Source organism: Aptenodytes patagonicus, chromosome 9 (assembly GCF_965638725.1).
Source record: "Aptenodytes patagonicus chromosome 9, bAptPat1.pri.cur, whole genome shotgun sequence".
NCBI classification, from domain to species: domain Eukaryota; kingdom Metazoa; phylum Chordata; class Aves; order Sphenisciformes; family Spheniscidae; genus Aptenodytes; species Aptenodytes patagonicus.
The window spans coordinates 24,565,709-24,626,656 of NC_134957.1; the positions used below are offsets into that span (position 1 = coordinate 24,565,709).

General features: G+C 61.7%; 1 protein-coding gene across 1 annotated transcript; it reads right to left on the bottom strand.

Moving 5' to 3' along the window:
* Positions 1–39,769: 39,769 nt before the first annotated feature.
* BCORL1 (BCL6 corepressor like 1) lies at positions 39,770–60,740 on the bottom strand. The gene is made up of 13 exons (XM_076347558.1): positions 60,621–60,740; positions 57,462–57,552; positions 54,615–57,191; positions 54,136–54,301; positions 53,810–53,890; positions 53,229–53,651; positions 50,248–50,477; positions 49,929–50,135; positions 49,673–49,839; positions 49,347–49,492; positions 48,326–48,403; positions 43,457–43,610; positions 39,770–41,370 (listed from the first exon to the last, which is right to left on the bottom strand). Exons 1-13 carry the CDS (start codon positions 60,704–60,706, stop codon positions 41,094–41,096), a joined length of 4,683 nt encoding a protein of 1,560 aa, XP_076203673.1. The 5' UTR covers positions 60,707–60,740; the 3' UTR covers positions 39,770–41,093.
* Between the last annotated feature and the right edge of the window lie 208 nt (positions 60,741–60,948).

Genomic DNA, 60,948 nt, shown 5'->3' on the forward strand with positions numbered 1-60,948 from the left:
GCTCCCGCAGCTCAAGAGGCACCAGCTTCTCCTGTCTGCGGCGAGCAGGCCACAGCAGCACAGGCAGAGAGCCAGGCACCTGTCCCGCACAGCCCCACGGCCTACAGCACGGATCTGCAGGACGCAGCCCAGTGCATCATGAGTGAGGTCGTGCGCAGGGCTGTAGTTGTGACCCAGGGACCCAGCCAGCAGCCGGCAGAAGAGAGGGACCTGGCACAAAGCATGGATGCGGCGACAGCAGCAAGAACACCTGCTGCACCTCAGGACGCTGGGTCTCCCTTGGCTGGAGAGCCTCAGGGAGAGGCCAGCACAGCCCCTCTCGTCCCAGCGGCACGCGAGGATGGAGAAAACATGGCTTCTCCCATGTCTGGAGACCGTCAAGGAGAGGCCAGCACAGCCGTTGTCTCCCCGGCAGCGCCCGAGGATGAAGCAGCTGCTTCATTGCCTCAAAAGCCTCCGGCAGACGCTGGCACACCCCACCTTGCACCAGCAGCGGATGACAAAGGAGACGCAGCGGCTTCTCCCTTGGCTCAGGACCGTCGGCACCAGGTGAGTCAGGCGCGCGTGGCCAGCACCGGGCATCCCGAGGCACCGGAGGCAGGCGCAGCGCTCAGGGTGTGTGCGGCAGGGAGATGCCTGGTGCTCTCTGTGTCATCCCACTGACATGCCCTCTATCCCCTGCCTGAGCTCCTACTCTCCCCGCGCAGGTGGCCTCCGGGCACAAAGGCGATGCACAGCCCTCCTCCGGCTGCAGGGACATGCCCGAGGATGACCCAGGTATGTCCCCGAGTCGAGCGCTGCCCAGGCTAGGGCAGGCCTCCTGGCCCGGCTGTCCCGGTGAGCGGCACCCAGGTCAGGCTGGCAGCACTGTGCGCACGGGGGCTAGCCGTTCCCTGGCCACCCCTCCCTGGGGAAAGCCCTCGGTGGCGGGGGGCAGGCAGGAGCTTGCCCGTCGCCCGCCAGACCCTCACCTACAGCTCTCCTTCCCCCACAGGCATCGACGCCCCCCCGCATGCCCTGGCTCAACAGCGACGGCCCTCCCTCTTCAGGAGGGCGCTCAGGGCTCTGCGCAAGGCTTTCCGCTGTACCTGCATCGCAGGACAGCAAGAGCAGCAGCGCCCCGCTGCCAGCGCCAGGCGTGTCCCCAGAGATGGCGGCTGGCCCTGAGCCTGCGCAGCATCCAGAGGGAGTGGCACGGGGAGGCACGCGAGGGATGGGTGCATGGACGGCACCCCAGCCATTCAGCTGCCCTGAGGACATCGTGCTGCCAGCCTCTGCTTGGCCGTTGATGCTTTCTGAGGCCAATAAAAGATGACAATTTTCCCCCCGTGCTCGTCTGGTCCATCTTGGGAGAAAGACCGGTGCAGGCAAGGCCCATGCTGGCCGGCAGAGCTGGAGAGCCCCTGTGCTCCCTCTTCTACAGGCCGAGCGGGGCCCGCGCCAGAGCCCGCGGCTGGGTCCCCAGCAGCCCATTCCTCTGCACTGGCCAAGTCCCTCCCAAGAGCTGCCCGGCCTCCAGCACTGCCACCGCCACCCCCAGCATGGGCACCTCCCCTGTCCTGGCTGGCAGCGTGATCCCTCGCACGCTCCACCTCTGGAGGAAAGGCACTGAAGAAGAGCAGCCCGTGAGGGACCTCCCCAGTAAGCAGCCGCCAGCCAGGCTCGGGACACCGAGCGCCACCACCCCCAGAGCCCCACTGACCGGCCAATGCACCACCCGCCCCTGGCGCTGGACACAGAGCCTCCCCTCCCTGCTCAGTCCCACGGCCAGGGGCAATCCCAGAGGGCCTCAAGCCTGTCTGGCACCATTGGCCCCGGGGAGAGCCCAGCTGGCTCTTCCCAGGCCCCTGCTCCTCCAGCATGTCCCTGGGAACGACGTGCAGGAGCCTTTGTGCCAACACCTTCCCGGGGACGGAGCAGCCTGGAGGCTCTCCCACCGCTCCTCCTTGCCTTTCTGGAAGATCTGGCAGCTGCTCAGATCGCCAGGAGTCTCCCCAGATCACCAGGCCCTTCTGGAGAGAAGACTGTGGCTTCGCACTGGCCCGGCCTGGCCCGTCCCGGCTCCCCCCAGCCCCGGGATGCTCCCCAGCCAGTCACACAGCCATTTGGTGAACGGTTTAATTAATCTACTGAAAGGACCACTGCCGGCCCGAGCTGGAGTTCAGCCGCTGCTCTGCTCGTCCGCCAGTCTCTTGTCTCTCTCTTCAGCAACGGTCAGGCGGACGCCCTTTCCACGGGGCAGGGAGATCCACGGCTTGTTGCCCTGCAGCAAGGGAGAAGCAGCCACCTCACATCACGAAACCGGACAGGGGCAGAGCTCTCCCTCTCAGGGGGGAAAAGCAGCAGAAGCCAGCCCCTGCCCATGCTGGGCAGGCAGCTCCAGCCCGGAGCAGGCAGAACCACAGGGAGCGGAGCCAGAACTGATGCCAGCACTGGAGCTTCACTGTGTGGGAAGGCAGCCGCACCGGCCTACAGAGCGGCCACCTGGTGACACCTACGTCCCACAGGAACCCTGGCACACCTCGAGGAGCCAAACAGCTCTCTGTCCCAAGGCCCCTACCAAACATTCCCCACCACCTTCTCGGTTCTGTCAGCACCAAGGAGGCGACCCTGTTTCATCGTCCGGGTTGTCGGCGTGATCCCTCGCACGCTCCACCTCCAGAGGAAAGGCACGGAAGAGGAGCAGCCCGTGAGGGACCTGCCAGAGCCGGCTGGGAGAGGGCTGGTCCCCCCCAAAGCCCATGGCGACTCCCGGGAGCACCCCCGGCATGCCCAATGGCCTCTGGGCACGATGCCGCCCCCCCATCACAAAGCCCTGGTGCTGGCTGTGGAGACGCCGACGCCCGTGACCGGGCCTGCGGGCCTCCCCCGCGTTTCTCTACGAGGGCACCGGAGCATCCCCAGGCCCGGGGACCCTGCGTGGGAGCAATGCCTGGGGACAAGGCCCAGAGCGCTGGCACCCGGAGCTGCTGAACGCACACAGGACTGAGCTCTGCAGAGCCGCCGGCACCGGGGGGATGTGGGAGGTGTTGGCTCGGGCCTGCCGGGGCCTCTGTGAGGGGAGAGCAGGGCTTGCCCCGTGCCGGTCCCAGCCGGTCGCAGCCGGTCGCAGCCGGTCGCAGCCGGTCCCGGGCGTGGGCGTCTCCACAGTGACTGCCAGGGCTTTGTGACGGGAGGCCTCATCATGCCCAGAGGCCATTGTGACGGGGGTCCCCGCGGTGACCGTGGGGGCATTTAAGGAGCGAGAGCCCTGGGGTGCCCACTCCCAGGAGAGCACCTCCCTCAGGAGGCAGCATCTCCCCTGGGTGGCCGGTCTGCGGCAGACGACGCCGAAGATGCCCATGGATGAGGAGGCGAACGCCCGCTCTCAGCCCGCCAGCGGGCTGCCGAGCCTGCAGAAGAGGTGCCAGGTGAGGGACGGGGCCGGAGGAAGAGGCCGGTGGTGGGACGGGGCCGCACGGAGCTGCCTTGGTGCCGGGGCCGGGCTTGCCGGCACTGTGGGGGCCGCTGTGCCAAGGCAGCCGCCTCCATCCCATGCCGCCTCCTCCTCCTGCCCGCAGGTGGGCCGCAGGCAGCCACAGGCAGCGCCGCAGGGCAGCCAGGGCCAGGCCTCGTCCCTCCATGGGGACAGGCTGCCACGGCTCCCCTGCCCAGAGAGCTTGCAGGCCGCTGGGAGCCACCGCGCACAGGTAGGGAGCCCGAGGGAGACGGGGCCGAATGTCTTCCCGACCCCAGGAGCTGCTGACGGGCAGGTGGGAGGTGCAGGAGGGGACAGGCGGGCCCTGCCCCCGTAGCAAGCTGAGCCCCCTGGGCCGGGCCGGGCCGGGCCGGGCAGGCTGCCCGGGCATGCTGGGGGTGCTCCCGGGAGTTGCCATGGGCCGCGGGGGGCTTCCCAGCCGGCTCTGGGAGCAGGGCGGCAGCCGCCTGCGGGGCTGAGCAGGGGAGCCCAGCCGCAGGAGCTCTTCCAGCCGGGGCACGGGGGCAAGGGCCACAGTCACGCAGCCTCTCTCCTCGGCTTCTCTTACAGATGGACAGCCTGGCGTGCAGGGTGGCACTGCCCCGCAGCAGGGTGACGCGGGAGGAGGCAGCCTTGCCGCCTCTCCCCAGGCAGGCGGCGGCACCCAGGCACGCACCCGCAGCTCTGCCACCAGCAGCTGCCAGCACCTGCCTCAAGCTGCCTCCTCTGCCAGCAGCACCCTCTGCATCTTCTGCCGGGGGCAGGGAAACAGCCATCAGCACCGCAACCAGCGGCTGCCGACAGCTTGTCCCATCTGCTCGGGGCATCCGCGGTGACCGGGGCACAGCCGCGAGGGTGGAAAGCTGGAGGCCTGCCCCGCACAGCCCCGCAGCCTATGCCACAGCTGTGAAGGGGACAGCCCGGTGCCTCGTGAATGAGGTCCTGGGCAAGGTTCTGACTGAGAGCCGGGGACCCAGCCAGCAGCCGGCGGCACAGCGGGACCAGGCACGCAGCATGGCTGGTGCTGCTGGCAGGGCCCCTGCGTCAGCTTCCCCGGGCAGGGACGCGGGGCCAGGGTGCCGGGGACGAGTGGCAGAGCACAACCCAGCAACGCCGGCAGCGCACATCCAGCGCTACCTCAACGGCAGGTCGTTGCAGGTGCGCTATGAGGCTGTTGCGGAGCATCTGGCCATCCTGTCCATCAAAACGGAGCCTCGGGAGGAGCTGGAGAGGAGCTGCCTGGCCTGCACCGAGCACAGCCTGGCCCAGCTCAGGAAAGGCGCCCTGCAGCGGCAGCAGGACAGCCCAGAGGAGAGCGAGCTCCAGCAGCAGGAGGGCGAGCAGCAGTGTTTCTCCCTGACGCGGTCGGGGTGGCTCAATGTCAGACGCAGCCAGGTGAGTGCCAAGGACAGGATGGGAGGGCATGGGAGGGACCGGGACAGGGCGATGAGCCTCCCTCTGCCTGGGGCCAGCCGCTGCGCTGCAGAGCTGCAGCCCCATCATCTCCCGCATCCCTGTCCCAGCAGCCGATGCTGGCAGGTGCCCGGCAGGCATTTGCTGGTGGGAGCCAGGCTACCTTTACAAATCCCCCTCTCTCCTTTCAGATCTGCAAGGTGAACTTATTTCCCAACCTGCGGCAGCCAGAGCTGACATGCGTGGAGCTCCTGAAGGACGCCATGAGCAAGGAGGACGAGCTGGAGCAGCGGGCAGCCCATGCCCCCTGCAAGCAGCAGGCGGGGGCAGCAGGGGGGGCATTCCTGCAAGCGGTAGAGGACAAGCCAGTGGCCTTGGCCGAGGAGGAGGAGGAGTGGGAAGACATCACCACCTACAACATCTGGGTCAACCCCTTGGTCCCGGAACTCTTCCAGGACCCCCAGGCTGGTCCCCAGGAGGGGCCCAGCTGGCCCAGCAGCATGGGCACAGAGGTGGCAGGAGAGGCAGCTGGCGACCTGCAGAGCGTGTCTCCTGCCCCGGTGGGGCTCACGGACGCCGAACCGGCAGCTTCAGCCTTGGCTGGAGCTCCTGAGGAGGAGGGCCACTGCGCGCCTCAAGCTCCCGCGGCACAAGAGGAGGCAAAGGCACCAGCTTCTCCTGTCTGTGGCGAGCAGGCCACAGCAGCACAGGCAGAGAGCCAGGCACCTGTCCCGCACAGCCCCACGGCCTACACCGCGGCTCTGCAGGATGCAGCCCAGCGTGTCGTGAGCGAGGTCGTGCGCAGGGCTGTGGCTGTGATCCAGGCATCCGGCCAGCAGCCGGCAGAAGAGAGGGACCTGGCACAAAGCATGGATGCGGCGACAGCAGCAAGAACACCTGCTGCACCTCAGGACACCGGGTCTCCCTTGGCTGGAGAGCCCCAGGGGGAGGCCAGCACAGCCCCTCTCGTCCCAGCGGCAAGGGAGGATGGAGAAAACATGGCTTCTCCCATGTCTGGAGACCATCAAGGAGAGACCAGCACAGCCGTTGTCTCCCCGGCAGCGCCCGAGGATGAAGCAGCTGCTTCATTGCCTCAAAAGCCTCTGGCAGACGATGGCACACCCCACCTTGCACCAGCAGCGGACGACAAAGGAGACGCAGCGGCTTCTCCCTTGGCTCAGGACCGTCGGCACCAGGTGAGTCAGGCGCGCGTGGCCAGCACCGGGCATCCCGAGGCACCGGAGGCAGGCGCAGCGCTCAGGGTGTGTGCGGCAGGGAGATGCCTGGCGCTCTCCGTGTCATCCCGCTGACATGCCCTCCATCCCCTGCCTGAGCTCCTACTCTCCCCGCGCAGGTGGCCTCCGGGCACAAAGGCGATGCACAGCCCTCCTCCGGCTGCAGGGTCGTGCCCGAGGATGACCCAGGTATGTCCCCGAGTCGAGCGCTGCCCAGGCTAGGGCAGGCCTCCTGGCCCGGCTGTCCCGGCGAGCGGCACCCAGGTCAGGCCGGCAGCACTGTGCGCACGGGGGCTAGCCGTTCCCTGGCCACCCCTCCCTGGGGAAAGCCCTCGGTGGCGGGGGGCAGGCAGGAGCTTGCCCGTCGCCCGCCAGACCCTCACCTACAGCTCTCCTTCCCCCACAGGCATCGACGCCCCCCCGCATGCCCTGGCTCAACAGCGACGGCCCTCCCTCTTCAGGAGGGCGCTCAGGGCTCTGCGCAAGGCTTTCCGCTGTACCTGCATCGCAGGACAGCAAGAGCAGCAGCGCCCCGCTGCCAGCGCCAGGCGTGTCCCCAGAGATGGCGGCTGGCCCTGAGCCTGCGCAGCATCCAGAGGGAGTGGCACGGGGAGGCACGCGAGGGATGGGTGCATGGACGGCACCCCAGCCATTCAGCTGCCCTGAGGACATCGTGCTGCCAGCCTCTGCTTGGCCGTTGATGCTTTCTGAGGCCAATAAAAGATGACAATTTTCCCCCCGTGCTCGTCTGGTCCATCTTGGGAGAAAGACCGGTGCAGGCAAGGCCCATGCTGGCCGGCAGAGCTGGAGAGCCCCTGTGCTCCCTCTTCTACAGGCCGAGCGGGGCCCGCGCCAGAGCCCGCGGCTGGGTCCCCAGCAGCCCATTCCTCTGCACTGGCCAAGTCCCTCCCAAGAGCTGCCCGGCCTCCAGCACTGCCACCGCCACCCCCAGCATGGGCGCCTCCCCTGTCCTGGCTGGCAGCGTGATCCCTCGCACGCTCCACCTCTGGAGGAAAGGCACTGAAGAAGAGCAGCCCGTGAGGGACCTCCCCAGTAAGCAGCCGCCAGCCAGGCTCGGGACACCGAGCGCCACCACCCCCAGAGCCCCACTGACCGGCCAATGCACCACCCGCCCCTGGCGCTGGACACAGAGCCTCCCCTCCCTGCTCAGTCCCACGGCCAGGGGCAATCCCAGAGGGCCTCAAGCCTGTCTGGCACCATTGGCCCCGGGGAGAGCCCAGCTGGCTCTTCCCAGGCCCCTGCTCCTCCAGCATGTCCCTGGGAACGACGTGCAGGAGCCTTTGTGCCAACACCTTCCCGGGGACGGAGCAGCCTGGAGGTTCTCCCACCGCTCCTCCTTGCCTTTCTGGAAGATCTGGCAGCTGCTCAGATCGCCAGGAGTCTCCCCAGATCACCAGGCCCTTCTGGAGAGAAGACTGTGGCTTCGCACTGGCCCGGCCTGGCCCGGCCCGGCTCCCCCCAGCCCCGGGATGCTCCCCAGCCAGTCACACAGCCATTTGGTGAACGGTTTAATTAATCTACTGAAAGGACCACTGCCGGCCCGAGCTGGAGTTCAGCCGCTGCTCTGCTCGTCCGCCAGTCTCTTGTCTCTCTCTTCAGCAACGGTCAGGCGGACGCCCTTTCCACGGGGCAGGGAGATCCACGGCTTGTTGCCCTGCAGCAAGGGAGAAGCAGCCACCTCACATCACGAAACCGGACAGGGGCAGAGCTCTCCCTCTCAGGGGGGAAAAGCAGCAGAAGCCAGCCCCTGCCCATGCTGGGCAGGCAGCTCCAGCCCGGAGCAGGCAGAACCACAGGGAGCGGAGCCAGAACTGATGCCAGCACTGGAGCTTCACTGTGTGGGAAGGCAGCCGCACCGGCCTACAGAGCGGCCACCTGGTGACACCTACGTCCCACAGGAACCCTGGCACACCTCGAGGAGCCAAACAGCTCTCTGGCCCCAAGGCCCCTACCAAACATTCCCCACCACCTTCTCGGTTCTGTCAGCACCAAGGAGGCGACCCTGTTTCATCGTCCGGGTTGTCGGCGTGATCCCTCGCACGCTCCACCTCCAGAGGAAAGGCACGGAAGAGGAGCAGCCCGTGAGGGACCTGCCAGAGCCGGCTGGGAGAGGGCTGGTCCCCCCCAAGGCCCATGGCGACTCCCGGGAGCACCCCCGGCATGCCCAATGGCCTCTGGGCACGATGCCGCCCCCCCATCACAAAGCCCTGGTGCTGGCTGTGGAGACGCCGACGCCCGTGACCGGGCCTGTGGGCCTCCCCTGCGTTTCTCTACGAGGGCACCGGAGCATCCCCAGGCCCGGGGACCCTGCGTGGGAGCAATGCCTGGGGACAAGGCCCAGAGCGCTGGCACCCGGAGCTGCTGAACGCACACAGGACTGAGCTCTGCAGAGCCGCCGGCACCGGGGGGATGTGGGAGGTGTTGGCTCGGGCCTGCCGGGGCCTCTGTGAGGGGAGAGCAGGGCTTGCCCCGTGCCGGTCCCAGCCGGTCGCAGCCGGTCGCAGCCGGTCCCGGGCGTGGGCGTCTCCACAGCGACTGCCAGGGCTTTGTGACGGGAGGCCTCATCATGCCCAGAGGCCATTGTGACGGGGGTCCCCGCGGTGACCGTGGGGGCATTTAAGGAGCGAGAGCCCTGGGGTGCCCACTCCCAGGAGAGCACCTCCCTCAGGAGGCAGCATCTCCCCTGGGTGGCCGGTCTGCGGCAGACGACGCCGAAGATGCCCATGGATGAGGAGGCGAACGCCCGCTCTCAGCCCGCCAGCGGGCTGCCGAGCCTGCAGAAGAGGTGCCAGGTGAGGGACGGGGCCGGAGGAAGAGGCCAGTGGTGGGACGGGGCCGCACGGAGCTGCCTTGGTGCCGGGGCCGGGCTTGCCGGCACTGTGGGGGCCGCTGTGCCAAGGCAGCCGCCTCCATCCCATGCCGCCTCCTCCTCCTGCCCGCAGGTGGGCCGCAGGCAGCCACAGGCAGCGCCGCAGGGCAGCCAGGGCCAGGCCTCGTCCCTCCATGGGGACAGGCTGCCACGGCTCCCCTGCCCAGAGAGCTTGCAGGCCGCTGGGAGCCACCGCGCACAGGTAGGGAGCCCGAGGGAGACGGGGCCGAATGTCTTCCCGACCCCAGGAGCTGCTGACGGGCAGGTGGGAGGTGCAGGAGGGGACAGGCGGGCCCTGCCCCCGTAGCAAGCTGAGCCCCCTGGGCCGGGCCGGGCCGGGCCGGGCAGGCTGCCCGGGCATGTTGGGGGTGCTCCCGGGAGTTGCCATGGGCCGCGGGGGGCTTCCCAGCCGGCTCTGGGAGCAGGGCGGCAGCCGCCTGCGGGGCTGAGCAGGGGAGCCCAGCCGCAGGAGCTCTTCCAGCCGGGGCACGGGGGCAAGGGCCACAGTCACGCAGCCTCTCTCCTCGGCTTCTCTTACAGATGGACAGCCTGGCGTGCAGGGTGGCACTGCCCCGCAGCAGGGTGACGCGGGAGGAGGCAGCCTTGCCGCCTCTCCCCAGGCAGGCGGCGGCACCCAGGCACGCACCCGCAGCTCTGCCACCAGCAGCTGCCAGCACCTGCCTCAAGCTGCCTCCTCTGCCAGCAGCACCCTCTGCATCTTCTGCCGGGGGCAGGGAAACAGCCATCAGCACCGCAACCAGCGGCTGCCGACAGCTTGTCCCATCTGCTCGGGGCATCCGTGGTGACCGGGGCACAGCCGCGAGGGTGGAAAGCTGGAGGCCTGCCCCGCACAGCCCCGCAGCCTATGCCACAGCTGTGAAGGGGACAGCCCGGTGCCTCGTGAATGAGGTCCTGGGCAAGGTTCTGACTGAGAGCCGGGGACCCAGCCAGCAGCCGGCGGCACAGCGGGACCAGGCACGCAGCATGGCTGGTGCTGCTGGCAGGGCCCCTGCGTCAGCTTCCCCGGGCAGGGACGCGGGGCCAGGGTGCCGGGGACGAGTGGCAGAGCACAACCCAGCAACGCCGGCAGCGCACATCCAGCGCTACCTCAACGGCAGGTCGTTGCAGGTGCGCTATGAGGCTGTTGCGGAGCATCTGGCCATCCTGTCCATCAAAACGGAGCCTCGGGAGGAGCTGGAGAGGACCTGCTTGGCCTGCACCGAGCACAGCCTGGCCCAGCTCAGGAAAGGCGCCCTGCAGCGGCAGCAGGACAGCCCAGAGGAGAGCGAGCTCCAGCAGCAGGAGGGCGAGCAGCAGTGTTTCTCCCTGACGCGGTCGGGGTGGCTCAATGTCAGACGCAGCCAGGTGAGTGCCAAGGACAGGATGGGAGGGCATGGGAGGGACCGGGACAGGGCGATGAGCCTCCCTCTGCCTGGGGCCAGCCGCTGCGCTGCAGAGCTGCAGCCCCATCATCTCCCGCATCCCTGTCCCAGCAGCCGATGCTGGCAGGTGCCCGGCAGGCATTTGCTGGTGGGAGCCAGGCTACCTTTACAAATCCCCCTCTCTCCTTTCAGATCTGCAAGGTGAACTTATTTCCCAACCTGCGGCAGCCAGAGCTGACATGCGTGGAGCTCCTGAAGGACGCCATGAGCAAGGAGGACGAGCTGGAGCAGCGGGCAGCCCATGCCCCCTGCAAGCAGCAGGCGGGGGCAGCAGGGGGGGCATTCCTGCAAGCGGTAGAGGACAAGCCAGTGGCCTTGGCCGAGGAGGAGGAGGAGGAGTGGGAAGACATCACCACCTACAACATCTGGGTCAACCCCTTGGTCCCGGAACTCTTCCAGGACCCCCAGGCTGGTCCCCAGGAGGGGCCCAGCTGGCCCAGCAGCATGGGCACAGAGGTGGCAGGAGAGGCAGCTGGCGACCTGCAGAGCGTGTCTCCTGCCCCGGTGGGGCTCACGGACGCCGAACCGGCAGCTTCAGCCTTGGCTGGAGCTCCTGAGGAGGAGGGCCACTGCGCGCCTCAAGCTCCCGCGGCACAAGAGGAGGCAAAGGCACCAGCTTCTCCTGTCTGTGGCGAGCAGGCCACAGCAGCACAGGCAGAGAGCCAGGCACCTGTCCCGCACAGCCCCACGGCCTACACCGCGGCTCTGCAGGATGCAGCCCAGCGTGTCGTGAGCGAGGTCGTGCGCAGGGCTGTGGCTGTGATCCAGGCATCCGGCCAGCAGCCGGCAGAAGAGAGGGACCTGGCACAAAGCATGGATGCGGCGACAGCAGCAAGAACACCTGCTGCACCTCAGGACACCGGGTCTCCCTTGGCTGGAGAGCCCCAGGGGGAGGCCAGCACAGCCCCTCTCGTCCCAGCGGCACGCGAGGATGGAGAAAACATGGCTTCTCCCATGTCTGGAGACCATCAAGGAGAGACCAGCACAGCCGTTGTCTCCCCGGCAGCGCCCGAGGATGAAGCAGCTGCTTCATTGCCTCAAAAGCCTCCGGCAGACGCTGGCACACCCCACCTTGCGCCAGCAGCGGATGACAAAGGAGACGCAGCGGCTTCTCCCTTGGCTCAGGACCGTCGGCACCAGGTGAGTCAGGCGCGCGTGGCCAGCACCGGGCATCCCGAGGCACCGGAGGCAGGCGCAGCGCTCAGGGTGTGTGCGGCAGGGAGATGCCTGGTGCTCTCCGTGTCATCCCACTGACATGCCCTCTATCCCCTGCCTGAGCTCCTACTCTCCCCGCGCAGGTGGCCTCCGGGCACAAAGGCGATGCACAGCCCTCCTCCGGCTGCAGGGACATGCCCGAGGATGACCCAGGTATGTCCCCGAGTCGAGCGCTGCCCAGGCTAGGGCAGGCCTCCTGGCCCGGCTGTCCCGGTGAGCGGCACCCAGGTCAGGCTGGCAGCACTGTGCGCACGGGGGCTAGCCGTTCCCTGGCCACCCCTCCCTGGGGAAAGCCCTCGGTGGCGGGGGGCAGGCAGGAGCTTGCCCGTCGCCCGCCAGACCCTCACCTACAGCTCTCCTTCCCCCACAGGCATCGACGCCCCCCCGCATGCCCTGGCTCAACAGCAACGGCCCTCCCTCTTCAGGAGGGCGCTCAGGGCTCTGCGCAAGGCTTTCCGCTGTACCTGCATCGCAGGACAGCAAGAGCAGCAGCGCCCCGCTGCCAGCGCCAGGCGTGTCCCCAGAGATGGCGGCTGGCCCTGAGCCTGCGCAGCATCCAGAGGGAGTGGCACGGGGAGGCACGCGAGGGATGGGTGCATGGACGGCACCCCAGCCATTCAGCTGCCCTGAGGACATCGTGCTGCCAGCCTCTGCTTGGCCGTTGATGCTTTCTGAGGCCAATAAAAGATGACAATTTTCCCCCCGTGCTCGTCTGGTCCATCTTGGGAGAAAGACCGGTGCAGGCAAGGCCCATGCTGGCCGGCAGAGCTGGAGAGCCCCTGTGCTCCCTCTTCTACAGGCCGAGCGGGGCCCGCGCCAGAGCCCGCGGCTGGGTCCCCAGCAGCCCATTCCTCTGCACTGGCCAAGTCCCTCCCAAGAGCTGCCCGGCCTCCAGCACTGCCACCGCCACCCCCAGCATGGGCGCCTCCCCTGTCCTGGCTGGCAGCGTGATCCCTCGCACGCTCCGCCTCTGGAGGAAAGGCACTGAAGAAGAGCAGCCCGTGAGGGACCTCCCCAGTAAGCAGCCGCCAGCCAGGCTCGGGACACCGAGCGCCACCACCCCCAGAGCCCCACTGACCGGCCAATGCACCACCCGCCCCTGGCGCTGGACACAGAGCCTCCCCTCCCTGCTCAGTCCCACGGCCAGGGGCAATCCCAGAGGGCCTCAAGCCTGTCTGGCACCATTGGCCCCGGGGAGAGCCCAGCTGGCTCTTCCCAGGCCCCTGCTCCTCCAGCATGTCCCTGGGAACGACGTGCAGGAGCCTTTGTGCCAACACCTTCCCGGGGACGGAGCAGCCTGGAGGCTCTCCCACCGCTCCTCCTTGCCTTTCTGGAAGATCTGGCAGCTGCTCAGATCGCCAGGAGTCTCCCCAGATCACCAGGCCCTTCTGGAGAGAAGAGTGTGGCTTCGCACTGGCCCGGCCCGGCCCGGCCCGGCTCCCCCCAGCCCCGGGATGCTCCCCAGCCAGTCACACAGCCATTTGGTGAACGGTTTAATTAATCTACTGAAAGGACCACTGCCGGCCCGAGCTGGAGTTCAGCCGCTGCTCTGCTCGTCCGCCAGTCTCTTGTCTCTCTCTTCAGCAACGGTCAGGCGGACGCCCTTTCCACGGGGCAGGGAGATCCACGGCTTGTTGCCCTGCAGCAAGGGAGAAGCAGCCACCTCACATCACGAAACCGGACAGGGGCAGAGCTCTCCCTCTCAGGGGGGAAAAGCAGCAGAAGCCAGCCCCTGCCCATGCTGGGCAGGCAGCTCCAGCCCGGAGCAGGCAGAACCACAGGGAGCGGAGCCAGAACTGATGCCAGCACTGGAGCTTCACTGTGTGGGAAGGCAGCCGCACCGGCCTACAGAGCGGCCACCTGGTGACACCTACGTCCCACAGGAACCCTGGCACACCTCGAGGAGCCAAACAGCTCTCTGGCCCCAAGGCCCCTACCAAACATTCCCCACCACCTTCTCGGTTCTGTCAGCACCAAGGAGGCGACCCTGTTTCATCGTCCGGGTTGTCGGCGTGATCCCTCGCACGCTCCACCTCCAGAGGAAAGGCACGGAAGAGGAGCAGCCCGTGAGGGACCTGCCAGAGCCGGCTGGGGAGAGGGCTGGTCCCCCCCAAGGCCCATGGCGACTCCCGGGAGCACCCCCGGCATGCCCAATGGCCTCTGGGCACGATGCCGCCCCCCCATCACAAAGCCCTGGTGCTGGCTGTGGAGACGCCGACGCCCGTGACCGGGCCTGCGGGCCTCCCCTGCGTTTCTCTACGAGGGCACCGGAGCATCCCCAGGCCCGGGGACCCTGCGTGGGAGCAATGCCTGGGGACAAGGCCCAGAGCGCTGGCACCCGGAGCTGCTGAACGCACACAGGACTGAGCTCTGCAGAGCCGCCGGCACCGGGGGGATGTGGGAGGTGTTGGCTCGGGCCTGCCGGGGCCTCTGTGAGGGGAGAGCAGGGCTTGCCCCGTGCCGGTCCCAGCCGGTCGCAGCCGGTCGCAGCCGGTCCCGGGCGTGGGCGTCTCCACAGCGACTGCCAGGGCTTTGTGACGGGAGGCCTCATCATGCCCCGAGGCCATTGTGACGGGGGTCCCCGCGGTGACCGTGGGGGCATTTAAGGAGCGAGAGCCCTGGGGTGCCCACTCCCAGGAGAGCACCTCCCTCAGGAGGCAGCATCTCCCCTGGGTGGCCGGTCTGCGGCAGACGACGCCGAAGATGCCCATGGATGAGGAGGCGAACGCCCGCTCTCAGCCCGCCAGCGGGCTGCCGAGCCTGCAGAAGAGGTGCCAGGTGAGGGACGGGGCCGGAGGAAGAGGCCGGTGGTGGGACGGGGCCGCACGGAGCTGCCTTGGTGCCGGGGCCGGGCTTGCCGGCACTGTGGGGGCCGCTGTGCCAAGGCAGCCGCCTCCATCCCATGCCGCCTCCTCCTCCTGCCCGCAGGTGGGCCGCAGGCAGCCACAGGCAGCGCCGCAGGGCAGCCAGGGCCAGGCCTCGTCCCTCCATGGGGACAGGCTGCCACGGCTCCCCTGCCCAGAGAGCTTGCAGGCCGCTGGGAGCCACCGCGCACAGGTAGGGAGCCCGAGGGAGACGGGGCCGAATGTCTTCCCGACCCCAGGAGCTGCTGACGGGCAGGTGGGAGGTGCAGGAGGGGACAGGCGGGCCCTGCCCCCGTAGCAAGCTGAGCCCCCTGGGCCGGGCCGGGCCGGGCCGGGCAGGCTGCCCGGGCATGCTGGGGGTGCTCCCGGGAGTTGCCATGGGCCGCGGGGGGCTTCCCAGCCGGCTCTGGGAGCAGGGCGGCAGCCGCCTGCGGGGCTGAGCAGGGGAGCCCAGCCGCAGGAGCTCTTCCAGCCGGGGCACGGGGGCAAGGGCCACAGTCACGCAGCCTCTCTCCTCGGCTTCTCTTACAGATGGACAGCCTGGCGTGCAGGGTGGCACTGCCCCGCAGCAGGGTGACGCGGGAGGAGGCAGCCTTGCCGCCTCTCCCCAGGCAGGCGGCGGCACCCAGGCACGCACCCGCAGCTCTGCCACCAGCAGCTGCCAGCACCTGCCTCAAGCTGCCTCCTCTGCCAGCAGCACCCTCTGCATCTTCTGCCGGGGGCAGGGAAACAGCCATCAGCACCGCAACCAGCGGCTGCCGACGGCTTGTCCCATCTGCTGGGGGCATCCGCGGTGACCGGGGCACAGCCGCGAGGGTGGAAAGCTGGAGGCCTGCCCCGCACAGCCCCGCAGCCTACACCGCGGCTCTGCAGGATGCAGCCCAGCACGTCGTGAGTGAGGTCGTGCGCAGGTCTGTGGCTGTGATCCAGGCATCCGGCCAGCAGCCGGCAGAAGAGAGGGACCTGGCACAAAGCTTGGATGCGGCGACAGCAGCAAGAACACCTGCTGCCCCTCAGGACGCTGGGTCTCCCTTGGCTGGAGAGCCTCAGGGAGAGGCCAGCACAGCCGTTGTCTCCCCGGCAGCGCCCGAGGATGAAGCGGCTGCTTCATTGCCTCAAAAGCCTCCGGCAGACTCTGGCACACCCCACCTCGCCTCAGCAGCGGACAACGAAGGAGACACAGCGGCTTCTCCCTTCGCTTGGGACCCTTGGCACCAGGTGAGCCAGGCACGCGTGGCCAGCATCAGGTATCCCGAGGCACCGGAGGCAGGTGCAGCACCCAGGGTGTGTGTGGCAGGGAGATGCCTGGTGCTCTCCGTGTCATCCCGCTGACATGCCCTCCATCCCCTGCCTGTGCTCTTGCTCTCCCCTCCCATGCTCCGCCTCTGGAGTAAAGGCACTGAAGAAGAGCAGCCCATGAGGGACCTCCCCCAGACGCCAGCCGGGCTCGGGACGCCGAGTGCCACCACCACCCCCAGAGCCCAGCCGGCTGGCCAATGCACCGCCCACCCCTGGCGCTGGTCACAGAGCCACAAGGGAGAAGCCACCCCACACCGCGGGACCCAGACAACTAACTCCCAGCACCGAGAGAGGAGAGAGAGAGAGAGAGACAGCTGGGGAGAGCTGGGCAGAGCTGTTAGCTTTTGATGGTTCTGCTGTGGGTGAGGTTTCCAAGGGAATGGCTCTCGGGGACTTTGCTGGGCTTCCCAGGACAAGAAGCCTCTACCACTCCCCTGGCTCAGACCAGCATTACCAGTGATCTTGGACTCTCTGCCAGTACTGCCCCAACCAGACCTTCTCCGTGAAGAGTCCCTGTTTGGAAACCGTTGGGTTATGTGATAAAGCTCCTCTGCAGACCCACGCGGGGGCTCAGAGAGAGACAATGGCAGGAGGGGCAGCCCAAACCATACCCTGCCGGGCTACTCCCAAGCCTGTCCCAGGGCCATCAGCCCATCAAAGGCTCACCTGCACAAGCCCAGCGGAGCACAGGGACGCACCGTGGCAAGTGGGAACCCAAAGCAAGGGCTGTCCCACACAGCCCCCCAGCCCCTGCCACAGCTCTGCAGGACACAGTCCAGTCACTCGCGTGTGCAGCCCTGAGCCACGCGGCAGCAACGAGCCGGGGATGCACAAGCGCTACATCTGCTTAGAATCATAGAATCCTTTAGGTTGGAAAAGATCCTTAAGGTCATCGAGTCCAACCGTAAACCTAACACTGCCAAGTCCACCACTAAACCGTGTCCCTAAGCGCCACGTCCACACGTCGTTTTAAATACCTCCAGGGATGGTGACTCAACCACTTCCCTGGGCAGCCTGTCCCAGTGCTTGACAACCCTTTTGGTGAAGCAATTTCTCCTAATATCCAATCTAAACCTCCCATGGTGCAACTTGAGGCCGGTTCCTCTTGTCCTATTGCTTGTTACTTGGGAGAAGAGACCCACACCCCCCTCGCTACAACCTCCTGTCAGGTAGTTGTAGAGAGCGACAAGATCTCCCCTCAGCCTCCTTTTCTCCAGGCTGAACAACCCCAGTTCCCTCAGCCGCTCCTCATCAGACTTGTTCTCCAGACCCTTCACCAGCTTCGTTGCCCTTCTCTGGACACGCTCCAGCACCTCAGTGTCTTTCTTGTTGTGAGGGGCCCAAAAAAGTATTTGAGGTGCGGCCTCACCAGTGCCGAGTACAGGGGGGGCAATCACTTCCCTACTCCTGCTGGCCACACTATTGCTGATACAGGCCAGGATGCCATTGGCCTTCTTGGCCGCCTGGGCACGCCGCCGGCTCATGTTCAGCCGCCTGTCGACCAACACCCCCAGGTCCTTTTCCGCCGGGCAGCTTTCCAGCCACTCTTCCCCAAGCCTGTAGCGTTGCATGGGGGTGTTGTGACCCAAGTGCAGGACCCGGCACTTGGCCTTGCTGAACCTCATACAGTTGGCCTGGGCCCATCGATCCAGCCTGTCCAGGTCCCTCTGCAGAGCCTTCCTACCCTCGAGCAGATCAACACTCCCGCCCAACCCGGTGTCGTCTGCACACTTACTGAGGGTGCACTCGATCCCCTCGTCCAGATCATTGATAAAGATATTGAACAGAACTGGCCCCGATCCTGAGCCCTGGGGAACACCACTTGTGACCAGCCGCCAGCTGGATTGAACTCCATTCACCACCGCTCTTTGGGCCCAGCCATCCAGCCAGTTTTTTACCCATGAGCAGCCAGTTTCTCCAGGAGAATGCTGTGGGAAACGGTGTCAAAGGCTTTACTAAGTTCCAGGTAGACAACATCCACTAAGCGGGTCACCTTGTCATAGAAGGAGATCAGGTTAGTCAAGCAAGACCTGCCTTTCACAAACCCATGCTGACTGGGCCTGATCACCTGGTGGTCCCGTACGTGCCGCATGATGGCACTCAAGATGATCTGCTCCATAGCCTTCCCCGGCACCGAGGTCAGGCTGACAGGCCTGTAGTTCCCCAGATCCTCCTTCCGGCCTTTCTTGTAGACGGGCGTTACGTTTGCTAACCTCCAGTCAACTGGGACCTCCCCGGTTAGCCAGGACTGCTGATAAATGATTGAAAGTGGCTTGGCGAGCACCTCCGCCAGTACCCTTGGGTGGATCCCATCTGGCCCCATAGTCTTGTGTGCGTCTAAGTGGCATAGCAGGTCGCTAACCATTTCCCCTTGGATTATGGGGGCTTAGTTCTGCTCCTCGTCCTGGGCTTCCAGCTCAGCGGACTGGCTACACCGGGAACAATTGGTCTTACTATTAAAGACTGAGGCAAGGAAGGCATTAAGTACCTCAGCCTTTGTCACTACGTTTCCCCCTGTTCCAGTAAAGGATGGAGATTTGCCTTAACTCTCCTTTTGCTGTTAATGTATTTCTAGGAGGAGCCAGGGGCCTTGGCCGAGGAGGAGGAGGAGTGGGAAGACGACAGCGACAAAGAGCTGTCCCAAGGGGAAGACATCACCACCTACAACATCTGGGTCAACCCCTTGGTCCCGGAACTCTTCCAGGACCCCCACACTGGTCCCCAGGAGGGGCCCAGCTGGCCCAGCAGCATGGGCACAGAGGCGGCAGGAGAGGCAGCCGGCGACCTGCAGAGCGTGTCTCCTGCCCCGGCGGGGCTCACGGACGCCGAACCGGCAGCTTCAGCCTTGCCTGGAGCTCCTGAGGAGGAGCCTCAAGCTTGCACGGCACAAGAGGAGGCAAAGGCACCAGCTTCTCCTGTCTGTGGCGAGCAGGCCACAACAGCACAGGCAGAGAGCCAGGCACCTGTCCCGCACAGCCCCACGGCCTACACCGCGGCTCTGCAGGATGCAGCCCAGCGTGTCGTGAGCGAGGTCGTGCGCAGGGCTGTGGCTGTGATCCAGGCATCCGGCCAGCAGCCGGCAGAAGAGAGGGACCTGGCACAAAGCATGGATGCGGCGACAGCAGCAAGAACACCTGCTGCACCTCAGGACACCGGGTCTCCCTTGGCTGGAGAGCCCCAGGGGGAGGCCAGCACAGCCCCTCTCGTCCCAGCGGCAAGGGAGGATGGAGAAAACATGGCTTCTCCCATGTCTGGAGACCATCAAGGAGAGACCAGCACAGCCGTTGTCTCCCCGGCAGCGCCCGAGGATGAAGCAGCTGCTTCATTGCCTCAAAAGCCTCTGGCAGACGATGGCACACCCCACCTTGCACCAGCAGCGGACGACAAAGGAGACGCAGCGGCTTCTCCCTTGGCTCAGGACCATCGGCACCAGGTGAGTCAGGCGCGCGTGGCCAGCACCGGGCATCCCGAGGCACCGGAGGCAGGCGCAGCGCTCAGGGTGTGTGCGGCAGGGAGATGCCTGGCGCTCTCCGTGTCATCCCGCTGACATGCCCTCCATCCCCTGCCTGAGCTCCTACTCTCCCCGCGCAGGTGGCCTCCGGGCACAAAGGCGATGCACAGCCCTCCTCCGGCTGCAGGGACATGCCCGAGGATGACCCAGGTATGTCCCCGAGTCGAGCGCCGCCCCGGCTAGGGCAGGCCTCCTGGCCCGGCTGTCCCGGCGAGCGGCACCCAGATCAGGCCGGCAGCACTGTGCGCATGGGGGCTAGCCGTTCCCTGGCCACCCCTCCCTGGGGAAAGCCCTCGGTGGCGGGGGGCAGGCAGGAGCTTGCCCGTCGCCCGCCAGACCCTCACCTACAGCTCTCCTTCCCCCACAGGCATCGACGCCCCCCCGCATGCCCTGGCTCAACAGCGACGGCCCTCCCTCTTCAGGAGGGCGCTCAGGGCTCTGCGCAAGGCTTTCCGCTGTACCTGCATCGCAGGACAGCAAGAGCAGCAGCGCCCCGCTGCCAGCGCCAGGCGTGTCCCCAGAGATGGCGGCTGGCCCTGAGCCTGCGCAGCATCCAGAGGGAGTGGCACGGGGAGGCACGCGAGGGATGGGTGCATGGACGGCACCCCAGCCATTCAGCTGCCCTGAGGACATCGTGCTGCCAGCCTCTGCTTGGCCGTTGATGCTTTCTGAGGCCAATAAAAGATGACAATTTTCCCCCCGTGCTCGTCTGGTCCATCTTGGGAGAAAGACCGGTGCAGGCAAGGCCCATGCTAGCCGGCAGAGCTGGAGAGCCCCTGTGCTCCCTCTTCTACAGGCCGAGCGGGGCCCGCGCCAGAGCCCGCGGCTGGGTCCCCAGCAGCCCATTCCTCTGCACTGGCCAAGTCCCTCCCAAGAGCTGCCCGGCCTCCAGCACTGCCACCGCCACCCCCAGCATGGGCGCCTCCCCTGTCCTGGCTGGCAGCGTGATCCCTCGCACGCTCCACCTCTGGAGGAAAGGCACTGAAGAAGAGCAGCCCGTGAGGGACCTCCCCAGTAAGCAGCCGCCAGCCAGGCTCGGGACACCGAGCGCCACCACCCCCAGAGCCCCACTGACCGGCCAATGCACCACCCGCCCCTGGCGCTGGACACAGAGCCTCCCCTCCCTGCTCAGTCCCACGGCCAGGGGCAATCCCAGAGGGCCTCAAGCCTGTCTGGCACCGTTGGCCCCGGGGAGAGCCCAGCTGGCTCTTCCCAGGCCCCTGCTCCTCCAGCATGTCCCTGGGAACGACGTGCAGGAGCCTTTGTGCCAACACCTTCCCGGGGACGGAGCAGCCTGGAGGCTCTCCCACCGCTCCTCCTTGCCTTTCTGGAAGATCTGGCAGCTGCTCAGATCGCCAGGAGTCTCCCCAGATCACCAGGCCCTTCTGGAGAGAAGAGTGTGGCTTCGCACTGGCCCGGCCCGGCCCGGCCCGGCTCCCCCCAGCCCCGGGATGCTCCCCAGCCAGTCACACAGCCATTTGGTGAACGGTTTAATTAATCTACTGAAAGGACCACTGCCGGCCCGAGCTGGAGTTCAGCCGCTGCTCTGCTCGTCCGCCAGTCTCTTGTCTCTCTCTTCAGCAACGGTCAGGCGGACGCCCTTTCCACGGGGCAGGGAGATCCACGGCTTGTTGCCCTGCAGCAAGGGAGAAGCAGCCACCTCACATCACGAAACCGGACAGGGGCAGAGCTCTCCCTCTCAGGGGGGAAAAGCAGCAGAAGCCAGCCCCTGCCCATGCTGGGCAGGCAGCTCCAGCCCGGAGCAGGCAGAACCACAGGGAGCGGAGCCAGAACTGATGCCAGCACTGGAGCTTCACTGTGTGGGAAGGCAGCCGCACCGGCCTACAGAGCGGCCACCTGGTGACACCTACGTCCCACAGGAACCCTGGCACACCTCGAGGAGCCAAACAGCTCTCTGGCCCCAAGGCCCCTACCAAACATTCCCCACCACCTTCTCGGTTCTGTCAGCACCAAGGAGGCGACCCTGTTTCATCGTCCGGGTTGTCGGCGTGATCCCTCGCACGCTCCACCTCCAGAGGAAAGGCACGGAAGAGGAGCAGCCCGTGAGGGACCTGCCAGAGCCGGCTGGGAGAGGGCTGGTCCCCCCCAAGGCCCATGGCGACTCCCGGGAGCACCCCCGGCATGCCCAATGGCCTCTGGGCACGATGCCGCCCCCCCATCACAAAGCCCTGGTGCTGGCTGTGGAGACGCCGACGCCCGTGACCGGGCCTGCGGGCCTCCCCTGCGTTTCTCTACGAGGGCACCGGAGCATCCCCAGGCCCGGGGACCCTGCGTGGGAGCAATGCCTGGGGACAAGGCCCAGAGCGCTGGCACCCGGAGCTGCTGAACGCACACAGGACTGAGCTCTGCAGAGCCGCCGGCACCGGGGGGATGTGGGAGGTGTTGGCTCGGGCCTGCCGGGGCCTCTGTGAGGGGAGAGCAGGGCTTGCCCCGTGCCGGTCCCAGCCGGTCGCAGCCGGTCGCAGCCGGTCCCGGGCGTGGGCGTCTCCACAGCGACTGCCAGGGCTTTGTGACGGGAGGCCTCATCATGCCCCGAGGCCATTGTGACGGGGGTCCCCGCGGTGACCGTGGGGGCATTTAAGGAGCGAGAGCCCTGGGGTGCCCACTCCCAGGAGAGCACCTCCCTCAGGAGGCAGCATCTCCCCTGGGTGGCCGGTCTGCGGCAGACGACGCCGAAGATGCCCATGGATGAGGAGGCGAACGCCCGCTCTCAGCCCGCCAGCGGGCTGCCGAGCCTGCAGAAGAGGTGCCAGGTGAGGGACGGGGCCGGAGGAAGAGGCCGGTGGTGGGACGGGGCCGCACGGAGCTGCCTTGGTGCCGGGGCCGGGCTTGCCGGCACTGTGGGGGCCGCTGTGCCAAGGCAGCCGCCTCCATCCCATGCCGCCTCCTCCTCCTGCCCGCAGGTGGGCCGCAGGCAGCCACAGGCAGCGCCGCAGGGCAGCCAGGGCCAGGCCTCGTCCCTCCATGGGGACAGGCTGCCACGGCTCCCCTGCCCAGAGAGCTTGCAGGCCGCTGGGAGCCACCGCGCACAGGTAGGGAGCCCGAGGGAGACGGGGCCGAATGTCTTCCCGACCCCAGGAGCTGCTGACGGGCAGGTGGGAGGTGCAGGAGGGGACAGGCGGGCCCTGCCCCCGTAGCAAGCTGAGCCCCCTGGGCCGGGCCGGGCCGGGCCGGGCCAGGCAGGCTGCCCGGGCATGCTGGGGGTGCTCCCGGGAGTTGCCATGGGCCGCGGGGGGCTTCCCAGCCGGCTCTGGGAGCAGGGCGGCAGCCGCCTGCGGGGCTGAGCAGGGGAGCCCAGCCGCAGGAGCTCTTCCAGCCGGGGCACGGGGGCAAGGGCCACAGTCACGCAGCCTCTCTCCTCGGCTTCTCTTACAGATGGACAGCCTGGCGTGCAGGGTGGCACTGCCCCGCAGCAGGGTGACGCGGGAGGAGGCAGCCTTGCCGCCTCTCCCCAGGCAGGCGGCGGCACCCAGGCACGCACCCGCAGCTCTGCCACCAGCAGCTGCCAGCACCTGCCTCAAGCTGCCTCCTCTGCCAGCAGCACCCTCTGCATCTTCTGCCGGGGGCAGGGAAACAGCCATCAGCACCGCAACCAGCGGCTGCCGACGGCTTGTCCCATCTGCTGGGGGCATCCGCGGTGACCGGGGCACAGCCGCGAGGGTGGAAAGCTGGAGGCCTGCCCCGCACAGCCCCGCAGCCTACACCGCGGCTCTGCAGGATGCAGCCCAGCACGTCGTGAGTGAGGTCGTGCGCAGGTCTGTGGCTGTGATCCAGGCATCCGGCCAGCAGCCGGCAGAAGAGAGGGACCTGGCACAAAGCTTGGATGCGGCGACAGCAGCAAGAACACCTGCTGCCCCTCAGGACGCTGGGTCTCCCTTGGCTGGAGAGCCTCAGGGAGAGGCCAGCACAGCCGTTGTCTCCCCGGCAGCGCCCGAGGATGAAGCGGCTGCTTCATTGCCTCAAAAGCCTCCGGCAGACTCTGGCACACCCCACCTCGCCTCAGCAGCGGACAACGAAGGAGACACAGCGGCTTCTCCCTTCGCTTGGGACCCTTGGCACCAGGTGAGCCAGGCACGCGTGGCCAGCATCAGGTATCCCGAGGCACCGGAGGCAGGTGCAGCACCCAGGGTGTGTGTGGCAGGGAGATGCCTGGTGCTCTCCGTGTCATCCCGCTGACATGCCCTCCATCCCCTGCCTGTGCTCTTGCTCTCCCCTCCCATGCTCCGCCTCTGGAGTAAAGGCACTGAAGAAGAGCAGCCCATGAGGGACCTCCCCCAGACGCCAGCCGGGCTCGGGACGCCGAGTGCCACCACCACCCCCAGAGCCCAGCCGGCTGGCCAATGCACCGCCCACCCCTGGCGCTGGTCACAGAGCCACAAGGGAGAAGCCACCCCACACCGCGGGACCCAGACAACTAACTCCCAGCACTGAGAGAGGAGAGAGAGAGAGAGAGACAGCTGGGGAGAGCTGGGCAGAGCTGTTAGCTTTTGATGGTTCTGCTGTGGGTGAGGTTTCCAAGGGAATGGCTCTCGGGGACTTTGCTGGGCTTCCCAGGACAAGAAGCCTCTACCACTCCCCTGGCTCAGACCAGCATTACCAGTGATCTTGGACTCTCTGCCAGTACTGCCCCAACCAGACCTTCTCCGTGAAGAGTCCCTGTTTGGAAACCGTTGGGTTATGTGATAAAGCTCCTCTGCAGACCCACGCGGGGGCTCAGAGAGAGACAATGGCAGGAGGGGCAGCCCAAACCATACCCTGCCGGGCTACTCCCAAGCCTGTCCCAGGGCCATCAGCCCATCAAAGGCTCACCTGCACAAGCCCAGCGGAGCACAGGGACGCACCGTGGCAAGTGGGAACCCAAAGCAAGGGCTGTCCCACACAGCCCCCCAGCCCCTGCCACAGCTCTGCAGGACACAGTCCAGTCACTCGCGTGTGCAGCCCTGAGCCACGCGGCAGCAACGAGCCGGGGATGCACAAGCGCTACATCTGCTTAGAATCATAGAATCCTTTAGGTTGGAAAAGATCCTTAAGGTCATCGAGTCCAACCGTAAACCTAACACTGCCAAGTCCACCACTAAACCGTGTCCCTAAGCGCCACGTCCACACGTCGTTTTAAATACCTCCAGGGATGGTGACTCAACCACTTCCCTGGGCAGCCTGTCCCAGTGCTTGACAACCCTTTTGGTGAAGCAATTTCTCCTAATATCCAATCTAAACCTCCCATGGTGCAACTTGAGGCCGGTTCCTCTTGTCCTATTGCTTGTTACTTGGGAGAAGAGACCCACACCCCCCTCGCTACAACCTCCTGTCAGGTAGTTGTAGAGAGCGACAAGATCTCCCCTCAGCCTCCTTTTCTCCAGGCTGAACAACCCCAGTTCCCTCAGCCGCTCCTCATCAGACTTGTTCTCCAGACCCTTCACCAGCTTCGTTGCCCTTCTCTGGACACGCTCCAGCACCTCAGTGTCTTTCTTGTTGTGAGGGGCCCAAAAAAGTATTTGAGGTGCGGCCTCACCAGTGCCGAGTACAGGGGGGGCAATCACTTCCCTACTCCTGCTGGCCACACTATTGCTGATACAGGCCAGGATGCCATTGGCCTTCTTGGCCGCCTGGGCACGCCGCCGGCTCATGTTCAGCCGCCTGTCGACCAACACCCCCAGGTCCTTTTCCGCCGGGCAGCTTTCCAGCCACTCTTCCCCAAGCCTGTAGCGTTGCATGGGGGTGTTGTGACCCAAGTGCAGGACCCGGCACTTGGCCTTGCTGAACCTCATACAGTTGGCCTGGGCCCATCGATCCAGCCTGTCCAGGTCCCTCTGCAGAGCCTTCCTACCCTCGAGCAGATCAACACTCCCGCCCAACCCGGTGTCGTCTGCACACTTACTGAGGGTGCACTCGATCCCCTCGTCCAGATCATTGATAAAGATATTGAACAGAACTGGCCCCGATCCTGAGCCCTGGGGAACACCACTTGTGACCAGCCGCCAGCTGGATTGAACTCCATTCACCACCGCTCTTTGGGCCCAGCCATCCAGCCAGTTTTTTACCCATGAGCAGCCAGTTTCTCCAGGAGAATGCTGTGGGAAACGGTGTCAAAGGCTTTACTAAGTTCCAGGTAGACAACATCCACTAAGCGGGTCACCTTGTCATAGAAGGAGATCAGGTTAGTCAAGCAAGACCTGCCTTTCACAAACCCATGCTGACTGGGCCTGATCACCTGGTGGTCCCGTACGTGCCGCATGATGGCACTCAAGATGATCTGCTCCATAGCCTTCCCCGGCACCGAGGTCAGGCTGACAGGCCTGTAGTTCCCCAGATCCTCCTTCCGGCCTTTCTTGTAGACGGGCGTTACGTTTGCTAACCTCCAGTCAACTGGGACCTCCCCGGTTAGCCAGGACTGCTGATAAATGATTGAAAGTGGCTTGGCGAGCACCTCCGCCAGTACCCTTGGGTGGATCCCATCTGGCCCCATAGTCTTGTGTGCGTCTAAGTGGCATAGCAGGTCGCTAACCATTTCCCCTTGGATTATGGGGGCTTCGTTCTGCTCCTCGTCCTGGGCTTCCAGCTCAGCGGACTGGCTACACCGGGAACAATTGGTCTTACTATTAAAGACTGAGGCAAGGAAGGCATTAAGTACCTCAGCCTTTGTCACTACGTTTCCCCCTGTTCCAGTAAAGGATGGAGATTTGCCTTAACTCTCCTTTTGCTGTTAATGTATTTCTAGGAGGAGCTAGGGGCCTTGGCCGAGGAGGAGGAGGAGTGGGAAGACGACAGCGACAAAGAGCTGTCCCAAGGGGAAGACATCACCACCTACAACATCTGGGTCAACCCCTTGGTCCCGGAACTCTTCCAGGACCCCCACGCTGGTCCCCAGGAGGGGCCCAGCTGGCCCAGCAGCATGGGCACAGAGGCGGCAGGAGAGGCAGCCGGCGACCTGCAGAGCGTGTCTCCTGCCCCGGTGGGGCTCACGGACGCTGAACCGGCAGCTTCAGCCTTGCCTGGAGCTCCTGAGGAGGAGCCTCAAGCTCGCACGGCACAAGAGGAGGCAAAGGCACCAGCTTCTCCTGTCTGTGGCGAGCAGGCCACAACAGCACAGGCAGAGAGCCAGGCACCTGTCCCGCACAGCCCCACGGCCTACACCGCGGCTCTGCAGGATGCAGCCCAGCGTGTCGTGAGCGAGGTCGTGCGCAGGGCTGTGGCTGTGATCCAGGCATCCGGCCAGCAGCCGGCAGAAGAGAGGGACCTGGCACAAAGCATGGATGCGGCGACAGCAGCAAGAACACCTGCTGCACCTCAGGACACCGGGTCTCCCTTGGCTGGAGAGCCCCAGGGGGAGGCCAGCACAGCCCCTCTCGTCCCAGCGGCAAGGGAGGATGGAGAAAACATGGCTTCTCCCATGTCTGGAGACCATCAAGGAGAGACCAGCACAGCCGTTGTCTCCCCGGCAGCGCCCGAGGATGAAGCAGCTGCTTCATTGCCTCAAAAGCCTCCGGCAGACGCTGGCACACCCCACCTTGCGCCAGCAGCGGATGACAAAGGAGACGCAGCGGCTTCTCCCTTGGCTCAGGACCGTCGGCACCAGGTGAGTCAGGCGCGCGTGGCCAGCACCGGGCATCCCGAGGCACCGGAGGCAGGCGCAGCGCTCAGGGTGTGTGCGGCAGGGAGATGCCTGGCGCTCTCCGTGTCATCCCACTGACATGCCCTCTATCCCCTGCCTGAGCTCCTACTCTCCCCGCGCAGGTGGCCTCCGGGCACAAAGGCGATGCACAGCCCTCCTCCGGCTGCAGGGACATGCCCGAGGATGACCCAGGTATGTCCCCGAGTCGAGCGCTGCCCAGGCTAGGGCAGGCCTCCTGGCCCGGCTGTCCCGGTGAGCGGCACCCAGGTCAGGCTGGCAGCACTGTGCGCACGGGGGCTAGCCGTTCCCTGGCCACCCCTCCCTGGGGAAAGCCCTCGGTGGCGGGGGGCAGGCAGGAGCTTGCCCGTCGCCCGCCAGACCCTCACCTACAGCTCTCCTTCCCCCACAGGCATCGACGCCCCCCCGCATGCCCTGGCTCAACAGCAACGGCCCTCCCTCTTCAGGAGGGCGCTCAGGGCTCTGCGCAAGGCTTTCCGCTGTACCTGCATCGCAGGACAGCAAGAGCAGCAGCGCCCCGCTGCCAGCGCCAGGCGTGTCCCCAGAGATGGCGGCTGGCCCTGAGCCTGCGCAGCATCCAGAGGGAGTGGCACGGGGAGGCACGCGAGGGATGGGTGCATGGACGGCACCCCAGCCATTCAGCTGCCCTGAGGACATCGTGCTGCCAGCCTCTGCTTGGCCGTTGATGCTTTCTGAGGCCAATAAAAGATGACAATTTTCCCCCCGTGCTCGTCTGGTCCATCTTGGGAGAAAGACCGGTGCAGGCAAGGCCCATGCTGGCCGGCAGAGCTGGAGAGCCCCTGTGCTCCCTCTTCTACAGGCCGAGCGGGGCCCGCGCCAGAGCCCGCGGCTGGGTCCCCAGCAGCCCATTCCTCTGCACTGGCCAAGTCCCTCCCAAGAGCTGCCCGGCCTCCAGCACTGCCACCGCCACCCCCAGCATGGGCGCCTCCCCTGTCCTGGCTGGCAGCGTGATCCCTCGCACGCTCCGCCTCTGGAGGAAAGGCACTGAAGAAGAGCAGCCCGTGAGGGACCTCCCCAGTAAGCAGCCGCCAGCCAGGCTCGGGACACCGAGCGCCACCACCCCCAGAGCCCCACTGACCGGCCAATGCACCACCCGCCCCTGGCGCTGGACACAGAGCCTCCCCTCCCTGCTCAGTCCCACGGCCAGGGGCAATCCCAGAGGGCCTCAAGCCTGTCTGGCACCATTGGCCCCGGGGAGAGCCCAGCTGGCTCTTCCCAGGCCCCTGCTCCTCCAGCATGTCCCTGGGAACGACGTGCAGGAGCCTTTGTGCCAACACCTTCCCGGGGACGGAGCAGCCTGGAGGCTCTCCCACCGCTCCTCCTTGCCTTTCTGGAAGATCTGGCAGCTGCTCAGATCGCCAGGAGTCTCCCCAGATCACCAGGCCCTTCTGGAGAGAAGAGTGTGGCTTCGCACTGGCCCGGCCCGGCCCGGCCCGGCTCCCCCCAGCCCCGGGATGCTCCCCAGCCAGTCACACAGCCATTTGGTGAACGGCTTAATTAATCTACTGAAAGGACCACTGCCGGCCCGAGCTGGAGTTCAGCCGCTGCTCTGCTCGTCCGCCAGTCTCTTGTCTCTCTCTTCAGCAACGGTCAGGCGGACGCCCTTTCCACGGGGCAGGGAGATCCACGGCTTGTTGCCCTGCAGCAAGGGAGAAGCAGCCACCTCACATCACGAAACCGGACAGGGGCAGAGCTCTCCCTCTCAGGGGGGAAAAGCAGCAGAAGCCAGCCCCTGCCCATGCTGGGCAGGCAGCTCCAGCCCGGAGCAGGCAGAACCACAGGGAGCGGAGCCAGAACTGATGCCAGCACTGGAGCTTCACTGTGTGGGAAGGCAGCCGCACCGGCCTACAGAGCGGCCACCTGGTGACACCTACGTCCCACAGGAACCCTGGCACACCTCGAGGAGCCAAACAGCTCTCTGGCCCCAAGGCCCCTACCAAACATTCCCCACCACCTTCTCGGTTCTGTCAGCACCAAGGAGGCGACCCTGTTTCATCGTCCGGGTTGTCGGCGTGATCCCTCGCACGCTCCACCTCCAGAGGAAAGGCACGGAAGAGGAGCAGCCCGTGAGGGACCTGCCAGAGCCGGCTGGGGAGAGGGCTGGTCCCCCCCAAGGCCCATGGCGACTCCCGGGAGCACCCCCGGCATGCCCAATGGCCTCTGGGCACGATGCCGCCCCCCCATCACAAAGCCCTGGTGCTGGCTGTGGAGACGCCGACGCCCGTGACCGGGCCTGCGGGCCTCCCCCGCGTTTCTCTACGAGGGCACCGGAGCATCCCCAGGCCCGGGGACCCTGCGTGGGAGCAATGCCTGGGGACAAGGCCCAGAGCGCTGGCACCCGGAGCTGCTGAACGCACACAGGACTGAGCTCTGCAGAGCCGCCGGCACCGGGGGGATGTGGGAGGTGTTGGCTCGGGCCTGCCGGGGCCTCTGTGAGGGGAGAGCAGGGCTTGCCCCGTGCCGGTCCCAGCCGGTCGCAGCCGGTCGCAGCCGGTCCCGGGCGTGGGCGTCTCCACAGCGACTGCCAGGGCTTTGTGACGGGAGGCCTCATCATGCCCCGAGGCCATTGTGACGGGGGTCCCCGCGGTGACCGTGGGGGCATTTAAGGAGCGAGAGCCCTGGGGTGCCCACTCCCAGGAGAGCACCTCCCTCAGGAGGCAGCATCTCCCCTGGGTGGCCGGTCTGCGGCAGACGACGCCGAAGATGCCCATGGATGAGGAGGCGAACGCCCGCTCTCAGCCCGCCAGCGGGCTGCCGAGCCTGCAGAAGAGGTGCCAGGTGAGGGACGGGGCCGGAGGAAGAGGCCGGTGGTGGGACGGGGCCGCACGGAGCTGCCTTGGTGCCGGGGCCGGGCTTGCCGGCACTGTGGGGGCCGCTGTGCCAAGGCAGCCGCCTCCATCCCATGCCGCCTCCTCCTCCTGCCCGCAGGTGGGCCGCAGGCAGCCACAGGCAGCGCCGCAGGGCAGCCAGGGCCAGGCCTCGTCCCTCCATGGGGACAGGCTGCCACGGCTCCCCTGCCCAGAGAGCTTGCAGGCCGCTGGGAGCCACCGCGCACAGGTAGGGAGCCCGAGGGAGACGGGGCCGAATGTCTTCCCGACCCCAGGAGCTGCTGACGGGCAGGTGGGAGGTGCAGGAGGGGACAGGCGGGCCCTGCCCCCGTAGCAAGCTGAGCCCCCTGGGCCGGGCCGGGCCGGGCCGGGCAGGCTGCCCAGGCATGCTGGGGGTGCTCCCGGGAGTTGCCATGGGCCGCGGGGGGCTTCCCAGCCGGCTCTGGGAGCAGGGCGGCAGCCGCCTGCGGGGCTGAGCAGGGGAGCCCAGCCGCAGGAGCTCTTCCAGCCGGGGCACGGGGGCAAGGGCCACAGTCACGCAGCCTCTCTCCTCGGCTTCTCTTACAGATGGACAGCCTGGCGTGCAGGGTGGCACTGCCCCGCAGCAGGGTGACGCGGGAGGAGGCAGCCTTGCCGCCTCTCCCCAGGCAGGCGGCGGCACCCAGGCACGCACCCGCAGCTCTGCCACCAGCAGCTGCCAGCACCTGCCTCAAGCTGCCTCCTCTGCCAGCAGCACCCTCTGCATCTTCTGCCGGGGGCAGGGAAACAGCCATCAGCACCGCAACCAGCGGCTGCCGACGGCTTGTCCCATCTGCTGGGGGCATCCGCGGTGACCGGGGCACAGCCGCGAGGGTGGAAAGCTGGAGGCCTGCCCCGCACAGCCCCGCAGCCTACACCGCGGCTCTGCAGGATGCAGCCCAGCACGTCGTGAGTGAGGTCGTGCGCAGGTCTGTGGCTGTGATCCAGGCATCCGGCCAGCAGCCGGCAGAAGAGAGGGACCTGGCACAAAGCTTGGATGCGGCGACAGCAGCAAGAACACCTGCTGCCCCTCAGGACGCTGGGTCTCCCTTGGCTGGAGAGCCTCAGGGAGAGGCCAGCACAGCCGTTGTCTCCCCGGCAGCGCCCGAGGATGAAGCGGCTGCTTCATTGCCTCAAAAGCCTCCGGCAGACTCTGGCACACCCCACCTCGCCTCAGCAGCGGACAACGAAGGAGACACAGCGGCTTCTCCCTTCGCTTGGGACCCTTGGCACCAGGTGAGCCAGGCGCGCGTGGCCAGCATCAGGTATCCCGAGGCACCGGAGGCAGGTGCAGCACCCAGGGTGTGTGTGGCAGGGAGATGCCTGGTGCTCTCCGTGTCATCCCGCTGACATGCCCTCCATCCCCTGCCTGTGCTCTTGCTCTCCCCTCCCATGCTCCGCCTCTGGAGTAAAGGCACTGAAGAAGAGCAGCCCATGAGGGACCTCCCCCAGACGCCAGCCGGGCTCGGGACGCCGAGTGCCACCACCACCCCCAGAGCCCAGCCGGCTGGCCAATGCACCGCCCACCCCTGGTGCTGGTCACAGAGCCACAAGGGAGAAGCCACCCCACACCGCGGGACCCAGACAACTAACTCCCAGCACCGAGAGAGAGAGAGAGAGAGAGAGAGACAGCTGGGGAGAGCTGGGCAGAGCTGTTAGCTTTTGATGGTTCTGCTGTGGGTGAGGTTTCCAAGGGAATGGCTCTCGGGGACTTTGCTGGGCTTCCCAGGACAAGAAGCCTCTACCACTCCCCTGGCTCAGACCAGCATTACCAGTGATCTTGGACTCTCTGCCAGTACTGCCCCAACCAGACCTTCTCCGTGAAGAGTCCCTGTTTGGAAACCGTTGGGTTATGTGATAAAGCTCCTCTGCAGACCCACGCGGGGGCTCAGAGAGAGACAATGGCAGGAGGGGCAGCCCAAACCATACCCTGCCGGGCTACTCCCAAGCCTGTCCCAGGGCCATCAGCCCATCAAAGGCTCACCTGCACAAGCCCAGCGGAGCACAGGGACGCACCGTGGCAAGTGGGAACCCAAAGCAAGGGCTGTCCCACACAGCCCCCCAGCCCCTGCCACAGCTCTGCAGGACACAGTCCAGTCACTCGCGTGTGCAGCCCTGAGCCACGCGGCAGCAACGAGCCGGGGATGCACAAGCGCTACATCTGCTTAGAATCATAGAATCCTTTAGGTTGGAAAAGATCCTTAAGGTCATCGAGTCCAACCGTAAACCTAACACTGCCAAGTCCACCACTAAACCGTGTCCCTAAGCGCCCCGTCCACACGTCGTTTTAAATACCTCCAGGGATGGTGACTCAACCACTTCCCTGGGCAGCCTGTCCCAGTGCTTGACAACCCTTTTGGTGAAGCAATTTCTCCTAATATCCAATCTAAACCTCCCATGGTGCAACTTGAGGCCGGTTCCTCTTGTCCTATTGCTTGTTACTTGGGAGAAGAGACCCACACCCCCCTCGCTACAACCTCCTGTCAGGTAGTTGTAGAGAGCGACAAGATCTCCCCTCAGCCTCCTTTTCTCCAGGCTGAACAACCCCAGTTCCCTCAGCCGCTCCTCATCAGACTTGTTCTCCAGACCCTTCACCAGCTTCGTTGCCCTTCTCTGGACACGCTCCAGCACCTCAGTGTCTTTCTTGTTGTGAGGGGCCCAAAAAAGTATTTGAGGTGCGGCCTCACCAGTGCCGAGTACAGGGGGGGCAATCACTTCCCTACTCCTGCTGGCCACACTATTGCTGATACAGGCCAGGATGCCATTGGCCTTCTTGGCCGCCTGGGCACGCCGCCGGCTCATGTTCAGCCGCCTGTCGACCAACACCCCCAGGTCCTTTTCCGCCGGGCAGCTTTCCAGCCACTCTTCCCCAAGCCTGTAGCGTTGCATGGGGGTGTTGTGACCCAAGTGCAGGACCCGGCACTTGGCCTTGCTGAACCTCATACAGTTGGCCTGGGCCCATCGATCCAGCCTGTCCAGGTCCCTCTGCAGAGCCTTCCTACCCTCGAGCAGATCAACACTCCCGCCCAACCCGGTGTCGTCTGCACACTTACTGAGGGTGCACTCGATCCCCTCGTCCAGATCATTGATAAAGATATTGAACAGAACTGGCCCCGATCCTGAGCCCTGGGGAACACCACTTGTGACCAGCCGCCAGCTGGATTGAACTCCATTCACCACCGCTCTTTGGGCCCAGCCATCCAGCCAGTTTTTTACCCATGAGCAGCCAGTTTCTCCAGGAGAATGCTGTGGGAAACGGTGTCAAAGGCTTTACTAAGTTCCAGGTAGACAACATCCACTAAGCGGGTCACCTTGTCATAGAAGGAGATCAGGTTAGTCAAGCAAGACCTGCCTTTCACAAACCCATGCTGACTGGGCCTGATCACCTGGTGGTCCCGTACGTGCCGCATGATGGCACTCAAGATGATCTGCTCCATAGCCTTCCCCGGCACCGAGGTCAGGCTGACAGGCCTGTAGTTCCCCAGATCCTCCTTCCGGCCTTTCTTGTAGACGGGCGTTACGTTTGCTAACCTCCAGTCAACTGGGACCTCCCCGGTTAGCCAGGACTGCTGATAAATGATTGAAAGTGGCTTGGCGAGCACCTCCGCCAGTACCCTTGGGTGGATCCCATCTGGCCCCATAGTCTTGTGTGCGTCTAAGTGGCATAGCAGGTCGCTAACCATTTCCCCTTGGATTATGGGGGCTTCGTTCTGCTCCTCGTCCTGGGCTTCCAGCTCAGCGGACTGGCTACACCGGGAACAATTGGTCTTACTATTAAAGACTGAGGCAAGGAAGGCATTAAGTACCTCAGCCTTTGTCACTACGTTTCCCCCTGTTCCAGTAAAGGATGGAGATTTGCCTTAACTCTCCTTTTGCTGTTAATGTATTTCTAGGAGGAGCCAGGGGCCTTGGCCGAGGAGGAGGAGGAGTGGGAAGACGACAGCGACAAAGAGCTGTCCCAAGGGGAAGACATCACCACCTACAACATCTGGGTCAACCCCTTGGTCCCGGAACTCTTCCAGGACCCCCACGCTGGTCCCCAGGAGGGGCCCAGCTGGCCCAGCAGCATGGGCACAGAGGCGGCAGGAGAGGCAGCCGGCGACCTGCAGAGCGTGTCTCCTGCCCCGGCGGGGCTCACGGACACCGAACCGGCAGCTTCAGCCTTGGCTGGAGCTCCTGAGGAGGAGCCTCAAGCTCGCACGGCACAAGAGGAGGCAAAGGCACCAGCTTCTCCTGTCTGTGGCGAGCAGGCCACAGCAGCACAGGCAGAGAGCCAGGCACCTGTCCCGCACAGCCCCACGGCCTACACCGCGGCTCTGCAGGATGCAGCCCAGCGTGTCGTGAGCGAGGTCGTGCGCAGGGCTGTGGCTGTGATCCAGGCATCCGGCCAGCAGCCGGCAGAAGAGAGGGACCTGGCACAAAGCATGGATGCGGCGACAGCAGCAAGAACACCTGCTGCACCTCAGGACACCGGGTCTCCCTTGGCTGGAGAGCCCCAGGGGGAGGCCAGCACAGCCCCTCTCGTCCCAGCGGCAAGGGAGGATGGAGAAAACATGGCTTCTCCCATGTCTGGAGACCATCAAGGAGAGACCAGCACAGCCGTTGTCTCCCCGGCAGCGCCCGAGGATGAAGCAGCTGCTTCATTGCCTCAAAAGCCTCCGGCAGACGCTGGCACACCCCACCTTGCACCAGCAGCGGATGACAAAGGAGACGCAGCGGCTTCTCCCTTGGCTCAGGACCGTCGGCACCAGGTGAGTCAGGCGCGCGTGGCCAGCACCGGGCATCCCGAGGCACTGGAGGCAGGCGCAGCACTCAGGGTGTGTGCGGCAGGGAGATGCCTGGCGCTCTCCGTGTCATCCCGCTGACATGCCCTCCATCCCCTGCCTGAGCTCCTACTCTCCCCGCGCAGGTGGCCTCCGGGCACAAAGGCGATGCACAGCCCTCCTCCGGCTGCAGGGTCGTGCCCGAGGATGACCCAGGTATGTCCCCGAGTCGAGCGCTGCCCAGGCTAGGGCAGGCCTCCTGGCCCGGCTGTCCCGGCGAGCGGCACCCAGGTCAGGCCGGCAGCACTGTGCGCACGGGGGCTAGCCGTTCCCTGGCCACCCCTCCCTGGGGAAAGCCCTCGGTGGCGGGGGGCAGGCAGGAGCTTGCCCGTCGCCCGCCAGACCCTCACCTACAGCTCTCCTTCCCCCACAGGCATCGACGCCCCCCCGCATGCCCTGGCTCAACAGCGACGGCCCTCCCTCTTCAGGAGGGCGCTCAGGGCTCTGCGCAAGGCTTTCCGCTGTACCTGCATCGCAGGACAGCAAGAGCAGCAGCGCCCCGCTGCCAGCGCCAGGCGTGTCCCCAGAGATGGCGGCTGGCCCTGAGCCTGCGCAGCATCCAGAGGGAGTGGCACGGGGAGGCACGCGAGGGATGGGTGCATGGACGGCACCCCAGCCATTCAGCTGCCCTGAGGACATCGTGCTGCCAGCCTCTGCTTGGCCGTTGATGCTTTCTGAGGCCAATAAAAGATGACAATTTTCCCCCCGTGCTCGTCTGGTCCATCTTGGGAGAAAGACCGGTGCAGGCAAGGCCCATGCTAGCCGGCAGAGCTGGAGAGCCCCTGTGCTCCCTCTTCTACAGGCCGAGCGGGGCCCGCAATTTCAGCCTCTGCCCGTGCCTCTGGCGCTCCAGCTCCCGACCAGCCTCTGCTGTCCTCACTTCACGGTGCCTGTGTTTTGAGTTAATCGCTGTCCTCAGCGTGTCCTGGCATTGGTTGGGGAGAGCCCTGAGCTGGTATTGACAGCAAGCTGGCAGTCTAGTTGGATCCCCTCAAGCTCCCTTCCCACCCATCTGTCTCCAATTCTAGTGAAGGACTTTGAGCATTTCAGATCTATTGTAAATTTGTGTTTTACCTAATCTTGTACTGTACTGCATCACCTTGGTCTCACGAGCAACCTCCCCATTGGGGAGGGGGGTGTAGGACCAGCTCCGTGAGCCCCTTGCCCCTCCATTTTTAAGACCCTCCTCCACTGTTCTGGTGCTCTCCCATCAACAGCAGTGAGTGCAATGCTGGACCCTGTTGGTAAGTCCCTCCCCAGAGGTATGTGATCAAGGCTTTCCTTCCAGTCCCAGCATCAGGGCATTCCTGCTGCCCTTGGTGTCTTCTTTTACAGCCGTGTCAATGACCTGCCAAGGCACAAGCAATCGCGTGCCTTGTGCTTCTCATTCTGAAGGCGTGCCCAGGCAAGGCTTTCATGGCAGAGATTAAAACAGGTTTTGCATCCCTGGACCAACAGCTGTTTTCCATCAGATTGAAGTACATTCAGGTACCAGCCTGGCGGTGTCCTGCGGGGCTCCCAGAAGGCTTGTTGGCTCTACTTTGGGGCTCTGGGCCAGTCCCTCCTCCTCGTCGCCTTTGCCATGCTCCAGCACCACCTTGCCTCCAGTATTGCGAAAAGCTGAGCTGGCAACCTCCACACTGCTATGGTCAAGGCAGGGACCGGTAATGACCGAGTTGCTCAGCCATGGTCTTTCTCCTTGCTGAATGTCTGCTGCTGACTTGGATGTCTAGTCTTTGTTTTTCAGGCTTTTTGCTCTCGCCAGCCAACACCTTGGGCCATTTTCTACTCAGTTTTGCCACTGTCTTTTCTCCTTCTTTAGCCTTCTGTTGTGATCTTTGGACTTCCAGTTTTCTGAAGTGGCTCTGATCGGTGCCAATACCCTCGTGGACCTTGTAAGCGCCCAGCTTGTTGCTTGCCCTCCAGCTTCCCTTCCCATTCTCTGCTCCTTTCTCCTTAAAGCCTCTCTGCATCATTTCTAAGGACTTGAACTTTTTGGGTCTCGATGGCTTTCTGCAGTGATTCGCTTCTTTTAAGATCAAATCTTTCCTTCCTGAAATTCAGCACCCCTGGGGTAACCCTGATGCCCCTGCACCCATGTTTGCTGTGGTCTCCATGCTGGAGAAGCTGGAGAAGCTGGAGAAGCAGTTGTGGGGGATGAGGGTGCAGCCGGCTGTTGTGCCCCTGCTCTTGGGCTGCAGGACAGGCAGGGAGTTGCCACGGAAAAGTGTCCGTGGTTTAACCTTGGCTCTCCTTAAGCGACCTGTTTGTGCAGATGGGTGTGATCTGGTGCAGACACTTAGGAACAGCTTGTGTCCCCGGGGCGGCCCTGCCCTTTGGTGACCTCCCCAGATCCTGCAGCCCTCGCTGCACCAGCTCACACCCCAAGCCAACAGTTCCTGGGTGTTGCAGGCTCCTCTGCACACCACCCTGGCTACGTCCCCCTTATCATCCCTGCGAAGCCTCCGATGCTCCCTGCTTCACCACTCCTGTTGGCAGTTGCTTCTGCCTTTGATCTTGGCTCTGAAATGTTTAATGGCCATTTGCCTCAAGCTGGCTTTTTGAACCTGGGCGGAAATCTAATTGTGCTGTTAAAACGCAATGCTTGCAGCTACAAGGGCTGGATGAGGAACTGCTACTTACCCGCCATGTGGCTACTGCCACAAACAGCAAGCGCTCCTTCCCACTTTACGTCCTGGGTCTGGCATGCAAATACTCTGATCTTTCACCGACACTCGTAGGAAAATCCCCTTTACCCAAACCAGTGCTTGTTCTGCCACAGACCAAGCTTGTTTTCCGTGCATGCACAGACCCAGCCTTACAGAGAGCATGGCTTCTGCAAGGGTCCCATGGCAGGGCTAGCCCCATGCACCACCAGCATCACCTGGGAGCTGCAACCAGAAGCAGAGGAGCAGGGCAGGGCTTGGCCATGGCAGCTGGCTGGGGTATGGCATCTCCCACCAGTATTTCCTGCAGGCAGGTGCGCAGGCACCAGCACTGAGCTGGGCACAGCCATGGTGGGGCCTCAGGGAGGGGGTTGCTGCCCACTCCAGCACAAGAGCTGCAGCCCGTGAGAGCCCAAGGACGAGTGGTAGCACATACCTATGGTGCCTTCTTTCAGGTCAGCTGGTCCAAAAGCATAGCGAGCAGCGCTGCGGTTCCCCAGGCTGGGCTTGTTCGCAGAATATATCCGCTTCTCCCCGGGGTGGTTGGTTGGGCACAGAGAGGTGTGGTGAGAAAGCACAGCTGGCAAGCAAAGCCGTCCAGACACTCTCCTGGGGGGGGCCTGACCTGCACCGGGGCTGCAGCTGCATCTCCCTCCTGCCCCAGCAAGCCCTGGGAAGGCGGATGCAGCCGCGCTGGCTGCAGCCTGGGCCCGCAGCAGTGCCACCCCCAGCATGGGTACTGCAAGGGGGGGGCTGCAAGCAGGGCCCGCAAGCGGGGCCCCTGTGGCCTGGCACAGTGGGGACCCCCCAAAGGGCTGGGGTGAGCCTGGGCTGCAGAGCCTGGGGACGCACAGACACGCACGCACACACATGTTGCTGCAGTGGCCGGCTGTGCACACAGAAATGCACGTGCACACGTGCGCACAGGCGTGCGTGCACACACAGACTCCCACTGCTGCAGGGGCAGCTCTGCATGTGCACATCACTCATGCCCCTCGCCGCCACAGCCGGCTGTGCTCATGCACCCCCATCGCTGCTGCCGCTGCCTGTGTGCACGCACACCCACCCCACCCCACCGCCGTGACCCCCCTGTGCACACCCACCCCACCGCCGCGACCCCCCTGTGCACACCCACCCCTCCTCACTGCCGTGACCCCCCTGTGCACACCCACCCCACCCCCCCGCACTGCCCTGCCTGCCTGTGGGCACACGTACACGCGGCCCAGCCACAGCCAGCTGTGTGCAGGGGTTGGGGAAATCTCGTTCCCCCACTCTTGCACCAATTAGTCTTTATCGTATGAAATCATATGAACTTTCTTAAGATCTAGATAGTGTACATTGCGTTCTGCACAGTCAGGGTTCAGCCAGCACGACCAGAGGACCCCAGCTCATTGCAAGGAGGAGAAGGACAGCCCCCACCCTGAAGTTAAGGACCTTTGTTTCTTGGAAGCTTAAAGCCATCCACGAAGAATAAAGGACACCCCCGGACTAGCCCGATCACGCCAGCACCCCAGCCCCGCCAGCACCGCTGCCAACCCTCCCCTGGTCTGGCGTCGTGGGTCAGTAACTGCGGCAGGACCAGGGATGTCTGGATCAAGAAAGAAGCGGATGGATGATGGCGCCGTAGAGTTATAGCTGCTTTGCAAAACAGTTTTGTGCGTGTCTGCATGTGTGTGTGTGTTTCACACCACCGGCACACACCACCCCCACCGCTGCCCACAGGCACACAGCACACCCCCTCCCCATCAGTGCCGTGGCCGACCGTGCATGTGCCCCAGCCCCGGCCCTTGCTCCCGCACACCCCTTCGCTGCCTCCTGCGCACGGGCTGATACCTCGGGAGCTGTTTTGGGGTTCAGGTACGTCCAGGGCACGTACAGAGGCTGAGCCATCCCTGTGCCCTTGGAGGGCACCTGGGCTGGGGAATGGGGGAAACAGGTTTAAAATGGATCTTTCCAAGGCATGTTGCAAAGAAAAAAAAAAACAAATAAAATCCCAGCAGTGCCCCACGAGCCCCCTCTGCTCCCGCAGGGTGAAGCCAGACAGGGAACGGTTGCCCCATGGCCAGGGCTGCCGGGGACTGGGGCTGGACACAGCTCACCGGCCATCAGCGGTGGCGTTTGGGCACAGCCGGGCTTGGCCGCAGAGCTTCCCTTACCAGCGTTAGTCCAGCAGCAGGTGTCCGTGCGCTGGGAGAAGCAGCAGAGTCTCCCCAACAGCTTTTCTGGCTTGACGATGTCCCCCTGCTCCATGGCTGCTCGGTGTAAAAGGCCACCACTGCCTCAGCCAGCGCCTGCCCCAGTGCCCAGCCCCGGCGCTGCTGTGGGCAGCCGTGCTGCCTCCCCTTGCTGCCCCACAGGCTCGGGCCATCACGCAAGGAACCCTGCCCGCAGCAGGCATCAGAGACGGGACAAAGAAGAAAAGGCAGGAGACAGGGGGCCTGATGCAGGTTTTTTCTGTACATCAGTGTTTTTGACACCACAGCCTGTTGCTGCTTATAATAAAACAGAAATCAGAAAGAGCAACCAGAATACACACCCAAAGGCAAAAAACCCTCGGCTTAAAGAAGGTGCTGCCCGGCCCCCAGGAGGGGAGGCTGGCGGCTGGGAGTCCAAGGGGAAGGGGTAACACCTGCCCTGGCTGGGAAGAAACACAACACAAAGGAAAAACGAACCAACAAAAAAACCCACCCAACGCTCCCGCTGCGGAGCAGGGGAGAGCCAGACAAACCAGGATTGTCCCATCCTCAGTCCTGTTAGCACCTGTACAATAAAACTGTACCATCTCCGGGAGCGGAGCAGCCCTGCCCCGCGCCCGGGCGGCGGGCGCCGTGCCCGCTCTCTCCCAGAGAACTGCTCCCGGTGACACAGGAGGGGCGCGGGGAGCGGGGCGAGGCCGAGCGGGCACCGGCGCAGGGCAAGGAGGGGGCTTCTGCAGTGGCAAGAGACCCCGGGGCGGGGGGACAAGCTGCCGGGAAGCGTGGGGTGCGCTTGGGGGGCCGCGGGCTGCGCCTGCCCGTGCGACGGCCGCCGGGGAGCGGGAGCAGCGGCACGAATGAGATGCAGGAAGGAGCCCGGCGAGAGGACGGAGCAGCGGGGCTGGCTCTCAGCTGGCGGGTGAGCGCCTTCAGCAGAAGCCAGCTCCAAAGCTAAGGGAAGTGACTGTCCCCAGGCTCTCGGCCGAGGTGCGAGAGCCTGGCCCTCGAGGGCCGTGACCCCCCTGGGTCTGCGGCTCAGGGGCTGGCTGTTCCAGGGGAGTGTTGGAGAGGGGCCGGAGGAAGCCCTCATCCCCCAGCCCAGAGCTCACCGTCACAGTGATACAGACTCAGCAAAACCAAAGGAAACATTACAAATTAAATACTAATTAAATAAATACTATGGAAGACGTTGGGAGGGGGAGGGCAAACAGAGAGGCGCAGTTCCATGGGGTCAGGCGGGGAGGGGCAGCGGCACCCACCACCCCTCGCTTCGGTGGAGCCGGAGCCGCCGCTGCTCCATGAGCTCCGGCTCACGCAGCCCCGTGGAGAGGGCTTCAGCGCCCGCCGTAGCTGGATGGGGCTGACGGCTGCAACCGCTGCTGCTCGCCGCCAAGGGACCCTGGGAAGTCCTTGGAGGCAAGGGCCCTCTCTCCCCAGCTGGAGGAGACCCTGAGGAGAGGAGGGCTGGCTGGCCAAAGACTCGGGTCCCTGCTGCTGGCGCTGAGAGGGCTGCTTCCCGTTGGTCCTTATTATTGCCTCGTGATGCAGGGAGCCATCTGTCCCCGTCAGCTGCTCCAGGCCTGGTACTCCACCGCCGAACCCAGCAGCTGCAGCAGCTCGGGCTCGTAGTGCACCAGCTCCACTGTCTCTGCAGCGCCCTGCGCCGGCTCGGGGCTCTCCTGCACCTCCTCCTGCGCCAGCACCTGGCTGAGAGAGACCTGGCGCTGGAACTCCGCCTTGGGCAGCGTGGCGATCTCCAAGTGCGGGAAGCGGGCCTGGAATATGCGGGAGGACAGCTTCAGCCGCTTGAGCACGTCGGAGAAGAGGAACCAGTTGCAGGGCCTGTGAGGATGGCAAGAGGATGGCGGGTTAGGGGCGGAGGGGTCCGCAGGCACGTCGCCCACCTCACCGCCTCCCAGCTGCCGGCGCGCTGGCCCTCCCCTCGACGCAGCGCTGCCGGTGAGGTCCGGGCACTATTCTCCACGTGGTCCTCCTCCGCAGGGTCTGGACAGACCACGCGTACGGGACCTCGGCTCACAGACGCGCCTGGGTTTGACGATTGCTGCTTTGCAGGTCACATCTTTTTAAAGCACGCAAAGCAAGACAGGGACATTGGTGTGAAAGTTACGCCTTAAAAGGTGTCCCGGCAGCATCCCCACCCAGCGATAAGCCACACCAGAGGCTCCATTTCCCGCCCGGCCATTTCTCCTGGGCGCTGAACATGTCCCTCTGGATGGGCAGAAATTGGCAGGCTCGGAAATTCACTAAACAGAAAAGTAGCACTTTTGTTGCTGCCTCTTCCAAGTCGCCTTTCTCCCCCCGCTGCAGTCCGAGCAAACGCAATAGCCACAGTGTCACAGGAGGTGGAGAAGGGAGGACTGCTCCAGTGCTGTGACCCGATTTAGCCTTCCCCATGGTGGAGGGGAAACAATCTACTCAGACCCAGCAATGCAAGCTGCTGCTGACCATCGCTGGAGAAAAATGGGGCTAGGAGCAACAACAGAGGGAGAAGAGAGGGAGGCTTCCTGACAGGCACGGCACAGGGACACCGCACGGCAGCAGAACGCGTCTGGCCGTGCAGCGGGATTGCACGGGGAGACCCCTGACTACACCCTCCTGCTCACTGAGGACGGACGGGTCTGTCCCAAGCGGTGCAGCGGTGCTTCCCCTGCCGTCGCACAGCCAGAGCTCTGCAGGAACACGAGGAGCGGGACCCCGAGAGCCGCACATCTCCAGACACTGACTGTGTTCCTGCAAGGCCCTGCCTTCGACCCAGTATCTCTAATCCTGATTTGAAGGAAAATAATCACCTAAGATACACACAAGCTGCTCTTAACCTCAAGGAGCTGAAGTGACTGACATGCTGCCGTCTGTGACTGGGATGCCGGGGCTGTGACCACCCGTGGTACAGAACAGCAGGCACCGGACAGCCGACACAAAAACAAATATCTTTTTGGCTTTACCTGTGCTGCTTCTCAGTTTTGTTTTAAAACAAAGTCCTTTCTTAAACCAAAGGGGTCTTTCCTTGCTTGGTTCCCCCATGTATAGGTCTCCGTCACCTGTAGTCCCTCAGTCTTTCTCCTCTTTTCATTAACTCCGGGGCACAAGACAAAGGAAACAGGGACTGAAGGACTTCACAGGCTTTGTGCTGTGCCAGCCAGCCAACGAATCCCAGGCTGGGACTTCTCTAAGCACATCTACACCGCGGGAGTGCCCATCTCAGTGCCCCCCCCAGCTTCCTCCACAGTCACTGGAGAGCTGATCGGTTGCACCCAGCGGTTCATCTCAGCCTGACATTCGCCCCTGCCCTCGTCTGGATAAATCCTGCTGTCAAGTCTTTCCTGACTGCAACAAGAGACCAAGGTGACCACCTCAGAGGTGGACTTCTGAGAATCAGTCAAACAAATTCCATCTTACCCCGCATCTTCCACTTGCTTCTCTGACTTGGGGCTTACAAAGTGTGGTTTCTACACTCACATTTTCTGAAAAAGAGACTATCCAATGCTTCATCATGAGATGGTGTATGATGGGGAGCGTGCCACAAGAGGCATGTTACTGCCTCAGCAGCAGCAATTTGCTCCTCCTGGGGAAGCTGCAATAGCTCCATTCCTCCGTGTCTCTACCTGCAGAACAGGGATAAAGGTATCTACTCCTTTGGAGGAGTGCTTTGAGACCTACAGGACACAAGCGCAACTCTATATGGCCTGTCTCCTTAGCACGCAGTCAGCTTGGGCTCTCAAAGTTTCTCAGGCAGGCATGAATTTTCCATAAATGAAGATTTCATGTTATCCCTCACCTGGAGGACAGCCTAAGGCTTTCTTGTACTGCTGCTATCCTCACGAGCTCAAGGGTTGTGTTCTGTGAGCGCCCCCTCCACCCCAGCATTAATGTCACCCAAATGCTCTCTGCTCCAGAAAAAGACACTCACCCCCGAGAGACTGACACTTGGAGGTTATAGCTGGGAAGCAGTGGCTTGTCTGAGAACTCAAACATGAAGTTGTCTGCTTCTTGCTCCTCTTCCTCCTGGTCTGAACTTCCTGGAGGGTTGAGCAGAAGATCGCATCCAATGCTGTCTTTCCCCTCTGCAACAAGCAAAACAGACGTTGGCATTGCTCGCAGTTTCACACCAGCCAGTGCTCATCCCTCCCTGGGGAACAGCTCTGCCCGGCTGGACCAGCTGCCACCGCAATCTCGTGTGCACCTTCCCACAACGTCACAGCAACTTCAAGAGCCAAGTCCCAGGGGCTCCTCCTGCTCTCCTTCCAGCCCCTCGTCTCAGAGAAACTCTGAGTGAGCGCCGGCTGCGCTGCACAGCGAGACTCCACCCGGTGACCGGGTCAGGTAGAAAGAACATCTTATGTCATAGCAGCAACCTTCAAGTTTACACTGATCCCGCACGTGAGACGAGGCACTGCCTGCTTGCAGAATGAGCCACTTCGACTGGCAATCTTTTCTTGGGTCAACCACACGCTGATCCCCAGACTCTCCCTGAAACAGCCTCAGCCCCCTCCCCTTTGCCAGCACAGCTGTCCTCAGCCTGGAAGAACCTGCGCCGGAGAGGAAGGAGGTGGATGTATGGGATGCTTTGTCTGCACAGATCCTATAAAGGAAGGCACTGCGCTCTGCTCGTTGAGTACTTCTCCACCCAGATCCCACTCTCGACAACTGTCAGCAGGTTACCTAGAGGTGCGTGCCAGCAGCTGTGTCTAAATAAGGACTGCAACGCTGTGCCACCAAACTGTGCGGCAGATCTAGAGGCTAATACAACCAAACGATAAGCATGACTTCAGAGAATCCGCCCCACAGATTTCTGGCTTAAAGCTGGCTGTTCCAGGAGGTATCTGAGCTCCAGCAGGATTTGCTTCCACAGGAGATGGAACACACTTGATCCATAAACCATTTAAGGACAGTTAAATTTACTATTCACCTATCTGAAAAGCACCTGTTGAAAAACAGCTTGCTGCCTGGATTTTATTATTAAGAGGCATGAATAGTCTTGGGTTTGCAGAGTGGTTTTGTCCTGATGAGATAATACAGTATAACTCCAAAAACTTCCAGAAAATAGAGTTTAGATTCTACAGAGAGAAGTCAGACCAAATGTGCTGGTGAGCAAATAAACCAATCATGCAAAAGTTCAACACCACGCACGACAGAAAAGTCTGCAAAAAAATCTTATGGTGTGCTGCATGAGAAAGCTCCACGTACCATACTGCTCTACGAATAAACGCAGCACCCAGCAAGAATGTTATTTTAATAGAGAAACAACAGCAGATGACAGGAGACATGGGCTCAAACAAGGTCTCAAGAAAAAAAAAGAAATAATTTCTTAGTCCTGGCAAGGAAAAAAAAAATCCCTAAGAAACAGAAAAACAGAGTGCTTAAATCTTCAAAACTTATTGTAGAATAGGACAAAAATAAGTGACATGAATATTGGTCTGATATCACTGCTAGGCAAAGCTCAGATGCCATCACTGAAAAAATTCAAATTTCTTGAGCAACCCAGGAAAAAAGAATTAAATGCATTTAATGTGGCAACAATATGGTCCAACATCTATCCTGAAAACTCTCCTCACTCAGTCCTCTCTGCTAGCCCAAGTGAAGGCTGCGACAAGAACAGGAACATCCTGTACAACCGCAGAGTAACAGGGAGACAATCAGGCGCAACAATGCTAGTCCCAGGTGTAGAACAAAACCCTGGAGTGGGACTTCGTATCTGGAACTACAGTAGCACGAAGTGCAAGACGCTGATGACTTTACCATACTCGGACCTCAGAGATCCCACACCCCGACTTCTCCCATTATCTTTTGGTCCCCAGAGATTTGCAGACCAAAAGGAAAATGTGGACAACATTCCTGCCTCAAAGAATAGAAACAGATCGAGCAGGAGCCTGAGACTTCTCCTCCACCCTGAGGGACATGCAATGTTTTGTGCTTCAGCTGGTGGATCTGATGGAAAGGGAAACTTTGGAGGACTGAACCACTGAAGGAGGAGAACTGTTTTCTGCTGAGCTGGTTTGCTGCCTGTGACAGCTGGGAGCAGCTCAGTTACTCCAGAGCAGACCCAGGTACTTCCCTGCCCTGGGGAATATCTGCTCCTGCTGTCCCAAGGTGACTGCTGAAGGTAACTGAGCCAAAAGGGCCCATTTCAAAACACTCGGTAAACGCCACTGTAAAGAAACCAGCCCCTTGTCTCAGGTTTGGGCATCTTGCTCTTCCTTGCCGGCTCAGTCAGTGTCCTGCAGTAGTGCCTGGCAAAGACATGTGACAATGGTCTAACGCTGCCATTTCACTACTGCTGTAAGCTGATCTAGGTGTGGATGAAAAGGAAGGTCCCCTTCTGTGCTCGCTGAAAACAGACCTGGCAGGATAAAGGATTACTTCCCAGCTGGGTTAGTTCCTTGCCGCAACTTGCCACGCAGCCCCCCAAAGGCAGCGTCAAGGGCAGCACTGGGAATGCTCCACGCAGAGGGGCGAAAGGAGGGGCAGTGTGACTGACCCTCTGACAGCAGCGCGGTGGTGCTTCAGCTTGGGATCTCTGCCGTCCTCTCTCCGAGACAGAAACAGAAATATCCCACAAGCAAGACAAAAGCCATGGGGTTTCAGAACACTTTGTGTAGCTGACATTTCTCCAGGGATCACCACTCTCATGTCTGGGAGGAACCTATGTTCTCCCAAGTGCTGTGCAGAGGTACCTGTTAAAGTCTGAAGCACCTGAGATGCAAGCATCGGCCCAACCAACACTGGAAGGATCTTTCCACTGCAGCAAGGATGAAATGACATTTCTAGGGAAGGGTACAGGCAGATCAACATGGGATTTGTCTGGCTTGTTAACCAACTTCAGGTAGCACAGGAGAGAAGGAAGACAAAACCTGACAGATGGCACCATGTGAATGACAGAGACCCAGTAGAGACACATCCACAGTGGCCAGGGTTTAGCGTGAAGTCCCACTGGAAGAGGTAGGATGTGTTTAACAGAGAAGGTAGTCTTTTTCCACCCTCAAATGAAGAAATACTCTGAAAAGCTCGACTAAGGCCCAGGGGAAGGAAAAGAAGTGCAGTCCCCAGCACGCCCTGTGGAGATTTTCCATGCATTAGCCAAGTGTCTCTGCAAGGCCCTTGTGAGCAGTGAACTGCCATCACTGATGGCATCCCAATACCCCTCCATCCCCCCAAGAAACACCAAAAGAGTCAGTGATGGTTTGCTTACTGAAAAAAATAATCCCTTTCTTTTTGCCTGCAGTGGTGAAGGACAGAAATGTGGGAAGGCACGATGCAAGACAAGATTTTTCAAGACAAGCCGAGGGATATGGAAATGAAAGAACTGAAACAAGCAGCTAATTTGAACGCAACACAATCGGCTTGCTTTTCCAAGATCCACTCGTTTCTCTTCAGGCATTAGGGTATATGAAAAACAAGATGGCACATTTCTAAATTACTTGCGTGTGGCAGCGGGTCTCCTAGAGGGTATGAGAACTGGCAGTCTACAACCCCATGCCAGGATCTTCAAGAGGAAAGGACACTGATGAACGGGACATAAGCAGATACTAGAACTCAAGCACATAAGCTCTCTGGGTAACCAAGAACTCGGCGTGCTGTAGTAACCGAAGAGAATCAACCTCTCCTACCCACAAAACCACACACAATTTTCCTTCCTTGTTTATCAGAGAAATCCAAGTGGGAACCAGTGATAAATCGAAAGGGGTAATATCTTTACTTTAAAAATATTACAGTCAAAGAATAGCTATTTTTCTTGTGGTAAAGAGGCTTCTTCTTAAAGAACTGTGATAGCTTCAAGAGTGAGAAATTCAGAGGAAGGCGGCTGTGGTTTGAACAGTTTCCTTGGCATGCCTGAGGTGCAAAAGCCTACGAACAAAGCGTTCTTAGGAGTACAGAATTTCTTCTGTTCTGAAATGAATAGACATCAGGGTCCTCCAAGGATAAGTCCCCTACCAATAGCACCCTTCCATACCTATCTGATTTTTTTCATTTCTAGAAGGATGTCGGAAATGATGGAGGTGAGCAACTAAAATCAACAGCCTTTTAGCTTGCCAATGTAAATAATCCAAGTCTTTACGAAGGGCTTGAGAGTGATGATCTGCTGTCTCAGAAGTGGTTGGGAGGGACTCTGCAGTCTGCCACGGGCCCACGGCTAGATCCAGAACATTTTCATTCATGGACCCTGGGGGAACTGGAGCAACAGGGTGAACAATTCGTGGACCTTGTGCCTGTATCGTTTCAAGAACACTTCTAAGCTGGTAACCACAATTTTCAGGAAGTGACAGTAAAAGGTACAAGTCATGCCTTCACTGGGAAATGCCTGGCGTTGTAAGAAGAGGACCTCCTCCCAGACGAACGCTTCCCCTCCAAAGCAGAGGAGAGGGATGGGCAGCTCTGGGAATCTGGAAGTTCAAGACTTCTACACCTTGAAGGGATAAGTATGTCCTCTGCCTTCCTTGGTTTTATCTTGATGACTGGTTAGCAGGGGAGTAACAAGAGCTGCTACAAGGATAACATGCTCCGGGATCGATACCCAAAGACCCTCAGGAATCACCAGCAGCACTTGGAGTCTAGTCTTGCACGCTGCGTTCAGCCTTCTTGGAGGGATCCACACATGCAGCTTCCCAAAGAAAAAGTCCCTTTCAGGAGCGTCTCCCAGCAGGTGACGTTACGGCAAGATCTCTATCTAAGACGTGAGTTGGGAGGGACACAGACAGACCTGAGTGAATGATGTGTCGTGACCTAGCATTACTTCTCTCTGCTGTGCTGCTGCAAATGAAATGGCATAGGCTGCACTCACCTAGTACAGAACTGCTGTAGAAGTCCCATGCTGTTCGAGGATCTCCGTCAGTGCGCCCCTGGAGATCCGAAAGGTAATCTAAAGAAAAAAAAATTGAGGGGGTTAATGCTTATTTACTGGTCAAAGCATGATCCTGGCATGCATATCCATTCATCCTGGGTGAGCCACTTCACCTCTGCTGCTTTTCCCCACTTTGCAGTCAGGCATTATGGCAAAAGCTGACCCATAACTTGCAAGAAGGGTACCCGCACTCAGGAGAGGACAACGTGATCCCAGGCCTGAGGACGTGAAATAGAAGCTGAAAAAGGAAAACAACTGACAACACTAAGTAGGTTGGAAAGAAAGGTTCTTAGGGTTGTCTTGAGTTCAAAATTACATCTCCAACACCTGCATGTTCAGTTGAGCCTGGAAGAGCACAGACAGACAGCTGGCAAACAAGATTTCTTCAACACTGGAGATTTTCTGCTTTCTATCTATCTGGGAACCACCGCTACTCTAGCTGTCTCTTCCTTGCTGTTGTATAGAAGCCACAACACTCATCTTGCTTCTACACAAACAGTGCAGAAAGTGGGCACGCTTCACTCTTGGTCATAGGGATCCAAAATGGTCCTTTCCAATAACGGCAGACAGGCAGCATTTGGGCAGAGCTGTTTTCGAGTAGAAGGCATCATTACTTGGCAGCAAAATTATGTTCACTTAGGTTATGCAGTAGAACCAGGAACTGCGGAACAGTGTCTCCACGCCTCATGCACAGCACTGTCTTTAGTTGTGTGACCACAGCATTGCCATCTCCTTGCACATTAAAGACTGAAAAGTGACCTGTATCTTATTTGGAAAACAATATACAAATCTATAATTAAAGATTGGGTGGTAAAAACACACACGCATGACAGGACAGAGCTAAAATTATTCAGTCACCTGCTGCTCAAGCACTTCTAAACCCTTTGACACCCAGCTTTGGTCCCGTATGCTGCCAGATAGGAAGGATGGAAACACTGCCACCCCCAGGCCTGGCACCTACCACAGAGGAAGCGCTTCATCACTTCACTGGTGGCCAGCTTCACAGCTGTCTGCCCAGAGTAAGTGGCCAGAGTGGGATCAGCACCATAGGAGAGTAGAAGCCACATGGTTTCCAGGTTGTCATTTGCTACTGCATCGTGGACAGGCCTGCAAGGACAGAAGCATTGGCAGAAAAAGAAGGGACTGGAAGAGTTTGCAAAGCAAATGCTCTGTTTTGGGTTAAGACAAATCCAGTGATGACCTACAGCTCATCCTGAAAAACACGCCCTGCTCCCTGCCCCCACACTTCTCAGTGCTTCCCCAGGTGCTCCCCTCTCACTGGCTTGCCTTGTGCCATCCTGCGCACTGCAGTTCACGTTGGCACCGTGCTCTAGCAGAATGTGGAGGATGTCGATCCAGCCTCGTGCACAGGCTTCGTGCAGAGCTGTGTAGCCAGCGTTGTCACGATGGTTCACGTCACTGCTCTTTTTCTGCAGGCAATAGAGCACTACATCCTACAGGAAAGATCATTGCAGGCCTGGTTACACACAAACGCAGACAAGGCAGCGCAGGGGACAAAGCAGCAAAAGGCACCAAAACTCACCTTGTAGCCCAGGCGAGCTGCTCGCTGCAGAAGGGTCTCCCCTGCATTTTTGTTCACAATCAGCCGCCGAGCTCCAGGAGGAATGTTCTGGGCCATCGGCAATTCAGGGGAACTCCCTGGGCTGACCCGACGGGACTTACAAAGTGTCCACAAGTCCTGGGGCTTCTTCAGAGGGTGCATTTTGGGCTGGTTCCAGCAGCCTTTCCCCTGGAAAAGAAAGGAATGCAACTCCTTGGCACATGTGGCCATGGCTTACTAACAGGAGTCCCCTTCTCTCTCTTCTCCCCAGGCATGTTCCCCTCATCAGCCTAAGCCATACCTTCCCCTCGTCACAGATCCCTGCCAGGTGTTTGGTTTTACATTTGCGTTTTCCTGATGGTTTCTCTAGCTCTTCTTGGACGGGAGAGCTGTCTGAGTGCTCCAGGAAAAAGCCATTCCGAAAGTCTGGGCGTCCTTGAGATTTTCGGGGGGATGGGGAAAGCCTGCTCCTCAGTCGTAGCTCTGTGCCTTTACCCTGCACAGACTCCTTCTGCTTCCGGTACCTAAAATCTAAAGGAGAAATAGGAATGAGGAGCTTCTGTAGGTACAGCACCGAAGGCCAGCAACCCAGATCTCTGCCACCAGGCAAACCAAACTGCCCATCTTTGATGGCTGCTCATCCAGAAATCCAGACCCACGGCGGAGACACTCCAGTAAGTAAAAGCAGAGTGAATCTGCAGATTCTACCCATCAGGGACGGACTCAGCATGGATACAAGATGCCCAAACGACAGTCAGCCATCCTGGTCTGGAAAGGCCAAGCCTACTGAGAGCTGGGGCTTGCACACAACTGACTAAGGCTTTTCCTTAGGTCTGACAGGGAATCCAGTACGAAACAGTCCAGCTTGTCAGCACGCTTCCCAGTAGTTTGGTAACTGCATGCTGCCATACGGTGCGCTCCCCTACCTGCAAGGCTGAGCAGGACTCACGTGGGATGCCCCTTAAGAGACAGAAAATGCAGGAGGTATCCCCTTCAAGATGCCAGTGAACAGTCATTGTTTTGCTGCCTACAAAACCAGACCCTGCCTTGCCCTCTCACATCTTCCCCTTAAGTTAAGTAGCACATTAAAGTTTCAATTAATATACATGCAGGTAGGAAGTACCAGGATGCCTCAAGGGAAATCCAGTCTTTTCTTCCTTGCATTATACAGAGCTGCAGGGTTGCTCATTACGGAGCCCCGTGCATCGCGCAAGGACAGGCGCTCTGCTTCTCTGAAACAGCAACATCCCGTAGCAAGGGCACAACAGCAACGGGAAAACAAAGTATGGAACGAGAAAGTAAAGCCCTGTGAACAAATAACCGCCTGGACTTGTACGATGCCGTACACCTCCCTCTGTGCAGATGATCAGTGCTGGAATAAAATAGGTTACAAAGGAAGAGCCCTGTGCAGACCAAAGGACGGAGGAGGCATCTGTACACAGCTTTGCAGAGTCTGAGTCTCTCAAGCCTGGCTCTCTCCACAGCTTTGGGCAGTTTGTTTGGGAACGAAGACTTTGCTTCATTTCTAGGTGAACAGCTAGGAGATGCGCCAGTGGGTTAGTTCAAGGGATCAAGAGGATAAACTCCAGCAACAAAACTTTACGTCTGTTAGGGACACTGCTGCCTCCAGTACCAAGGCAGGTTTTGTAGGTCTCCAGGAGCAGCATCTTCAGCTTCCACGTCATGCTGAGACTCTAGATTCTCCACATCAAGCACCACACAACTTTCATTTATGTCTTGCTATTGCTAGGAAGCAGGGGCCACGGATCTTGCACAGAAAAATGGGTTTGGCCAAAATTTTCACTTTGCTTTCTCCAAGCACGTGGGCTGGCCCCCTGTCCCCCCTCTGGCTGCCAGCCAGCTTACAGTGCCACTGTAACGCCCAGGTCCTCATCTCCAAAGCCAGCAACGGCTCTAGGCTGCAACTTCTGAATCCAAAATACAGAAACTCACCCATCTGAGGGCTGAGCAAGCAGTCCCTGAGGGAAACTGGCTTCTGGACAGAAGACAGACACTCTTAAGATGTGTGGTAAAGCTCCTGGAGAAAACCCTCCCGAATGCTGCTACACTCAAACCTCCTTCTCAGGCTCTGTTTGGAACAGGCGTCCGTGGGAGACAGTCTGAGAGCGCCCTTGAACTGCGAAGTTGCCAGGAAGCCCATCAGAAACTTTACTTTTACCGTGTAAAACTGTGCCAGAGCAGAAACATAGCTTGAGAGATCAGCTGGTGGGAGGATAGCGGCCACCTCTACTACTCACAGCGCCTCAGCAGCATCTCAGCCTCTCCTGAGGACTGTCAATCTGAGCACCAATGTGGCAGAAGGAAACAGGTCCGTATCCACTACATCACCTCCAAGAGAAAGGCCCAAGCGTATGGAGGGCTGGCAGAAGTGCTTCCCCCAACACTGTGGCTCGGACATGCTCTGCTGCGACCCTGACAGAAGTTACCTGTGGGACACTTGGACACAGCTACAAGCTACCAGCCAGCTGTCAGCACACACAGAGACATCTGTGCGCTGCGGGATGAATCCCAGCCTTACTTCCAACAGCCTCAAACTGCCCCTGCACGGACAGAGAGGAGGGACCACAGAGACTGCTAAACCTCAGGGAAACGCACATCACAGATTTAGTTTTGACCACATGGTCTGGGCAGTCACAGGAGAAAACGCAAGAGCAGAGGTAGAGCAGTGAGCAGGACACAGGCAGGTGGCACAGCGTTCTCCCCCTAGCAAAGCTGCAAATAGGAACCACAGAGGGGGATTCCTCCATCTCTTGCAGACACTCTAGCTTTGTTAATCCTCTCGCCCTTGTGCTCCCTGGTGCAAGCTTGCAAGTTGCCTTAATAAAGCAAGACAAAGCATAAAGAAGCCCAGTTGGATTGTGATGGCTCCATGTCTCTCTGCTTTAGCCAGGAATGCTGAACACTACTCCCAGGGGCCCATGCTTGTCCAGAAATATTTCACTGTGCTACCTCGTCCGATTCTCATTTTCCCACGCCCTTTGTCTTAATCTGAGGGTAAGATCAGTATCTAATTAGCCACATAAGCTGCTGTTTCCTACTCCGAAATTTACTGTAAATATTTTTGAAAGAAGAGCTGATCAATTGAAGTGGCCCATGCTGTGGACATCAAGCCATTAATAATGATGGAGTTTCATCATTACAAAAAAACCCAAAAAACAACCCCCCCCCCCAAATCCCACACACAACAAAAAAAAGCAATAAAACAAAAAAAAACCATGGTGATCCCCAGCCCAGTACCAGAAACCCCTTCCCAGATTGTACCTGCTTTGGATTTTCGCCTCCTATGGGGGTAGCCCGCTCGCTCCTCCTCTCGCTCAGTCAAATATTCCCCTGTCTGGTATTTCCGACTTTTCTGTCGTCTCCTTTTCTTCCTTTTGATGTGGCTGTCATCTTCCTCCTCCTCATTGGGCTCCCACAGCTGCCTGGGTGATTCCACTCTCCAGGGCAGCTCCCGGGTCCTCCTCGTGTAACAGCTGCTCCTCTCGGACAGAGACCTGTCCCTGGCCCTGCGACTGTGATAGCGTGATGTCCTGTGGGATTTTCGCAGCTTGCGACGTTTCAAGGATGTCTCCTCCTCCTCTTCCTCCTCCTCTTCTTCCTGATCCTCCTCCAGCAACGGTAAAATCTCCTGACCTGTCACATCACACTCTCCTGTCACGCCAGCAGAAGAGCCAGCGGCGCTTCCTGCAAGAAAGCGGGATTTCTAGCTGACAAAAAAGCCAAGAGTATCTACAAGAAAAACCCTGCAAGGCAGGACAGAAGACAGGCACAAGGCCAACGAAACAGGGAAACACTCACAGTCCACCCAGGACTTCCACCTGGGTCCCCTGGCACCAACTCACCTGACTGACTGCGCGTCCGGCTGCTCAGCACCACCGGAATGAAATCCCGAAAGTTGTTCTTGGGCTTCTTCTCAAGGTAACCTGTGGGGAAAACTGAGCCTTGAGAAAACACGCCACAGATCTGTGCACACACGTCTGCTGGCCTGGGAAGGGCAGTCCAGCATCATGCTGCAGCTCTGTTTTGGATCCCAACCCGCTATGGGAAGCCACTAGCTCCAGAGGCCATTCAGCTTCGGGGGAGCAGCGGTTTGGCCCCACAGGCATCAGGGCGACCGGAACCGCTGCAGCCTGACCCCACAAGAACACATTGCCATTCACAAGAGTACCTTCCTCGTGGCTGTCCCCACGGTGCGCCGGAGATGGGAACTCCGTCTTCGCTGGCCTCCTGCGCTTACGCTTTACCCTGAGGCTGTTGTGATCCTTCACTGATCCCAGGCCGGTTCGGCCTTCTCGCTTGCTGAGTTCATGCGGATTGTCATGGTGTTTTCGCCACTGTGAATAGAGGGCGCAGACTGAAGCTTGAGCTGCCGACTGACTGAGCTGGAGTAGCAAAGGAGAAGGGACAAAACGCTGCCTCCCACTCATCATGCTGGAGCCCTCCAGCATTTTTGACACCCCAGATCCATTTTTGCTCTAGATAACCTGCAGGCATGGGTACATTAATCCACTGCCAGGTAATGCCAAAGAGCATGGGTGGAAAGCCCTGTGCACTCAGCTGCCCTCCCCTGTGAGAGCTCCCTCATCACCCCCAACCTCACCTGCTAACCTTTGCCATTACCCAACAGTCCCAGCCTGTCCCACTCACCTTCCGGCCATGCACGCTCCGGCTCCCCGATTTGCTTGGGGACTCCTCGCCGTCCTGGGCTTGGCACTTCAGTCTCTTGCGGGCCTGCCTGGTGTCCCCATCATGCTGCCGCTTGGACTTGCAGCGCACGCTGCCCTCTTGCTTGATTTGGCCTGCTCCTTTGAGCTTGACCTCAGCAAAGGCCTGGGGAGCAGTCCCAGCTCGCAGGCAAGTCACAGAAGTAAATGACATGTCACACTCCACTCGCTCCTTCTTGACCCTGCACAGATCCACCTGACGGACGCACTGGAGGGGCTCTGCAGCTGGTGGCTCCTGGGAGCCTTCGTAGCCCAGCTCCTTGTGTTGACTCTCCATGGGCACAGTGGGCACCTCTGAAATCATTCGCAGGCTCTGCTGCCCAGCCGTGGGCAGATCGTGTGACAAATATGCCGCTAACACTTGGTTTTTAGGCCTTGCATCCAACTGTTTGAGGCTACAGCTCCCCTGAGGAGCCTCAGTCTGTGCATTGCCCTCCTTACTGGAGTCAGCCTCTGGTTGATCACACTCTTGACTCTTCTGAGGGTTGTCCAGCTTCCCCTTCCCCTCTTTCACATCCAAAGCACTGTTCTGAAGAGATGGACCTGCATCCAAAGGGACTGGATTGGCCTGTTCCTCGTAGAGCTTGGGCAAAGCCCGGCAGCTCTTGCTCTTGGCTGCAGCTTCCCGTTCCTGAGGTGGGAGCCTGGGCAGCCCCTCGGGCAGGCTCTGGGCGGCTGTGCTGGACTCTGTGGGCTGCACACTTGGGAATGTCGGGAGCTCACCTGCACCAGCTGGCTTGCAGGAGCTATTCTGGTTTGGGGGCAGCTGCCCTGCTGTGGAGATGCCAATTGAAAGCAGGGGGGTTTGATGATAAGGAGACCAGCCAAGAGGCAGAAGCTGAGGATTGGAAGGTTTTCCATTCACAGGGCATCGTGGGTATACACTTCCCTGGCCGGGATTCCAGGTGGAGATGTCCTTGGACTGACACAAAGGAGCTCCTGGAGCAACTCTGCCATGAAGAAGTCTCCTGGCAGGATCCTGCTGTCCTTCTGTGCTGACCTGGTTGGCTTTCTTCCCACAGGGAACCCCAGCGCTGCGAGGCTCTCCCTGATCGATGATAGAAATAGGCTCCTGCTTGGGAAGGTGGCGCGGGTCCCTGCTGAAGCTCACACCAGGGTCCTTGCTGAGCAGCAGCGAGGCAGGCACCGGGTTGGCAACGCCAACATAGGTGCCTGGAATGGTGCTGATGAGCGTGGTGTTCTTCACCCAGGAGCCCTGCTCACCGTTGCGCAGGAACTCGGGGAAGATGACTAAGGGAGGGGTGGTGCCAAGACATGAGGTGACGCTGCTGCCCGTAGTCTGGGCCGCGCGCTGGGACTTGGACAAGACTGTGGTGAGAAGCGCTTTGCTGCTGGTGTGCACAGGTGTGAGGATGGGCATAGGAGGTGTTTTGCGTTGACTGGGTGGAGGCAGTTTCTGACGATTGGACTTGGAGGAGAGATCGAGAGGCATCTCGCTGCACTCTGGAGAGGAGACCATCTCACGCTCTAGCTGTGGAGGGGACTTCAGAGGAGAGAGTGAAGTGGCAGCCCCCGGTGCATGCGGCTCGGGAGCGGCCGGGGCTCTGGCATGCGCACCGGTGCCAGAAGAGGGAGCAGCGCTCCCACACGATGCTGCCAGCGGAGGCTGGCTGGATGAGAGGGAAGGGCCAGCGGTGGACGGGGGAGCGCCCTCGGCAGCAGCCTGGGCACCGCTTCCGCCTGAGGGCGAAGGGCAGCTAAGCTGATTCACCTCCACAGACACCACTTTGGCGTCTGAAGCCAAGGGTCTGGTGACGGAGAAGGTGTAGGGGTAGGAGCGCAACTCTGGGGAAGCGATAATGCCCGGCAGGCAACGCTCGTGTAGGTAGGAAGGCAGGACGGGGAGGGTGAGTGTGGAGGAGACCCCCAAGGTGGCTGGAAGTGTAGCCACGCTGAGCGGCTGCCCGCAGCTGGGTGGTGGGATGTACACCAGCGACTGGCTCGGGCTCAGAACTGCCCCAGCCTGAAAGGACAGGGGCATTTTTTGCATAGCAGGGGCCTGAGATGTGGGAAAGCACACTCTGTTCAAAGTAAAAGTAGCAGGAGTGGAGGCAGAGGTGTTGCAGCTGGAGACAACCACAGACAATGTCCCTTCTGCCAGCACGCCTGGCCCTTGTGCTCCAGTGCTTGGGGTGGTTTTCTCCTTCCCGGCAGGCTCAATCTCTGGAGCCACGGAGCAGGCTGGAGGAGCATCAGCCTGCTTGTCACTGTGAGGATCTGCAGGTGTCCAGGCAGCATCAGCACCACTGCTCTCCTGCTCGGCAGCTCTGGGGATTGCGGGCTCCTGCCCTCTGCCATCCCCCTGGCTTGCCAGAGGGCCCAGGGCATCATCTTTCACAGTCTGTCCCGCACACTCTGGGTTTGGGTTGGGATCAGGTGGCTGCTCTTCCAGTTTGGGCCCAAGCTTTTCCTCCACCTTGCCATCAGCATCCAGCCCCTGGGCACTGCTGCCACCACCGCTGACTGCTGTGAGCTCCACCTGCAACAAGAAGGGAGAAGGTGTTTCTGAGAGCTGTGCAAGTGGCTCCTAGCGAAGCAGGCAGGACCTTCTCTCTAGCCCCCCCACAACACAGAGGTAGAAGTGGCAAACAGCTCTTGCTGAACTAGAGCGCTGTTTTGCCCTTACTTCACCTAGGTGCACCCCTCTCGAGAAGGAGCCCACGGGACCCATTAGGGTAGATGCTCTTGCTTGACCCATTCCGTCAGGGAAAGGCCTTCTTGGACCCAGACATGCACGCAAGGAGCTCACCTTGGAAAGGCTGCTGCTGACGCAAAACTCTTGAGACCCCAAGTGCTGGGAGCTGCTCGTTTTAGACTCTTCATCAGAAAGGGGGGCTCTCCTAGCCGAGGAACAAGACACAGCATTACGAAACCCCAGGATACCGTCCCAGCATCCTACCCCTCCCTGTCCCCGCATGGGACAGCAGAGCAGCTGGCAGCCTGAAGAAGCGTGCCTGCTTCAGGTAACCAGCTCCTCATCATCACATGTTACATGGTGGGTACTGGCCACTGCAGACTGAGGGGGTGAGGAGCACTCCTGTCCACTGCATTCCTCCCCCTCCCGGAGCTCTGCCCACTGGATAGCACCTCCTCACACATAAATGCTTACCCTACAGCTCCTACAGGCCTGACAATGGCTCAGCAGCTCTGTGCACCTTCCTTACCCACGGCCATTTTGACCCCCCCAGGTCTCACCACAGGCCAGCCCAGCCCTCCCTGACTGCGCTGCATCACAGCCCAGCTCCACACACCCGCTCCTGTCCCCTCCGCTTCCCGTTCTGCCCCACCACACGTCTCCAGTCCCATCCTCCTCTGAGCCCCATCCTGCTTGTCTCTTCTTCCACAGGCACCTCCTCGTTCCCGTTCCTCTGTCTCCCAGCCACGCTCACTCCCTGCCCTGGGACTTCCCAGCCCAGCCCTGCTGCTCTCCTCCAGCCTCAGGTGGAGATCTCCCTCCAGCGCCAAAGCTCTTCAGGCTCAAGCTGTCCGTGATGGGAGCAGCGGGTGTCTGCAGCCACCCCGGTGTGCAATGTCCTGCTGGCCTGCACGTTTGACCCTTCCTCTTTGGAAGACAGCTCCTGAGCGGAAAGCCTAAATTCAGGATAAGGATTGTGAACTCCACGGAAATGGGGCGCACTGAGAAGACAGCTGTCCTTACGGTCTGTGAGAAGACTGGACAGGAGGCAGCGCTCCTGTGTTCAGTGCCCTGCCCCGGGACACTCCTGCCCCAGCAGTATTTACCCGGTGACGACTCTCTGGTCTTTAAGGGTCATTTAGACAAGCTGCTGGTGCCAGGATAAAACAGCTCGAGTTTAGTTTCTGCTGATGACGTGATTTCTTCTGGATTTGCTCCCCTACCTCCCAGGCTTTCACAACAAAGTAACAGACACAAGCTATGGGAGGAAGCTTTCTCCTTGGGCCCCCCTATCCCCAGCGCCGGGACCCCACTCCAGGCTGCCTCACGACTGCCACAGGGCAACCCCCGCTGACACTCCCGAGCCCCGGCGACGGCCCGGTCCCCTGGGGGGGGCTCCTGCCCTCCCGCCCCCTCGGCGGCAGTTTGACAGGGCCCTCTCCAGCCTGGCCTCCCAAGTCAGCCCGGCCACAGCAGGCCGAAGAGGACTGTCGTTAGTGCGGGGAGACCAGATCGCCGCGGCAGGCTGCGGCGCGGTGCGGGTGACGGCTGGCCGGGGCCAGGCCGCCTCAGCGCAGCCGGCAGGGCTCGGGGTGCGGTGCCCGGGTCCCCGGCCGCGGCAGGCCCCGGGGCCCAGCCCTGCGCCGGGGCAGGCCCGGCCCCGCCGGGGTGAGAGGGCCTTGTGGGGCGAGGGGGGCGGGGAGCGGGGGTCCCGGAACCAGCTCGCCGTCGCAGCCCGGTCCCCGCGGAGCCGTGCGGCGGCGGGCGGAGCGGAGCGAGAGCGGGGCCGGGGCCGGGGCCGGGGCCGGCTCCACACGGGCGGGCGGCGCGGCGGCGGGACGCCAGGGGGCGCCCGAGCACAGCTGGCTGCCCGCGGCACCGCCGGCGAGCGGCCGGGAGCTGGACAGCGGGGCCCGGCCCTCGCCCGGCCCCGGCCCCGGCCCCGGCCCGGAGCGGGGCGCAGCCCTGCCTCCTCCCGCCCTCGGCTACCTGCAGGGGCGGCGGGACCGGACCTGCCCCTCCGCCGCCGCCGGACTCAGGCCCTGTCAGCTGCCGGGACGGCCCCGGGGGCAGCCTCGGCAGCGGTGGTGTGGCCTGCCCGCCTCCGGCCCGGGCCCCGGCCGGGGCTCCTCCACAGGCCAGCCCGGCCCGCGGGGCGGGGAGCGGGCACGGAGGAGCCCGTGACACCCAGCCGCAGCGGACGGGGACAGCACGGCCGCCCCGTGCCAGCCGCCTCCTGGCCGGCCCTAAACGGGGCCAGCAGCCAAGGGAGAGCGCTCGGCTGCAGCCAGCCCGGTTTGCCTGCCTTGCTGAGACGCCCCAAACTTTAATGTTTATTGTAAACTAGGAGTAGCTCCGAGTGGTTTAGGAGAGGCAGAGGGCAACGCCATCCCCAGCTCTTATCTGAGGGACACACAGCGGGCCAAGCGGCTGCTGAGGGCTGAAGATGATCTCTGCCCGTGTTTCTGCCCCGAGCGAGAGTCTGAACTCTTCCCTGTCCCACCGCTCTTCTGACTGGCCCTCGGAGGACTCACCACCGAAAGCCTCAACACCCGCAGCGAGGAATGACAGGCACGCGCTGCCTTGGAGCCCATAAAAGTTTTCTGGCTCCAGCTACGGCAAATGCGCTGAGCAGACACAGTAGCCTCAAGGAAGCCACAAACTGATCAGTTTCGAGAACAAGACCCCAGAGCTGTGGGAATAAAAAGGCGATGCAAAGCCATGGGGCAGGCCAGGAACTCATTTTGATCGATTCTGCCTCCCAGCCACTAATCCTCCCTAATCTCCTATTTGGTGGCATGTCACAACTCTCCCATCTGATCATTTGGTCTGTGCTAACCCTCCCGGGTCACTGAAAGCTCTTCTTAGCGGCTTGGCTTGCAGTGGGTCAAGCTCTTTCCCTCCCCTGGCAGTTAAGGGCACAGGTCTGGTGAAGCCAATAGCACAGGCAGGCAACTCGGCCTTGTCACCCACCAACACTGTGGAGGCAATACAGCTACACACAGCCAACGGTTCCTCTGCAGGGACCTCCAGCACACTCTGCTTGTGGGCCCTCCTCACTGGCGCACGGGATGCGGGGACCATCACAGAATGCCACCATTTGACCACACATCCATCCCCTCCCTGCGGCTCTTTCGCACCACAGCCCGTTTTACACCCTAGTAAGAACGGGCTGAGCCAGCACCAGCTCCCTTCCCGTAGCCTCTCCAGATCCCTAACTCACTTCCTCCGCTCTCTTCCTCCTTCCCCTACCACGCCACCCACGCACCTCACCTCTCCTCGTTGAGGCCACACATGCGAATCCGCTCTGTGCTGGTCCAGTTGTGCACCCCACTATAGAGAGGTGCTGTAGAGATCATGACAGCTGCTCGTCACTGACCGGGACCTGCTGGGGCTCGAGGGGCCGCTCTGCCTACAAAAGAAAAACAGAGGTTTGGTAACTCTCCCCGGGACGCTTGCATTCAACCACACTTCAGAGAGAGTCATCCACAGCTTCGCTGCCAGGCAGACGGGGTACAACGCCCGAGATGCTACACGTCTGTCTGGAAGAGGGCTAGAAGAAATCAGCAGCGCCTTGGGACAGAAGCCACAGTCTGCTCAT

Excerpts from the sequence above, each read along its gene's own strand:
- BCORL1 (XM_076347558.1), bottom strand. The coding sequence starts at position 60,706 with ATGATCTCTACAGCACCTCTCTATAGTGGGGTGCACAACTGGACCAGC. Across the intron at positions 50,478-53,228 it reads GAGGCGAAAATCCAAAGCAG|ATTTTAGGTACCGGAAGCAG; the intron begins GTACAATCTGGG and ends TTTCTCCTTTAG. Across the intron at positions 41,371-43,456 it reads CAAGTGTCAGTCTCTCGGGG|GCCCTGCAACTGGTTCCTCT; the intron begins GTGAGTGTCTTT and ends CCATCCTCACAG.